Here is a 64,622-nt window from a genome sequence, read left to right as displayed (position 1 = left end):
TCTCAAAATCTTGTTCTTATTTTTAATGTTTTTTTTACTAACAATGTCTCAAATTGTTATGTCACATGGTGACAAACTCAGGAGAGTTGTCTTCAAACTCAGTTCTGTTATCATCCCATTAAATGGCTGTTATCAGTGGGGTTATCGTAGCATTTGCCTGGTAACAACACATTGTTATCAACCCATTCCCATCATCCCGTGCTGCACTTATATTCTTGACCACAAGAGGATGCTAACATGCACCAACTTAATCTGTCGGGTTACTTTGCCCTCATCATAGCGAACCTTCTAGCATAAAAGCATTAATCATACAGTGATAATGATGTTGTTGTGCTCAGGCGTCTCTGCATCAGTACGCTGAGGTGTCAATGGGTTGAATGCAATTTCAGGTACAGTCAGACCAACAGGTAAGTATGGAGACATTTAGAGCTATTGTACCCACCCACTGAGGTCCTCCACTACATATAAACCATGTTTCCCCACCAAACAGTTAGAACTGATGAAGCTGCTTGGATGAGAAGTGAAACGTCTTCAAGAAAACTCTACAAGTCCAGATGCCTGGATGGCTGAGAATCTTTATCAACATGTTCAGGTAAAGCAAAGCACATTATGACCACACCCACTTTAAAAAAAATGCTGGCTCAGGAGGAGCGGACAGTGAAGCACAGCCATCAGCCTTGAGTTTGTGTCAGTGTATCTAACTTCCTCCTCCTGCGCAGGCCACAGATAAAGGTCTCTGGGAAGAGCAGAGTTATCTCATGTTTTATTGTGGTTTTGACAAAGCCAGTTTAAATCCTGGTAACACATACACGAGGGAGGAAACATCATTTCTTCTGTGCTGGTTTGGAGCACACTCCTCTGCTGTTGTGGCTTTTATCAGGGATATCAATGTATAACTCATAAAATATGAGAAGCTGTGGTTTACTGCTGAAACTGTGTCACTGAGGATGAGCTGAGGCTCTTTAGTCGCAGCAATATAAACATTTTCTGAGGATAATAGTCAGTCAGGAATGAGGTGAAGTCCAGGTCGGTTGCAGGATGAAGCATTTTATCGAATTATAATCAGAATATTCTAACAATAAACAAGATAATGTGAGACAGATCTGCTAAAATTGTGCCATGAATCCATGTGTTGTTACTCGGTGACACTTTAACATTACTTAAAAATGAGGTGCTGCAGTCAGATCATGTCATGTTTTATCATCAGGAATATTAATGCTGTTGATTTTTATGTGAAAATCTTTGCATTATTTATTCTTGTTCCTATTAGTTTGTGATATTGTTTACAAATAGTCAATCATCCAACATTTCACAAATATACTCTTATACATATGATTATATGATCAAATATTACTCATAAGAGGAATAGTTTCCACCATCACTGACTGGTCACCCAGTATGGATGCTGCCATACACTCTCATCCCTGTTTACTGTAGTTTCAAAGCAAACCTGAGGTCATCAACAGAATGTGGGTAACTCATTGTAGCACAGCATGAGAGAGACACAGGTTATGGATATGAACATGGATCCATCAAAGCAACACAGGTAGTGATAAGCAGTACGGTCCCATTTTACCTGAGGCGTGCTGCAGAGATGAATGATGTTATATGGTAACATGTGTTTATATAGCACAGATTTATGGACTTACAATAACATGTGAGTGGGTTTCTGGTGTCCACACTGTCTCATTATACCTGAACAGTGTGAGGAAGATTATTTTTCTTTTATATTAGAGGGGACAGAGTATTTTATTTGACACAGTATTTTCTGTATAGTTCGTCCATTACAAGTTCTAAACATTAGACTTTCAGGTGGTAAAGTCAACGATAAAAGTGAAGAACTGAGATGTAAACTGTAGCTGCCCGTAACTGCCAGGGGGCGTCACCGAGCAGCTCCACCAGGTGAATAATCTCCAACAGTTTGAGCAGGACAAGAAGAAGCCACACACACACACACACACACACACTCTGCTACACGCAGGGAGCAGAAGGTAAAGCCTTCATAAACTGGATTGAGCGCAGAGGGGGAGGAAGAGCAGGGACACAGAGGGGGGATGCCGCGCTCCACTCCGCGGTGTGTGCAGTGAAGGAGCCGCCGGTGCGCTCTGACATGTCAGCCGCTGCTCGCAGGCGGGATGGGAAGACTGGAGAAAGCCTCGTGTGCAGACGTCGCCTCGCTCTTTCCCGCAGCGGACAGTTAGTGTGTTACCTGAAGACAGTGACGCCACAGTTGTAGTGAGGAGGTGTTCAGCTCCACAGCAGCAGCAGCAGCTCCGCTGCATGTGGCGCCATGGAGATAAAGACGAGACTGCGCGCCGTGCTGATGTTCCTATGGATTTTTCAAGGTAGGCTAATTATTATTTCACTGCAACCTCACTTTGTAGGAGCTTTTTGAAGGTTTTTACACTTCTGCCGTGACCAAACTCACTTTGTGTTTGTTAGGAAGTCGTAAAACAACACAGGGGCAACTTTTTTTAAATGAACTCCACTCAAAGTAGCTACTTTTCCTCAAATGCATTTCTCAGATAAAGTCCCAGAGGACCTGTCACATCCCCTCTGCGTGTCTCTGGGAGCCCCATTTATCTTCTTCTTGCAACCTTAGTAAAAAAATGTTAAAAATCCAAATGCAGGAACAAGCACGCTGACAATTCATAAAATATGTAATTCTTATTGCTGTGAATTCCACTGTGGCTCTGGATGCTTGTGTCCCCCCCTTTTAAGCACACAGCAGAGCACTGCTCTTCATCTTAAGAGGGCATAATGTTGTTGCACGGTTGAATGCTCTGAAATGAATTTGAAGGAAGTCAGATGTTGTTGCTTTCTTTTTGCGTTTTTGTTGTTGTTGTTGTTTATTGTCCCCTGTGAGGCTGAAAATAAGGACAGTAAAAAGCATCAGTCCACCTGGACAGGAAGTCCTGGCTGTCAAATGAAGAACTTCAGGTTAAAACTTCTGCACTCCTGGGCTTTTAAGTAAACATTTGCAATGCATTAAATTCTGCAAATAAGTTTGTTTGTTAATAATCTGTTTGGATGAACATGTGCTGTTAAGGTCTGCGTCTCTTGCCTGATGCAGGCTCAGCTCCAAAAAGCCCTTCAGGCTCTCTCCAGACTTGTACCTGTCAGCGGCTGCTGTGTCGCTTCTTTACCAGATGTTGGCTTCCTCCCAATGTGGAAATCAGAGATTGTTACAGCTGCATCTTTTCTGTCAGAGCTGGTTTGGTTCAGACTTACAGCATCTTTAACTTACTTTTGAGTGCAGGGATTACTTTGAAAACTTCACCTGATGTTGTTTTTTTAGAGGCCTCTGCATGAAAAATCACATACTTTGATTTGTGTAGCTGCTAAATGGCCTGAAACAGACATATGTGAGTGTGCAGAAGACGCACTGATGAGCAACTTGAGCTGCTTCTCATTTAGTGAGTTTTAGTGGGTTTTCTCTTGTTTGTCAGTCAGAGACTCGTCTGTCCGACTTTAAATGAGCTGGTATTGATGAAACCCAGCAGCTGGTTGGCATCGTATATAAAGAAGACCCGTAGCTAATCAGCCGCTAAATAAATCTGTTAATACTGCGCTGCCTTCAGGATTCATTTTTGATGTGCCGACCGAATATTTCCACCACTAGTATCATCACCGCTGCTGCCTCAGATTGGTTTGAGGACAGCGACAAGGTGACACACACACACACACACACACACCCCTCCTCCTTGTAAAAATGCCTCTTTGTTTGGCCTGGCTATTAAAATGTATTCATGTCCTCAGCTGATTGTGTTCACTGATGGCTGGTTTATAATGAGAGCTCTGCTGCTGTAAGCTGATGTTTGTGAGCCAGCCAGCTACTACATCCCTTTGCAGAGAATAACTCGCAGAGCTTAGGCTAATTCTGATAATGTATCGCATGATTAACTAAACAAGAAATTAGTCGGTCGGCGTCCACAGAAACAAACAGCCTGAAGGCGGCCGCACTGCAGGCTTTGGGAGAGGAGACAAGAAAACTCCAGGATGTGGGGTTAGTGAGATCATGGGATCAAAAAACAATCCTGGCTTCTCTCTCTCACTTCACATGTCAATAATCCTCAGAAGGTAATTGACCAATCCTGTTTGGTGCGTATGTTTCTCTACAAACTCAACCCATCCATGGGTTTTTGACCCCCTGGGTCCAGTCTCATCAGGTGTTTTTGTATTTCTGTGTTGTGTTCAGTTGCTCCATAATCTGCTGTTGTTTTAAAATAACAGTATAATGTATGTGTATGTGGAGGATTTAAAGTCGACCTTTCACAGAGCATTGATGAGTAACAACAGTAAACGCCGCCGCTGAGAAATTAGTATAATTACAGCAACCGACCAATTAGTTTTGATGTCTGACAGGTGGGTCCCTCAGTGTTCAGGCCTTTGATCAGGTGATGTTACACTCAAACAGTCCTCTGGGGGCAATTCAGGGTTCAGTCAGACTTCATATGTAAAGTAATGGCATCAGCTACAAGCCCAATACCACACAGAACAACTGGTTCTATTTCTACACCGTAAAATGTCATTTTTGGAGGATAAAATAGAGGAAACTGGTTGATGGAGGAACTCATTTATTTGTTTGCATGTAGGTGTAAGAGTAAAAAAAGCTTGTGGGTTCAAAGGGTTAATAAATGAACTACCTAAACAGTCACGTTGCTTCTGCTTTGAAAATGAACTACATCAATTAAAAAAAAATAGGTGCTGATTATTTTTCTGTCAGTCGACTCATTGAATCCGTGTTTCTGAAGAAAAAGTGCTTCACTTTTCTCGCCTCCTGCAGGCTAATAAGCTGAAAACATTCCATGTGAACACCATCGCTCTTCCTCGTCAGCGGTGGAGAAAACATCCTGACGCTGTACATCCTCTTTACCGAGCTGAATTTATTTTCTCCGGCTCCAACTGGTAAATTGCCAGCAGTTTCATGCACAGTTACATTTGTTAGGCTGACACATACCTTAGTGTGGGTGTCTAATTGACCAGAGTCCGCTCCGTCTACCATGAACTCAGAGCAGACACCCTGCGGAGGGCAAAGACACTGATTGGAGGCAGAGAGAGAGAGAGAGAGAGAGAGAGCCAAAGCTACCTAAAGGATTCTCTCATGTAAAACTGGGTCAAATTAATTGGCTCACGCTTGCCACACAATAAAAGGGCCAGTGGTGAACGGAGCTTTATGTTCCCACACACAACAGCTGCCGCATGTTGGGCTTTGTGATGACATGGATGCATCAAAAACATCCAGCAGACAGTTACAGTAGTGGAGGCTGACAGGTGCTGATTGGAAATTTGTGTGCCAGCTCACTGAGATAATATGACTCCAAGGCAGGTGATCAAATGAACTAACATTGACTGACAGGTGTGTTAGCACTGACCGGTACAAAGCAAAAGTAGTTGAAGTCTATGCACTGGCTTGTAAGTGTACACAGTCCGTGTTTGCTTTGCTTTTATGGATATTATTATAATCAGCATTTTGCTTGCTGCCTGAGCCACTTTGATTGTTGACTGCTTTCTTTAACGATTGCAATTAACTCAGACCAGAAGAAGAAGAAGAGGTAAAATGTCAGGAGAGGACTCATCCGTGTACCCATCTGTCCATTTTCTGAGCACGTTTTGTCCTGTAGCATAGGGTCATAGGGGTGGGAGGCAGAGTACACCCTGGATGGGTCGCCAGTCTATTGTAGAGCTACGAGAGGAATCAGTTTAGGTAGAAAAACTAGTGAATTGAGAGTGATGCATTCATTCATGTATTTCAAATTTACTGATAGTGGTATAAAAAATGAATATAAGTAGGGGGAAGCTGTAGCCCAAGTGGTAGAGTGGTTGTCCACCAACCATGAGGTTGCCGTGTGTCCTTGGGCAAGACAGTTAACCCTAAGATGCTCCCAGTGCAGTCGCACCATTGGTATGTGAATGTGTGTGTGTGCAGTACTGTAAAGTAGGTAGGAGTAGGTAGAAAAGCGCTATATATGTACAGATAAATGTGTGCAACACGACCCTCTACCTGGGACCTTGGGCTGCCATTGTTGGAAAAAGATGCCTTCTTGGATCCTGAGTCTGTGCAGTCAAAGTAAGACTGACTCAAATCAGCCCATTTTATGGAGGAAAATATGTGGAACAGAATATCCTGCAGTTAGTCATAAAGTGAGCACAGCGCTAACAGGTGAGCTTACCCATGTTACCTTAGTGTCCAATTTTATGAACCACACTGCTTCCCTGCTGATCGTGGGCCGTAAATGATGCATCTCAGAGGAGTGTGTCATTTACACCTCAGGCGTAGGCGAGGGTCGTGATGATTCAGACCAGGGGCACTGTGGGAAAATGGCAGACACTAATGAGGTACCCTGTCTCTTTAAATGAGACCTCTGCTCTGGGTAGGAAGCCAGCGTGTGAACTCCAGAATGCAAACACACACACACACACACACTGTTTCATCAATAACCATAAGGCATGTATGAGGTCTGACACAAAGAAAGTCATTAATGTTGTTTAATTTTCAGACAGTTTCAGCGACTCATCACAAATCTTCAGCATCGTCGCTGTACTTGCAAAGTAACTGTGTTTCATCAGCGTTTTGAGAGGATTCCTTTTATCCAGAGAGAAGATTGATTCGTGGGTAAACGGCATAAAAACTGCTGGTCTGTGAAAAGGAAAAAAAGCCACACATCTTATTCTTTTGACTTTGTAGTGCAGGTAGGAAATGGATTGTGTGATGGCAGCAGATGAGTTCTGCAGTAAGACGTCTGCAGATTGTAGTCCCGTTTAGCTGTAAGAGTGAAGGAACAGGCGCTGTCACAGGGTTGGATGGGTTTTCTCCTGAGCTCTGTTGGTGATAGGTTAGTTTTAAAATGGTGTCTGAAAGGCCCATTTGTGTGTAAAAAGGACATTAGCGGGACAGCCTGGGCAGGGATGAGAGATTAGTATTCATTGAGGAGTGAGAGGCATCCTTGCTCCTTTCTCCTGTTGCTCGACTGTCGTGCCAGATGGAGGGGGAGGGTTGTTGTGGCCAGATTAGGGCTGTCATCTGGTTTGAGGTGTAACCTGGCCTTACAGGCTTCAGGCAAGAGTATGTGAGGGTAAAGAAGGTCCCTCAGGTCAATCCCACTGTGGCGAGGCAACTTAGCCCCGCAGACTGCAGCTTCTCCTCCCTACAGATTAAAACTGCATTACACTGCGCCGCTGTAATGTTACTTCCGCTCATGTACTGCACTCTTCAAGGAAAGCTGGCCCTTTTTTCTCCTTACTGAGTCTTAAATATTTACTGACTGAGAAACTATAAGGTTGATCTTCTGAGTTTCATAGTGCTGACGTGTGTGTGTGTGTAATACCTGAACATGTTTTTTAAGGGCGATGGACTGGTTCCATAGCCGTGCACCCTTCTCTGGTGGATAAAATAATAAGATACAGGTTTTCAGGGTTTTAGGGACTCATTCCTTGGACACATATAATGACCCTTGGCTGTTCTTATAGCACCATCGTGAGGCACATCTCACATGATGTTACTCCTGAGAAAAATGAGTGTGTGTGGAATTGCGGTATCTGACGGCTCTGTTGTATATAATATTTTGCTTTATCTATTAAAGGTGGAGACATAAACCTCACCTAAAAACAATTCGGTTGTTGTGGTTTAATCGTGTGTAATGTCGAGTTTCATGTTTCACTTTTATTGGTTCAGCCGTAAAGCAGTTTATTAGGTTCTGAAAAATACTATAGTTTGGTCCCTGGTTGCCATGGTAACAATTCCCATATGGCAACTATAATATAGACTGCCTCATGGCGTCTATTCCTGTCAATAAACCATTTAGGTCTAGACTACTGTTCACATTGTGATGGCCCATGCTCTCACAGGGGCTAGGTTAGATCATGCTAACAATTGACATTGCTTGTTAACGTGTTAGGTAATGCTGCTGCAGACTGTCCAGACTGTTCAATTTTTCTGCATAATGCAAATAGTTATTTTCAGGGTTATTAGAGCATCAAAATAAAGAAAATAATGTTAATCCCTTCGTCTGCCTTTCCAGCCCCTCCAGTGTTTATTGCAGCTGTAACATCAATTTAGTTTGTGGATCAAATTTTCACTGCATTTAGTCTCTCTGGTGGCGGTCAGGCCATTGCCATTAGAATTAATACCTTGGGGTGGCGATGCTGGAAATAGAAACAACCTAGCAAGCAGAATACAAAGCCGACAGTAGTTTATAATGTCAGTGATCTGTCAAACCCTGGAATAATTGGCTCTTTGGGATGACTGAGAATTGAAGTCAGGGGAAAGTAATGACCTTACCATCACTCGAAGTGACACTCCTGTCTCCATAAGCCTCTCTAGGTGCCATTAGTATGACCAGGGAGGTTTGATAAGAGAAATTTCTCCTCCGTGCGCTCGTCCAGAGGAGGTGCGTTTAACAGGATAACATAATCTTTCACTCTCCACACTGAGAAGATTGCTGTTTGTTAATTTCACACTTAGGAAGGAGCAGAACCATATTACCCACATTCCATTTCTGAAAACACACAAATCACATGAGGGGCTGCTGTGTGGCAGGTCAAATGGAAAAATAAAACAAACTGTTTTTCAGTTGTGGAAGTTCTACTTTACTCCATTTAGTGTGTGACTAAAAGGAAATACACTGGTCGTGTCAGACAGTTCTCCCTCCTGATCACAGTCATCATTTATCTGATAATTATCTGCTGCTGTTCAGTTGACGGTCTTGTGATTATTCTGCAGACCTGTCTGGGGAGAGACAGTGTTTCAGCTCATTTAGGAATGATCGGTGCAATAAACCACCAGCTCCTGATAAAGATCGCAGGATGGGAAACTTTTAACCAGGCTGCTGCTGCTGCTGCTGTTTGACATGTTGACACACATTTGAATCAACATAACAACCAACATCATAAATTAAGCTTACCTTAGGCATACCTCAATTTGATCTCATTGTAACAAAGTATGTCAATTATACTCCTATAATACTTTACAAGTTAACTCAGGATGTAACGGCGCAGAAAAAGAAGACCTGAATGTAGCATTCAGTGCTGTTTACCCATCTAGACTGTGAGTTAGGTTTGGAGATTCATTGTTCTGCTTTTACAGTCAATGGGTGGCACAATCATCAACTTTTATTTCCACTCACAAACAGTCAAACCAGCTTTTTTTTTTTAGATGACATAACATTTAGCAGTCCTGATGTTAAATTAGCCTAAAAACATGGCCTCCATTTGAGTGCTTTCCTGTATCTCTGTCAGCAGAGAAGTGGAGCAGGCAGTCATGCAATAAATTACATATATTAGGATATAGTCTCTCACCTATGTAGGTTTTCTTTTTTTTTTTCAGGAGGTGAATTTGCTCATCTCTATTTCAAGCCCAGAGGTTGGTTGGTCCTCTAAATTGATCTTGGCGAACACAGCTGCTTCTAAGAAACCTGCTCAGACCTGATAAGCACAGTAACCATGGCACCTTTACTGGCAAAGCTCAGACATCAAATATACTTCATTTCAGATGGGAGGCTGAAGTCATGAACGTTCTCAGGTATCAAGTCTGTCCCGTCTGAAAATGTGGAAATGATTTGGAGGCACAGGAGAAGTGATGCTGCTCCTCACTGTGTACAGTAGTCACAGCTGCATTCAGCCTGTCACTGCTTTGTATCACACACGTGTTGGCTCCAGATACTGACAGGTCATCCCTTCAGTATGTGTGTTTAGCTGCAGCATTATTCAGAAAAGATGATCCATTCATTGTCTTGTTGCTCATATTCTCTCTCCCTCACTACATTTAAATAAACTTAATTCTGCTGTAATTAGTTCTTCTGAAATTCAGCAGTGTATTCTCACGTCGGCAGCTGGCAGGTGTTGTCTGAGTGTTTTTGGACCACTGGGGCATTTTGTTAAATTGAATCGCTCCTTGAGGAGTTTCTCTGACAGTGACTGGTGACATTTTCAAACTCCTTTCACAGTAAAATGGGCCAGGAGGTGGACTGATTAATTTCAAATGAGTACGCTGCGGGCCGTCAGCAGTCCAGCAGAAAATCTCTACCAAATAAATCATTCCAGTGGGAAGAGCCTGACCTTAATAACTGTAAAGGTACCTGCAGACTCCTCAAGTGTGTAAATAGGCACATCACCAGGGTGTAGCTATAGCATGGGCTCATATTTGTTAAAAAAAAAAGAAAGAGACACTATCGAGGCAATTTGAAAGGTAGATGAGTGAGAGAAATAAAGCAAATAGATCTGCTGTGAAGCATATTAGGGCTGAATCATGAAGCATATTTGAAGAAAACAAGCATAGTTTATAATCTCTGTTTAGAAATCTGCATATGGATGTGGAGAATTGTTTAGGTGGATGATCTGATGTTTTTTTTATGTTTGTAGTAGTCTGGACCAATCACATTTGAGCAGGCTGTGGAGAATCCCATCAAACTAACACATTCTGCTTTTTGCAGTGGCTTTAAATGTTGTCTGAAATTAGTCTCTAGTCAGACTCTAAACAAGGTCTGGTTCTAGATGTTTGTTGTCAGGATATCTGGTGGCTGAAGTGACTGACACAGGCAATAGGATTTGCATTTTTACACTTCTGGAGCCATTTCCTGTGAGATTTAATGTGGCCAGTCTGTCAGCCAATAGGTTTATTCTGACTCTTTATCGCAGACGCTCCATTTGTTAATCAATCAACCTGAAAGCTACACTAAAACTGTGATGCTGTTCACCTTCAGTTTGTATATATCCCCACCTTTTGATCATTTAGAGGCTGTATGTGATCGTGGTCTTTTCAAATACTGTGAATAATCCAATGCACAGACGTTTCACTACCTGCACACGAATCACTGAAGAGTGACAGTAGATAGTGATAGGAAAATGTTAACATATTGCCCAATATATTGCCCTTTTAGTAATCTATCAAGAGGTTCAGCGATGCTTGTGGATGGTGGCTGTACTTCTGCAGTGAGGGCTAATGTGCCCTCTGCTTATTGTCATATGAGTGTATGTGAAACAGAATCCATCCAATCCAACAGTTGTCCAGAGATTTCAGGCAGAACCTGGGTTTGTGGGTTTGTTTGTCCTCAGATTATTTCCATCATCAAAAAGATGGAAAGATGGATCACTAAATGTGATCCATCTTTCGTAGCCTGTCTTTGTTCTTGAATACTTTCCATATTTTCTGCCCTGCAGTGAATGTGATCCTTTAAATTGTTGTTTTGTAAATATAGACGTGCTTTTTGTTTTATTAAAAATAAGCCTGCAGACAAAAGAGGATAAAAACATTTTTCAGCTTCTTTTTATAGTGTCTGGCATCACTTTGAAACTCACACCTCTTTCATTTGGAGTCACAGAGCTGACTGAAAACAAAGCAGAGAGATTAAAAGCTGCTTTAAACTCCTTGTTAGAATCATTTGCAGTATTAAAACACAGCTGTTCCATTTTCACACGTTGTGATAGATCAGTGGTTCCAGCTAAAGCGTTTCCTGGTTTTGTGGCATTTAAAGTTTTATTTTATAATTCATCTGCTCTCTCTGTGGACTAATTACCCAAACGACCATGGTAGTCCAGGCGCAGAGATCCTGCTGGAGTTTTTTATTGTAATCCTGGAGGGGAGCTGGCCATCATGCATTTTGATCTTCTCATCAGAGCGCTTGTATGTCTTCACTGCCTTGAAATGAGAACATTAATGTAACGGCAGCAGTCACAGATATAGAGGCGCGTTATTAAAGGTCATTCAAAGTCTTTTAATATTAAAGTCACAGAACTCAAAGAGAAGACTTAAGGAAAATGTAATGTTAATGTTGTTATAATAAGACGGTATTAACCCAACTGCCAACCTTCACCCGGCAGACAGGGTGGCTGTGTTTTCAGGTCCTGTTCCAGTCTGGGCATTAAACCAGGAACCATCATGGTTTGGGTTAAAGCAAACACTTATACAGCATTAAACTCAACAAGCTTCAGCTCAGGGTTTTCCCCAGCACGTTACAGTCAGGGCGGCCGCCTTGGCAACAAATGCCCCCCATCCCACCTTGACTACGTCCCCCTGGAAAAAAAAAACATTCTGCCACATCCACGCATGCGTAGACAGTAAAACAAGGCATCTGTTGGATAAGTATGTCCTTGCAGAGCTGCAGCTTTATTATTTTACTGTAACATACATTTTTTGTTGTCCCTTTTTAAGCCAACAAAGTGGCAATCTGCTATTTTCCTCTCATGCTTTTTCTTGTTTACCCACAGTTTCTATCTCGTGATTCAAAAGTGCTTAAAAATTACAAACACAAGCTGTCACGAAAGGATAATCCAAAAGAGGACGGGTTTAAAACACTCACACAAACCATTACAAACATTTTTTGAAAACTTGCCTACCCAGTTACAGGTGTATTATATATTATTGTAGTTTCGGCCGGGGGAGGAGTGACAGCATGGAGCGTGTTTACAAACACTTAGATCTAATTGGTTTAGCTGAACAATGGTTTGTGCCTCAGGAGCTCCGATTCTTTTCCTGGTAGATGCTTTTCTATGAAATGCCTCTAAAACAAAGGTTAGTCTTGACCCGAAAGCAAAAACTGACAGCAGCCTTATGTCTCACATCCGAGGTCAAAGGTTAATGAATGTGAAACTATTAGATGTTAGATCTTATAGTACATATATACATAGACTTCATATCTTACTCTTACATTACACAAATAACTTATTTAAACTTCTAATTAGAGAGGTCATATCTGTTCTATAATTTTAAATATTACACTCATATTGCAGTAAAAGATAATTTTATTCATACTTTTGTCATTAGAGTCCTCTAAAAGCTTGACTTACAGACTATATTACCACTTCAGTACTGCGTGGCACCGTTTAACTGTCAATTTCTATGTTAAAAAACACAACTTCAACCTGGTTTAAAAGCTATGGTAATACTATACAGAGACATAATGCACTATAATACAGTATTGATTTCTCTCTTGTTCTCTCCTTGCGCTGCTTCATCTTATTGAATAATATCACAGACTCAGCCTCTCCACGCTCACTGCCAGGTTTGTGTCTTTCTCCTGTAATGAGATTTTCTCTCTAGTCAAAGGACAGTGGTCATGTTATGATGTCTTCTTGTGTACGACTTTTGTCCATCCTGTCTCCCTTCCCTTCTTAAAGCCAGCTTGGGCCGATAATAAGATTAGAGCGTGGAGAGGCAGCTTAGCGACCTGGCATAAGAAACAGTGATCGTTTATCTGCAAAGCCGCTGCAGACAGACGTGAGTGGGGAAAGAGGTCTCGCTGCAGAAAGTGGGGTGTGAGGTGGTGGAGGTTAAAGGGCAGCAGGCTCACTTCCTCTCATAGACGTGTGTCTGTGAAATCACGGTGGTTCCAGCCTTAATTGCTCATAGACACAACAGAACACCTACGAACATGGGATACACAAATGCTTAAATGTATAGCCATACAAATGATCTGTTTACCTCTGCGTGCACAGTCCATCTTCAGCGGCCTCATCCATTCTTGCTAATCAATGCTCTGTTGAACTGTGGCAGAATTAAAGGCTTAACCCCTTAGCTGCCAACTGTCAACCAAGACCCTGACAAGTTAATCTAAGCATGAGACACATTCAGCAACAGGAGAATACTGTTTGTTTTCCTAGTTTAAAAAGCTTGGTCTGGTCAGATTTCCTTTCATCAAGGTGTTAATGCTCAGCTGTCCACTGGATGTTCAACATGGAACTCTCTGAGGACGTGAGAAACAGAATTGTTGCTCTCCATAATGATGGCGAAGGCTATAAAAAGATGGGTAACACACCCCTGAAGCTGAGCTGCAGCACGGTGGAGAGGTCCTACAGCTGTTTTCCAAGACAGATCCCACTCAGAGCAGGCCTCACCAGAGGGGATAAGGCCCCAAATACACCTCCACCAGCTCTGTGATGTCATCATAGAGGAGTGGAAGAGGATTCCAGTAACAAATTGTGCAACTGGTGAATTCCATGCCCAGGAAGATCAAGGCAGTGCTAGTCAAAATATTGACTATCTGGGCATTTGGACATGTTCACTGTGAGGTGTACTCACTTGTGTTTCCAGCTATTTAGACAATAATGACTAGTGTGTTAGGGCTGGGCGATGTTACTTTAAGTCAATATCGCTATTAATTGATGCTTTGTCCTTGATGTTGATTATTTTTGTTTTTATTATGCCCAGCGCCAAAAGAGTGAGTGTGAGTGTGTGTGGGCTCGCCTGAGTTTTGAACCCAGGACCTCCTGTGGCCAAAACCCTGATAATCCCGCCGCACCACGGAACAATCGATTAATCGTCGCACGTAGCATTGTATCGGTTAGAGGGTGTAAATGCCAGTTTCGGTATATTTTTCGGTTAATTTCCCAGCCCTACTATGTGTTAAGTGATTTTAGAGGACAGCAACCTTATACTGCTCTACAAGCTGTACACTGACAGCTCTAAATTATATCCAAGTTTCATTTCTATAGTATTGTGAGATACTGTAGCTTTAAGCGTGGCAAGATTTTCTGATCTCAGATATCTTGCAATAATCCAGCTGCCACTGTCATTCTATCACTATGATAGCAAAACATTTGTGCAAACACACACGTGCATGCACTTAAGTCATCTAAAACGTATTCTTACTCTCTTTTCTTTGCAATATCATTTCAGAAACCTTAAACATTTACAGAAATGTTACTGTTTGATGCCCTGCCAAAATGATATTTTATCTGTACATTACAAGTGAGCCAGACTTCAAACTGAAGCACTAATTTAGAGTTTTTCAGAGTTAATGCCACTTGGCAAACCTGCTGTCTATTAAGGCGCCAGCTTTTTATCGCCCAACTTTGTATTAGAAAAAAGTAAAGTAGCTCAAGAGGATTACACAAACACCAGAATAAATCTCTTTCATATGTCTTTGACCATTACACAGACAGAGACAGCACACGGTCAGCCCCAGGGGAGCGACTGTTCTCCGTCTAATCCCGACACTGACGAGAGCACTTCTACAAAAGCACAGTTTATAATGCATTCACAAGCGGACCCTTGAGAGGCTTTAAAAGCCTCTCTTGCCTAATCTATCATGTCGGGGTGTTGGAGCCATCGAATCCTTTTACACTTTGATATAATCCATGTTGATTACAGTCCTCTCACCTCTCTTACATTACTGTGGCTCTTAATTGTGTCGAATGCAAGCAGACATCTACTCTGTCTGTTGTGTATTCCCTTTTTTTTCTCTTTCAGTGTTCACTGAGACCAATTTACTTAATTCTCTTGAAAACAGAAAGGCTGACATTATGGTTAAATTATATGGTCCATCATGTTGCTGCTACCGTCTCTCTTTATGGATCTGTTTGTTAGTGTGAGTCAGTGGACGACAAAGAAAGAAAGGCTTTTTCATCTCTTTGAACTTAATCACTCAGTCCATCCTGCCGTCACTCACTGATAATCAGCAGCCTGCTCTGCACCCTTTCCTGTCAATTTAAAGGAAAAGTGCTGATTTTTACAATTAGGCATGCCGAGCCACTGGACAATAACTGCCGAATTTCAAATAATCATTATTTAGATTGTGGATTATTGTCTGTTAAATACACAACAAACACAAATAACTCCATAAATACAGGACTAATCAATTAATTTCTTCTACATTCAGCAAATAATATTGACTTGCATTAATTTATTGGCTATTTTAAGCTTAGTAACTGCCTGTTAATATTGATTTGTTCTATCTGTGCTGCATGATTTTTCATTAGTGATGTAAATGCACAATGATCATTCATTCATTCATTCATTCAAATGGTCATTTAACCTCCTCCTATTTTCTTGTGCTAAATTTATACTGTAGGCTGTCCTCACACGCTATAAGACAATGTGAAGTGTTAAATCAATCACCATGGAAGCCAAGAAAATGTGTTTAATGATATGTATACACCGAACTATGAATCGTAAAAATACCTGCTTTTAAGAAAATGTGCCTAAATTGAGCTTTTGGCATCCGTCCTTAAACTACAGGCCAGGAGTTTAAGCCCCCACATTGACAAACATCCTTCAACACGACACTGAATCTTTACCAGCTGCAGGGTTGCTCTCCTATTACTGACCCTGCACTTAGGCATAGCTGTGAAGAGAAAATTTCCCCTACGGGGATCAATAAAGTGTCACATTAGCACAGTAATGCACAGCTGGGAAGTAAAGCAAGACTGAAATTACCTGCACAAATCACTGGGCCGTATTAATCATGCCTGTGATTTGCGAGCATGTCAAACAGCCGACGAGTCACTTCACTCAGCAGAAAAATGTCACACGTGTACAATTTGGAAATCAACTGCAGAAAGGGCTCCAGGGGCGGTGAGGTACTGTAGTGACTGCTGCAGGGCTAGAATATCTGATGTAATACAAGTTCAGTATAACAGAATATATTCAGCGAATAAATGTTTGTACAGTCGTCACTTCCCCACCAGAAAACGTCAATCCCATCTGGGAGTGGCAAAACACCCAGGAACATGGCTGCCTTCAGTAGGGGAAACTGTGGAACCAATATCTCAGATTTTCTCATTGAAATCTTTTGTATAGTCAATTGCACAACAGCTCTTCTGCTTTTTAGATGATGATGGTTTTTGATATCTAGTGGGCCATGGTTTTTAACACGCTGTCACTTAAACTTTTTGCCAGTCAGTGGGTGACCCCCTCTATAAGTGCTAACACAGCAGACCGTCCTCCCTGCACTGTACCTGCTTCTCTGAGGCACGGTAGAGGCCACATAAGGACTGATGCTCAGCGATCCACCCTCCTGTGGTTGAGAGAATGTGGTGCAAAGTATCATTCAGGGTAGGTAGGGAAGCCTAGAAAAAAGTGTTCAAGTGTTCAGTATACTAGAGATACAAGTTACTGATCTGACTGATCATATTCCCACATAAAAAAAATTCAAAAATATTGAATAATGTTTTGACACTACCATGTTCAGATATGATCAGACTACGGCTGTAGATTATTTGATGATTTGATGAGGGTGGTTCTGAAGCAGCTATGGTGCAGATTATTTGGTCATCTGCCAAAGAGTTAAACCTGTCTCAACTTCTTCTAGTAGGTGCACTTATTGTCACCTTATTTAACACAGTGCAGTAAAACTCTGCACCTCAAGTATCCTCGACCAAGTCAAAGATAGAGTTAAAGAGAAAAGGCTGACAGGGAGCTGGGCTCAGGTGGGAGTTATTCGCTGCGGTCTCTAAGCTGTAAGCCACTCTCACCTTTGCTCAGGCCCCACAGCAGAGCTGTAGGTGGACATGTGGGTGGGTGGGCCAGAGGGTCAGCTGGGTTCATCTACATGTATCAGATGGTTGGATGTACTGTAATGAACAGAGGGAACGAGGGCCACCAGAGACATCACTACTCACCATCTGAGCCCTGCATCGCTTCCATGTCTGCCTCTGAAGATGTAAACCTATTTCACATCATATAGTCCTTTTTTTTATTCATACCCTCTTTTTTAGGAAACCAGCGCTGAGTTCAGTTCATGCTATGTCCTGAATTCACTTTATAATGGCATACTATAATTAGGATTTTTTTTTAAATATTGATTTTGCCTATGTAATGGGTAATCTTAATTATTAATCACCTCATTTCTTTGCATAAGGTTAAGACAGACATTGAGATATAGGTGTGGTGAACACTGACCTTACTTAGATTTAAATTTAACCAAGGATAAATGAATTATAATATGTTCCATTGCCTGTAAAAATGCTTTAGAAACATAGAAATTAAAGAGAAAATTGGATCGTGTTTCAAATAATATAAATGGATAACTTGGATGTTTTGATTTTTCCACAAACTTGTGTGTAGCATTTATTGAAAGCAGCAGTTAAACCACAATGTGAGTATTTTCCTCTCAGGTTTAGCATCTTTTAGCTCATTGTTTTAAGATGTAAGATGTAAGAGGTTTTGGTGTAGAAGCACCAAAATAGCAGCAGGTTTTGTTTGTTTAGATTGATGTGTTTTCCAACAAAGCAAAAGGCTCAATGTGAGAAAAGAATCCTGCTGATCGTATTGATTAGTAACCCTCTCAGTCAATGTGAATTGGATTTCACTTCATAAAAATCCATACCTGGGCTTTGAGACTTAACCTTTAAGTGTCTTGTAAAAGCTGTATTCAGATTGTAGCCTAAAATGAGCCTTGAGAAAATGTATAACTGAAAAAATAGCGACTTAATGTTGCACTCCAATTAAATCTCCGATTAAATAGAGCGGACTGAAGTATAATATGTCTGTCATAGGGCTGCAATAAACAAACGACTATTTTGATACTTGTATACTCGCCAGTTATTTTTGCGATTATTCAAGTAATCAGTTCCCCCTAAATGCCATGGTTTTCCCATAAATACAGCTGCAGCTAACAACTATTTCGATACTGGACGCCGACTTTGGACTGCTGCTTTGCTTCACGCCGTGACCGCCTCCTTGCCCAGTGCCGAATCTGTGTGTGTGTGTGCATGTGATGTAGTTTATTCATAGCAAGATGTTTTTACCTTTTACTACTGCCAATTGTATTTAGGCTTCCAAACCCATGAGCGGTGTAGTGTCTAAATCCAGTGCCACACTGAAAATGGCGCATGATTGTCATTGGTTTGAGCTTTAATAAGTGGGAGCCAGGCTTTAATTTAGTCCAGGCTAGTTGATTCCAGTCCTTATGCTAAGCTCAGGGTGTATCACTGAGAACTGTCCCGCAGAAGTTCCATGACTTTTCACTCTACACCTCAGTCTTCTGGTGAATTCAGGAGGCATCTGATGTTGTGTATAGATTATGAGCTTCATCCCATAATTCCTCTCTGATGAGAGCTCAGTGGAAATCTGAAATCAGATCACTTGGCTTCTTAATTACAGTCTCACTGCATTAAGCCCTCCCTGGGTCCCACAGGCAGTAAAGTGGCGAGGCAGTTGGGGGGGGGGGCCTCAGCCGCCACATTCGACCCCGAACTTTTGCATGGCAGCGGGTCCTATCAGCCCTCACTCTGTCACTCTTGTCAGCACAACTCGCCTCGCGCGTGCTAACACATGACAGATCTGGGAGATAAAACAGCCAACCCTCGCCCCGCTGCCACACTAATGGTTTATAAATATCTTCTTCAAAGACCCGAGACGGTGTGAGGGGTGGCGTGGTGGTTATGGACTCTGTTGTGGTGTAACATTGCAGACCCATTTAAGCTCTCAGTTTGCCTTTCATTTCCTGCCACTAGGACCCAAGAGCTGGCTGGATGGGGGGTTAGGAAGGGCACTGTGGGACGTGTGATGGACAGCTGGGATGAAAAGGCCACTGGCATCTACAGACTGACCAACTCACCAGAACTACTGTGTGAAGCAGCTAATCTTCAGGCACTTAGACCACTTGTACATTAATACAAACACGCACACGTCTCGACATTTTATCCAACTTGCACAAGTCACAATAAGAGTCTTTGTTTTCCTATATCCCCTCTCTGTGATTATAGCCCTCTGCACCCTCCTCCCCCTGCTGACGTTTGTCATGTTTCTGTCTAATGTGTGTGTCTGTGCTGAGCTCAGAGGGCATTGTGGTTCAATGTGTTGGATGTCAGAGCTACAAGAAAAACGTGCGAGGCATTCAGCAAGAACTCGGGCTGCATGCCTCTGTCACTGTAAACACATGTAAATAAACATAGTAAGGAGAGTGGGAGGACAAGAGGCCTATGTGTAAAAAAACGTGGGGGGGGGCACACAATGTGTGTTAAACGACGAGCTGGGATGCCAGTAATCTCATGATTTTATGTTCATGTAATTATTGTTTTGACACTGTGCAATTACAGGGGGCATTAATCATTACATCTGATATCAGCTGTTCACCTTTGTGTAGGCAGCATGAATACCACTGAGGAAATACATTTTATTTTATTAATAGCAATATATTCCAGTGACCAGTGTAGAAACAGACTCTTTGTTAGACTCCTTTATGAGGATGTAATGAGAGGATTGATAATGCTCTCCAGTAAACAGCCTACATGGAGATCAGTTTAGCTTAGCATAATGACATGAAGCCGGGAAACAAACATGCTTTGTCTGAAGTTCATCTGTCTTCCCACCAGCAACTCTTTGATCCCAACGTACAAAAGCACATCTCTAAACAGGTAATTTTGTGGTCTTAGGGCAGATGCTCTTTAAGTATTTCTTGGAAAACAACGGCCTGATGTTGTGATTGTTGCCAAGCAACCAGTGCCATTGTCAGGAGGGACACACACATGTATTGAGCAGGTGGATAATCCAGTCAAGTACCAGAAAATAACCCCAGTAAGACCTCCTTTGTGTTTTGTTTTTTTTTTTTTTTACATTTCTGTTTTTGCACAGAATAAATAAGCATGCTACTAAGTGAGCTTTAAGCTGATCTCTGAACTTTGGACGGAGCCATGTTGGCGGTTTATGCTAAGCTAAAAGATCTAAGTCTATAGATCAGTACTCAATGTACTGCAACTTTCCTCACCTAATTCAAAAATAAAGAGTCGTTTTTCACAATCCTGGATCATTTCTAAGTGTGCTAGCAAAGGTTTTTGATAATGACCTGCGCTTAGACTAAGGAGTGAGACATTACAACCTGTAGTCCAACAATTACAGGTGTCTATTTATGGTCTTGGAACAGAAATTATACAGCTTTACATTCACTTTGAGCATTATGGCAATACACCAGGTGTGGTCCATTAGCTATAGCCTGCTAGCGGTGTTAGCTTTGCCGGTCTTTTCCAACACATTCAGATTCATAACTTCGAAAGGGTCGATGGACACCAGGAACTTTTTCATGAAGACATGCTTTCTGATTAGATGCCTATAGAATCAGGTCATCAGGTTTATAGTAGGGCTGCAACAAACAACTATTTTAAGAATCGAATATTTTTGCGATCATTCGAGTAATCGGATCACATGTAAGTAAAATACTTTTCCCATAAATACGGCTGCAGCTAATAACTGTGTGTGTGTGTGAGACGCCGACCTGCAAACGGCTCACCTGGGTTTTCACCTGGGCCTCTTGCACCAAAAACGCTGATCATCCCGCCACACCACAAACCAGAGAAGCATTCTCGATGATGTCACTAACGAGTCATCAAATGCTAGATTAGTTGTTGATGCATTTTGCCCTTGAATGTTACTCGAGTAACGAATAATCGTTGCAGCCCTAGTCTATAGTGTGACCGAACGAACTGAACTGATCGAAATTGCAAAAATGTTGTTTTACACATTTCTGTCTCCAAAGGGCCAGATTATTGTGTACACTTGTATTATCTTCCTATTGTGAAAGGCTTTGTCTTGTGTTAGTGTCCTGTAAGGCCTTCTTCTTCTTCCCGTCTCATGTTGTGTGGCTGACCTGATCCTAAATATGAACATTTATGTTCACCAAAATACAGACTCAAGCCAGTGGATATAAATCCTCCCACTCAACAGTACAGTAAAGTATTTCTGATTTAAACTGGCACCTTTCTCTCGCGAGTAAGCTGCTGCATCTGCTACAACCTCAAGGTGACACTGTAAAAACAAATAAATCTTTAGGTGTGTGTATTCGCATGACTTCACACGTGTCTGTTTGTGCATGTGAAAATTGTGCAACTCTGCACTGAGAACCAGAGGGAGGTTGGCAGAGTTTGGAGCCATGTGTGCGAGGAGAATCAATTTAAACACAATCAAAAGTTAAGAGGGATTAAAGCTACTGTGATGAGATAGCACACTCAAAATGGTTTAAAATAGCTGCAGAGATTACACTAATGTAATCCAATTTAAAGGAGCCTTCCCCAAATATTTATTATTGAAGCACCATCTGCTTGAAGCCTGTAGGGTCAGTCAAATATGCAGTTTTACACCAACAAGGCTATTTTGTTGTCCTACATTCCTGCCCGTCCTGTCTGTCAGAAGCACAGAGAATAACCCATTTTTTTTTTCTGGCTCATTTATAATCTTTGTTCATGTATGTCCCCATTTGACATCACTTTGCAATCAGTTTCTCCCTGTTAAATCCCTCAAAAAACTCAAGGTCATCCAGATTTTTTCTTAAACCCAGCCAGACTACTGAAAGATTATAATGAGTAAAAAGAGTCTGACGCTTCAATAATTTACAGCTATGTTGTCTTTTGTTGTGTGTCGAGGAGTTTATGGGGTCATTTTAAGAGATTGTTATCACTGCTCCGACACAGATCCCAGCTCAGCGAAGACAAAACCTGCTGTAGAGCAGCTGTGAGCGCAAAACTCTGATCTCATTTTCAATTAATCATGTAGCATAAGGATGGACAAGTTCTCTCTATCTGTGAGATAAGCAGCCACAGATTATTTTTCCATAGTGTCAGGAAGATTTTTGTCTTACTTTCTATCAGTCGTCACCATATTTAACAGCGTTGATATAAATAAAGAAAACAAAGTAGTGCATATTATATGAATATATAATATAATAATATATATATAATATAATCTACAGTAGCTAGATTATATTATAATATAATCTAGCTACTGTAGCTTGCTAACATTAGTAGCTCACATTGTACTTTTTATAAGCTGAGATAAGCTTAATACAAAGGCTAATGTTCCAACATTATTGCCAGCACCCATGTCACGTTATCAGCTATAGCTGTGTTAGCTTGATCGAGCTAACCTTTAGTCATAAATCTTGGTTTTTCTGTGTATTCTGTGCACAGATCTGCTGAGTGTGTCTCAGCAGAACCTGTGGAGAATGTGTGAGACAGACTGTTTTATGTTGTTGGACTGAAAGAGGATTAAAAAAAAGCAGTAGCATTTTGCAGTAGAAACTGCAACACATTATTCAGGTTGCTGTATTTTTAAAAGTATTTTAAATATTGAATAAATGTTACGAATGAACTACCTTCCCATGCTTGAGATTATCAGTTCATTTTCGAGGCCCACCCCCGATGTATCGACAAGGGAAAAGGGGGAGGGGGGTGAGAGGTGTAAACGGAGAGTGAATCTGAGCCTGAGCTAAAGCTTTAGCCCCAGAGAGGGACTCACATGAGAGAAGTACATGGGTAGAAGCAGAGATTACTCGGGGAGATAGAGTGGTGCTGGTTAAAGAGGATCAGTTTATCTTCACATGGCTCCCTGAGGGCTTTGAGAGAGGGACTGACTTTTCCATCCTTCACTTGATCATAAACACACAGCAGAACTCAGGTTGGGTGGCTTGTTAGAACTGCAAATTACACATCTTATAGTTGTGAATGAGATGCCTGTGTGTTTATTCTCAGACACCTGCCCAGCCCATTTATAATCCCAGATTATATTTTATTTACACACGTCTTGTGTCTGAGTGTAAATTGAGATTGAACCGATGATGTGGGTTTTATCTCATGATCAGATGATCTGTTTGTTTGTTTATTTTTTTCCATGTGAATGTGCTTCCCCCTATGGACAGTTTACGTTATTACAGGAAACACACATTTGGTCTTTAAATCGTGCCCCAGCTCAGATATTATGTATGACATGGTTGACTTGTCTTTGATTATTATTCTGTGTTGTTTGGGGAATGTGTGTCCCTGCTTGTCTTGAATGCTTTTACAGCTGAGGCTCCCAAATATCTCATAGCTAGAGTTCCCCTGAAGGGAAACGGGGAAAAAATTTTGTTTATTCTAAAGAAGAAGAATCCAATTAGCAGATATAAAGCGTGGCTAGGCTGAACAATAGCCTGTGGGAAAATATAATTAGGACAGAGTCTACTAAGGCTATAGTATCATATCTTATTAGCAGGTTTTTCGGATTTTTCTGCTGAAGTTCTGCTGAAGGATTAACTCGGACTTCATACCGTATCCACATCTTGAATTGTCTATCTGTATCTGTACACACAAATACACACATATCCCAGATGGAGACGGCCACAGATTAGTGAAGATTTTCCTTCATTTAACAAACAATTGAATGACACAGTTCTGAGGATAAACCTGCTCAAAGAAGCACAAGAATAGTCTGGAGTTAGGAGACTACAGGGAATTATCCTACTTCATCAGAGAGTATATGTGTATCATTCAGAGTAAGCTGTCTGCATGCGTCGCTGCAGGCTCTCTGCCACCGGTGTTACATTCACATTCAGAGGCGGCGCCGTCTCATCAACCTACAGAAGAACCTGATCCTTTCTAAATTGTGTCACATGTACGCTACGTATATTAATCCACAGGCAGCGCCTTAACATTGCATGCATTGCAGCAGGATGCTCCAGATATTCTGCGCTCCTTAAGACACCAGCCGGACGTGACCTTTTTCTTAGTATTGTTGCGTAATTGTTACAACACACAACATGCTTCTGTGTTGGATGGTGGGGCAGCAAAGACAGCTGGAAATGAAAAAAAAAGAGCTCTAACGAGATTTATTTATGTTTCAAACCTTAAAATAGATGCAGCATTATCAGAAACAGGCTGATGTAACACAGCTGAGGGGATGCTGGTGATAAAGATACTAATCTTATGCATGCATGTCCAATCGATGTCTTTACTGTCTGACACCACTGACATGAGAAAAGGGGGAATATGAAGACATGCTTTCTGATTAGATGCAGATAGATTGTATGCAGTACATATCACATGGGTGCACATATACCGTACATGCCTTTAACATACTGGAAATGAAGCTTTTCCTATGTAGTATTCTTGACACATTTCATAACATTGGATAGTGTTACAATGGCAAAAATCCTGCCTTGTTTTCTCCTGCTCTAAAATAGTAGAATGTGATTATCAGCTGTGTGATGTTAAAAATGTATTTGCCTGGAAAATCCCACAGTGGTGGTAGAGCAGGGTTGTCCAATAACCGGAAGGTTGGTGGTGCGATCCCAACTACTCCCTAGTCATTGTTGTGTGTCCTTGGGCAAGGCACCTTACCCGCATTGCCTCCAGTGCACTCACTGGTGTGTGGTGCTCCTTGCTCGGCAGCCTTAAGCAATTTACCTGATGGGATTATATTAAAGTATTTCAAAATCAAACTTTTAAATTCAGGGACAAAAGTCATCAAATCACATAAGCAGCCATAATGACTTTCCTTAATTGATTTATCATTAAAAGCCACTTTTAATGAGTTTGTCAGGTTGCACATACATGTCCTTGAAACTGCCTTTTTCCGAAGTATACGGGAGAGTTAGGGAACAGAGTTCCCATGTCAGGATGATCAGTGGAAAGCTCTGCTGGGTGTGTGAAAAGCTGTTCCCTGTGCTGCCTCTAGAGGCTTATGACATGGTCTGTATGGGTGACACTGACTGTTACTGTCTTAGTGGTACTTGCTAAACCTGTGGCTAATCCAACAATGGGTAAAAACATGAGGCCCACCTGTCACTCAAAGTGGCCATGGCCTTAATTAGGAATAATATTAAGCTTTAATAAATGTTAAAATACTCCTTATACAGTTGTTGTAGTTACATCGGCTGTAACTTTGTTTTATATTGGAGGTCTGTAAGCTTTTTTGGGGCTTGATTTTTTTTTAATTGGATTTATTTCTGCTACTTCTGATTTGCAGTCGTGCCTCATTCTACTCGTTTCCAGTCCTTGCATGCAGACACCACTAACAGGCTCAGCAGAGATTGTGTGATGTGCATAATTAAATGTAATGCAGGGTGATCTGCTAATTGTAATCTACAGAATATAATGCTACTCTCCACTGATGATGATTGTGGTGATGGCTGCACCGCTGAGAGAAATGACCATGTGTTACATCATATCCATGTCCAGCTGAGCTCCACTGCTCACGTGAGGTGAGAGGATTGAGCCCGGGATTGTTTACGGATTAGTCAGCAGGACTTACCAGATTCAGAGATTCAGAAATCAAGGGACAGCAGCGCCACAGCGGCAGGGTCACATTGTCCCAGGAGGAATAAGAAAGCACTGAGTCAGTGCGCTTAAAGTATATGGAAAAACAACACACAGTCTCTTCACTCTGGCTCGCATACATACACACGACTTCCTCCTCCACACCCACCCACCCACCACCACCGCCCATCACCTAATTCTTCTGCTACACGCTTTCAGTCTGGAAAAGAAGGAAGGCGTGCCTGGATGAACAGATGTGGAGATCTCAGCTGCCTGTCTATGGATCATAACGCTCCCTCTCTCCGTCTCCCTCCTGTCTATCCTCCCCCGTCCATCCATTTAAGCGCATGAGGGACACTTTTCACAGTTTACTTCTCTGAAGCTGAAGGATTTTAGCACCGTCAGTAGCTGTTTTTTTTTTTTTAATTCCATGTTGTAGTTTTTGAACCAAGCTTCAAACTGGAGACACAAATAGACACCGACTGCTGGGATCATTTGATCCAGCTTCAGCTGTCCGGTTCAGGTGACTGGGCCCCCTGTGAGTTTATCCTCCTCTTTCTTTTTCTTTCTTGTATTTTGCTTTTGGTTTATTTTGTTCATTTCTGTTTTCCATAGTTTATACTTCCGTTGTACATTTTGTTTCTGTTTGGTAGAATGTAGCTAAATTTCTTTACAATTTAAATGGTTAAAAATAATATTTTTGTTTCTTTGATGGTGTCGCCAACTGCTTATTTTCCTGGATTCAGTTGTTTTGCAAATTTTACATGCAGAGAAGTAAACTGTAATGAAAATGCAAATGGTATAATTGAAGATTGAGCTGGTACATTATGTGGATGTAAACGGTCTGAACTTTAACTTTATTTTAAGACAAATAAGTGTCTTTTAAACTTCTAAAAAACTCTCTGCCCTATGTTACAGCCATGTCAGCCTTAGACATCTCACTCTCAACTAACCTTTAACCATGGAAATGTCATTAATCTTAAAAACTAAACTCAAATAAAGTCAAACTTCCACATAAAAAGATGCTACTGTTTATATTAAACTGACAATAGTAGATGTAACTTATTTCCCACAGTGCTCTGGATACCTCGAACCATCAGTCAAACAGAATGAAGCACTTATCAAACTCACACAGACCTGTTGTTGTTGTTGTTGTTGTTCCAGGTGACACCCAGAAGGTGGAGTTCCCCAGAAAAGAGATGGAGGTGGTGGAGGGACAGATGGTGGTGTTGCACGCCTGGTACAGCCCCAGCTCGGACATTTCCAAAAACTCTGTCATTTGGCACTTCACGGGGAACGAGTCCAAGCAGGTGAGACCAGTGGAGGCAGAAACCATCTTCTTCTGTACAGGTGACCCTGCTCTGACCTCTGCTCTGACCTCTGCTCTGACCTCTGCTCTGAACTCTGCTCTGAACTCTGCTGATGCGCACAGTGAGATTACAATGAGGTATATAGTGTGTCGGCTGATCCTCTGTAGCAGAAGCAATACGATTAATATAAAACAATAGAGCTGCCACAGTGAGCTGACCTACCTTTGAGATTGATTTGAGATTTTATCATGCTATATTTAACCCTGGTTTGCCTTTGTCACATGTGTAGGATCCTTTTCACTGTACTGAAAAGTCCTGCATCTTTTGGTGAATATTTAGTATTGAAGTTTGCACATTTTCCCTGTGCATGCATGGGTTAACACCAGCTCTTGCAGGTTCCACCCACATACCTAAGGCTGTAGGTGTGAGTGTAAGTGTCAGTGGTGGTTTGTGTCTACTGGTCCTGTGATGGACTGGTGACCTGTCCCAGAGTGTACCCTGCCTCTTACCCATTGATAGCTGGGAGATGATTTGGTCATATTATAAAAAAAAAGAGATAAACACCAGGGGGAAAGTTTTAGTTTTTCATTACACAACACTGTTCCATCCATCCAGTGTTTTTAAGGTAGAAGATGATCTGTGGAGATTAGCACCACATCTAATTCGCAGCCGGAAGGAATCGAGGAAGGACGGATGTTATTAATGAAAGGATGACACTAATGACATTTTATCTCCTTTTACTGCGCCTCCTATGTGTCAGACTGAAACTACAGATATATGCATATATACAGTGGATTTGTGTGCCGTGTGGGTGAGAGGGAGTGTGTAGCATGATTAATATAATCTAAACAGTTTCAGTGTCTGATGCCTGTGAGCTTATCTCAAACAGCAGAAAATCAGCCTAAATTTCAACATGGACCATCTGCACATGTCAGGATTATCTTCATGAAGGACACTGATTTCTGTTGTTAATCTGCACACTTAATATGTCTGCAGCAAATAAACTGTAGCACTATAAAAACTGATTCAGAAATATTTGCCTAATGATTTCCTGTGATACTAACAGCTGTGTGGTGTTCTTTCTGTGCAGGTGATAAACTTTAGCTCAGGTAAGATCGGACACGGCCAGAACGACTTCACCAAACGAGTTGGCTTCAGCGTGGCCATGCCCTCAGCCAATCTCTCTATCTACATCAACAACACCCAGGAATCAGACTCGGGCCTGTACTTCTGCAATGTCATTGTCCCCGGAGCTTCTGGCCTTTCCGGAGAGATGCGCCTTAATGTCAAAGGTAATGGTCCAACAGCATCAGAGGAATTTCAAAGGTTACATCTAATCAGAAGAGTCCTGCAGTGCAGCTCACATGCATATGGATTTTTGGATTTTTTTTGGACCAGCCTGCTAAAAATCATATATTTATACAAGAAAGCAATGTTCAAATAAAACTCATCTGCTGTTTAGGGACTCATAAGGCTCTGAGGTCGTTATGTCATCCCCAGCAGCAGATGGAAATCAGGGGAAGGGGGTCAAAACATTTACTTTTCCTATTCGTGGGCTACACTGCACTGAGAAATCTCCACACTGCAGGCGGTGGATTAAAACTAACCAACAAGTTCAATAAAGGGTCATTGATTTTCTTATCTCATAGAGGTTAACTTAATCCTGTTTGTCTCCTCTGCTCAGTCCCCCCTTCGCCACCAGTCTGCACCATGACCGGGAACCCAGTGATGAATGGCAATGTGACTCTGAGCTGTAAGTCCAGTCATGGAAAACCTGTCCCTCAGTACAAGTGGACCAAGGCTGCACCAACGTCTGAAGTCTTCTTCTCTCCGATGCAGAGTAAGTGTAATCTGAGCACATAACATGACTACATATTTTTAGTTATACAGACACCATAAACTAATAACATAGACTCTTTTTAAGATTAAGATTATTAAAACCATTATTTGTCCCACAATGGGAAAATTATTTTGTAAAGCAGACACATTGTCCTGTCAGAACAAGAAGAGCACTGGTATGACGTTATAGGTCCATATTATACCTGTTTTGACAAGGAAGTTTTAAATGCACAAGTACTAAGAATCTGTCCAGGTTTCTCTCAAAATACTGCAGATCATTTAGTGCTAGTCTTCTTGTATACCCCCTGAACCCTGGTCCAAACAGGGTGTTTTAGTGTCGGCAGCTTTAAATGCAAATACATAGCATTTCCAGAATGGAAAGGAAACTAATACAAGGGAAAACAACTAGCCAGTCATGAGACACATGGTTGAAAACAAAAACTCAGTAGTTCAACTGTACACATTTGAACCAGCTGGAGGGGGTTGGACTCTCACTCTCCCTTTTATGACATCATCAAGGAGTTGCAGACTCCATATTGGAAAATATTTAAGTGATGAAGAGAGGGGGAAAATGAAGGCCTGGGTGTTTTGTATGTCCTTTGAAATATTTTGGACACATAATTATTAGATTTCTAAACACTGACTGCAGTCCATGTATATTAGCTGTTTCTGAAATGTGTTTTGCTCACTGCGGGTCAACATGGCTGCTGTGGTGAAAAAAGCTTTGTTTGTGAAAATTTAATAAATAAATAAAAATATTCATTTACTCACTTTTACAGATGACAGGTGTCACGTGCACACAATCAAACAAGCACAGTAATTTCCACTGGTGATGAATATTGTGCTCTTATGGTCCAGATGTCAAAGAATTAGAGAGGAGTTGATAAAAATGTTGATGGGTTTATCTAAGCTGCACAGCCATAAAAAAACAGAAACGAGAGCACTGCTTTGATGGTTCTTTTTTTCTGCCCTGTGTTTCGCCTCCAGGGCTGCACGCATGCACGCACACACACACGTTTGCTTATCTTTTTCAGTGGAGATTTTTGGATTTGGATGCAACCTAAGGGAAACGATATAGTTTCAAAGCTCAAAAAAATCAATCTGTATTTTTTTTTTCACCTGAGGAACAGGTGCACCAGAAATCTTTAGTACTATTTGTAATCTTTACATTCTGATGTTTCACCCTTCACAATACTAGAATGTCCCACAGGATGAGGGGGGTTGAATAATTTGGATTGCTCCAGAATGTACCTCCGACTCGATCTTGCCATAACATGCAGCGTGAAATCCTCTTTACAGCCAGACACACACGGCGTCCTCCTCTCATAATGCTGCTGCCTATGCAAGAGAGGGAGAGAGAGAGGGAGAGAGAGAGAGAGGGAGAGAAAGCATTTCTTGCATTATTTTGTAGATGTTTTTTTTGAAATGATGCTGCAGAGAAACAAACACCATCTGTTTCTGAACAACAGGACTTAGGCTGATTGATTGAGTATTGACTTAAATGCTTTGATCTCCTGCGCTCATCTCTTTATAGCAGAAAAGTCCTCAGACTCATAGAATGAAAACTACTCCCTCTGATTGTGCATTGACCCGGGCCTTTGTGGTGCTATACGCACTCTTACGCCTTCATCGCACGTGTACGTGCACCCTCTGAAATGGCATCGACACTCCAAGTTCAAACCCTGCGCTCATCGTTTCATCTGATATATGCTAACTCTGTGACACTTGAACTTTTACTCTGCCATCACTGCTTATCTCTTTCAGCAATCTCTCCCTCCCTCCCTCTCTCTCTCTCTCTCTCTCTCTCTCTCTCTCTCTCTCTCACTGCTGATCCTCTCACGGCACTCCTCATTTCCTGTCGACCTTGCTTCATCTAACAAGTCCCATGTCATTACTTGATCAACCCCTCTAAGAGGCATAAGTTGGATTTGGGACTGACTCTTCCACTCCCTTCCCATCAGTTTGCATCATTCCTTCCCTACCTCTCATTCATGTTCACTCTTTCTCTCTCCCATCTCTCCTTTTAAAACAAAAACAACCATTCAGAATGGAGAGCCTGCCCCCAGCCCATGCTTGTCCTTGGGTTCATGGGTAAGGGGTTTCAACTCATACATTTTCCATTTATTTCCCTTATCCCCATCCCGCCTTCTCCTGCAAACATTATATCCCAAGGCATTATGTTTTCTGCTGCCCCTTAAGCTGAAAAAAAGCTTTGAAGGAAAAATAAAAATCAGCCCAGTTTTAAGAATACTGATCAAATTATATTTAAAAACATATTACCATAATAAAGAAAAAAAGTCTTTGGTGTCAGACCAGGTGATAATCCAACTAAACCTGTAAGAGTCACTCTCTGCTTGAAACATTCATGGATTAAATCTTCACTTCATGCTTAATCTTCATTGTAACCATTTGGAATAATGAACAGATGTTTTACATGGTGAGAATTTCCTGAATATATCCACAAGGAGGATTTTCAGACTTGCATAAATTACAATTGAGGCTGTTCCTTTAAATCTTTTTTTCAGTGTGTGTGTTGTGTTTAGATTTAGCTGCAATCCCTGTTCATTAAGTCACTGTATGCTATTTTAAGGTGTACAATATATTTTCAAGCTGTGCTAAAAAAGTGCTAAAGCTGTGTGGGCTGTAACTTCAATTACAATAGGCCTAGGCTTACCTAAAATGCTAGCTAAGTGCTATTAAATAGATTTATTTATTAGTTAAATATCTCTCAGTTATCTGTCCACTATTTCATTGGACATAATGACAGCCGCAGAGCATGCTGGGAGTTTAAAATGTTGTCATGTAAATGTAGAAAAGAACACATGTTGTCATGTGGAGTCCTATTTATTCCACTAGAATGCAGACTGGTGGTGTTGAATCCTCACCCCTTTGTATGAGTGAATTAACCGTAATCTGGCTTCCTGTAGTTTCCTCTATGTTTTAGATTTATGATGTGAAGTCTGGTTTTTCACATTAATTGTGAAACTCTGTTCCCTGATCATCAGATATATCTGTACCACTAGCCGCATATAGAAAATCTGCTGATCCTGATTTACATTAATCACGTGTGGAGGCTTTGACAAATGCTGCTCATTGACCTTGCAGTGATAGCAGCGTAATATGAGTGATGTTCCTGTCTTGATACGGAGCAGCACCTACTGTAACGTCGGATCCCTCTGCAGCGCTGGGTGCAAGTTTGAATTCGCTCCAAGCTCCCAGTCAGCTGATGTGCTGATAATCTGTCACAATTGGGTTTGGTCCTTCACAGCTGGTTTTCAAGCCCAGGGATTAAATAATCAGAGAGGGAGCCAGGTGCATATCAACACTCATCTGGAGCCGTTTTATTTGGCAGTATTACTTAATACAAACATATTATTTAATATTCCAAAGTTTAGCACTAAAGCATAGGTTTTCCCCCATTGTAATGTTTATTTGAGGTCAATATAATTACACTGTGCACGCCTGCCTTCATTAGCCTCCCTCCTGATGGTGCACATAGCACAGTCCACGCTGCAATCACTATTGATCATTGATGATTTACTGGCCCCTTGCTTTAATAAGGTGCTTGCTAACATAATTTAGCATAACTTTGGACCTAAAGAACAGATGCCATTCACAAAACACTCACAAGTTCTGTCCAAACAACACCTTTAGACGGCGATTCCACAAAAAGTCTCTCGCGTCGCCACGAAAGCAGAAACACATCAGATGAAGACATGCTGCGATGTGACGTCTAAGATTGGATTTCAGAGGATTTGTTTTGATAAGTCCCTCATGAAGCTTGTTTATTTTTTTTTACAGTCTATGTTTGCAACACAGCGTTTTAAAGCCAGATGTGCTAAGAGGAACAGATTGTGAGACACACACACACTCTTACTGCCAGGTTGTGACCTTGCCATGAGAAAATATTTTATAACAAAAATTGCTGACCAACATCATGATACAGCAAGACTACAGGAGCATCCGCAGAGCTATCAACTGTGGGATTGGATGGATTATATTCTGGATTAAGGGTGGAAATTAGTAACGAATGATTTAACACTGCACATCATGAAGCCGATGATATATTTGTGTTGAATTTTATCATCTTTTGAATAGGAACTACAGTTAACGTGTTTGAATTTGACATAGTAGCTCCCCTACATGTAATGTTGTGCTTTAGTATACTGTAGTTCCATTGACTGTGAAGAGTGTTTGTGTAACTTTGTGGTTGTCTTGCAGACGAGAGACACGGCACCCTCAAGCTGAGCAACCTCACTAAAAGCATGTCAGGGAAGTACATCTGCCGAGCCAGCAACACCGCCGGCTCCGACAGCTGCTCCATTAACCTGGAGGTTATCACCTGTACGCACACAGTAGAATCTCTGCCTTTAACTCTTACACCGCCATGATACACGCTCAGTGTGAACACCTCTGTGTTGTGTTTCCCCAGCTTCTAATGCAGGCATGATTGCAGCAGCGACTCTGGGGTCAGTGGTGGGGCTGGTGGCCATGGTGCTTTTTCTTATTTTCATACTGAAAAGGAGGCGGGACACTGAGGAGGAGATGGCCAATGAGATCAAGTGAGACATTTTATTAGGAACACATGTTCCTTTGTGGTCCAACAACATTCTTTCATTGTTAAAGTAAATGTTAATCACTTATTTAAATAAGGCTACAACATGGCTTGAAATTATGAGGGTTGGGTGACATCTCAGGTCTTTACAGGGTTAAACTGGACCTCTTTGTATTGCTGTTGTTATAAAATCATTGTATTTGTATCAAAGGGTTTTGGGCCTGTCGGTGCTTTGTTTTGTGGAATCTCACACTTTTTGTTATCATGTGTTTTCACCCTCATTCTCTTCTTCCTCTCTTTCTTTGATAGGGAGGATGCTCAGGCACCAAAAAGAGTGTCCTGGGCAAAGAGCAACACCGGCTCTGACATCGTGTCCAAAAACGGCACATTGTCCTCCATAGCCACCAGTCCTCGACCGCGAGACCCCCACCAGCCCAACTATCACTACCCGTACTCCCCAGTATCAGCATCAGACACAGGCTCAGTCATCAACGCCTACCAGCTGCGACCTGGAGAAGCCAACACCTTACAGGGACTCCCCGGTTACAACGTCGGAGGCACTCCTTCACGTAAACACAAGCGGCCTCCCAGCTCAAACGGAGGACCTCCACAGGTCCTCAGGAGCCCTGTGGTCTCTATCCCCAAAAGGACTGAGGGGGCTCAGCCTCAGGTTCCTCCTCCACTCACTGTGTCCCCCCCACCAGTCAGCTCCACTCTGACACGCATGGGAACTGTTGCTGTCATGGTGCCTGCTCAAAGCCAAGCCGGCTCACTGGTGTAGCCGACAGAAGCAGCTCTGGTGGGAAATAAAAGGACACGGAGAGAGTATTGAAGTGGGGACGCACTTTCTCCATGAAAACCTGGAAGGTTGTGAGAGAAGAGAAAGGTCTCGCAGGTGGTTTGTGCTTCATATGTGCAAATTCTTTTTCAGTTTAATTAACAGTGCAGTATTCTTTATTTAACTTTCTTTTTGTATGCTGCATCCAAGCTCACAGGAGAGGAATATATTTTTATTTATATGCTTAAAAAGAGATAAGCAGCAGTGTTACTTTAAGTAGCATCATAAACCATAATTATGAAAGAAGATCTGGGCCACTGTGACAAAACTATTTTTTTTTCTCTCTCTACTGAAGTCAGTCAGTATTCTGATTTTAAATCCAGAACAGAGTCTATACAGTGACCTTAATCTTCTACCAGACACAGAAACAGCTCAGACAGCATATTTGTAAAATATACAAAGAAGTTAAAACACATTTTTTTAAATTTTATTTCCTTTTTCTCGGCTGAGTAAGCATCAGTATTCTCAGGCTAACTGCACCAGTTCTGATCAAACACTAACAATTGTTTCCAACATTTCACTTTCTTTGGCCTGCGCTTGCTTCGTGTTCACTTCAGGGTTTGTTTCTTTAACCTACTGTAATAGTATCAGTATGGTTCTATCAGTCTGCATACTTATGATTATGATAAGTATTTTGCCTGTTACGGTAGCTGGAATGTGACTGAAATAGTAGGTATAATAACGTTGTTGATGGTTTCTGACTATTTTGTTTAAAGGTTCTTGGTATAACTCATTTACTGCAAACATACAGGCCATCAGTGGAAGGGTTTGGTTGAGATGTCAGTGTCTGATCGATATTTCTGCCCATGGTCCTGTTGGTTTTCTTGTAATTTTACTGATCTCAGTTATCTATTGATGTTGAAAGGCTACCTGTAGCTCTTTTAATGCAAATTCTGATTGTTAGAAGTTTTTCAATAAAGTGTTATGGAGTGTTTATCCGGATTAAATACCTTTAGCACGTTAATCTGAGTGCACAAAAAAGCAAGAAACCGTTATAAATAATCTCAATATCAGTGTGATACAGGAAAGCACGGTTGTTTTATTAGGAGTGTGATTTGTAAAGTAACACTTTAGTGTGTAACCCACGACACATTCTGCAGACTACAGCACAAAACTGCAAAACACAGTAGCAATGAATGTAAATGACATGGTGAAAGTCACTTCAGGGACAAAGATGCTGAAACAGCAGGAGATATAACACCACGCCTTTCTGTTAACACCAAAAATGAGTGGAACAGTTGTAAAGAGCAGCATTTTGTTTAAAGAAAATCAATACTAACACAAGCAGCTTTACAGGAGCCACATCTGTCTGATGAAAAATCACTCATATAGAAACATTTGGATAGTATTAGTCAGAGAAAGATGGTTAAAGTTCCAGAATGAAAACACTTTGTGCCATGATTTCTGCCATGATCTCCTATTTTATTTGCAATGTAACAACATGTGCTTGTTCTACTGGCTGTAGTGCGGACCACTTTCACAAAATAAGTGTATGACTACATTCAAACCCTTGATAAACAATTCACACTGTAGTGTCTGAGCCTGTCAGCTGTAGGAACCTCTATATTTGAATGAATACTGAGGTTTTAAAGAAGGTGCCTGGGGTAACATCCCCACCCTGGCATTCCTGTAGCAAAGCTGAAGTAAGGCGCAACAGACATGGAGTCAGACACAGCGAGGAGCTGTGTCAAAGAAAGGTTTCTGACACTCCAGATAAGGTAGCGCATTATTTGGGTAAATGCATTGGTGTCAACTCTGTGTCTTACTCACTGCTGGAAGGGGGAAGATAACTTTTCTGGGTGCTGCAGGCTACATGAAGGATCAGAAGCATTTCCAGTGTCAGTGATCCTTTATAAACCTGCAATTGTGTATTTTTTTATTAGGAATCTGTGCAGCTGATATCACAAGTTGCTTCTGCAGCTGGAGATGAAAAATAAAAATCCATATTATACTAGAAAAAAATATATATAACACACTGATTTGAATTTTCCCACATATGAAAAAACTATTATGTAGAAGGAAGATCAGGATCAGTCCTTTAGTAACAGACCAGATTTAAAGACCACAAGAAGATCCAGGGGTTAAGATCATGATTCCGACAACAGGTTTCTGGAAATGATCATCCTCATCACCTCATTGGTCCCTTAGAAGGAAACGCAAGAAGAAATGGAGAACAGTTTAACAAAAACTGTAAATGTGAGTGCGCCACAAATCATGACAGGCTTCTGAAATATGCTCACCCTCTAAAATCTGATGGACTCTGATGTCACGAACGAACTGCTGCACTGCGTAGTCTTTCAGGTAACCGTAGCCTCCGTGCATCTGCAGAGCCTGATTACAGACCTGTTGATGACAAGTACGAATGAACGGTGATCATTTGTCTTTTTGTGTGAAATAATCACTGTTGTCATTGTTACTCACATTAAAGCACTCATCTGTGGCAAAGAGCTTGGCCATGGAGCAGAGGGTCACAGCATCAGCACGGTTCTCCTGCAGAGCCGTTGCAGCCTCACGAACCAGAAGGCGAGAAGCAACCAGCTTGGTGGCCATTTCTGCCAATTTGAACTGAAGGAACTAATCACAAAGACACAGAGGGTAGGATGAATGGAAGGTAACTGCAGCAAAAGTATTCTGGTCTACTGCACAGTAGTAGAAAAAGTCGACTGACCTGGTTGTTGGAGAGTGACTCTCCAAATTGCTTGCGTACCAACAGGTGATCCCTCGCTAGTTGCACAGAGGCATGAGCTGCTCCCAGAGAACAGGAGGCTGATGGCAGAGGTTTAAAGATACAGTGAAGATATACAGCTAGCAAACATGACACTTCTGGTTAGACAAAGCACACATGAACATTACTTTTTTTAGTTTTGGCTTTTCATTTACCCACAAATGCAGTTTTAGATTGCATTGAGTCTGCATGAGTCAGAGTGTGTTTCACTGCTTTTGAAATCAACCTTTGTATTTATAAAAGGGACTGTTTCTGTTAATCCAAAGCTCCTAAAACCATTTGTCATGCTTCAGCCACCTCAGAACTTCACTTTTTTTTTTAACAATATGCACATAATTTAGGTATAAATCTGCTGCCAACAGGCTCATAGAAAGCTCATTAAATTACTGACTCACGACCATTTCAGAATTACGCACATTTCTATTGACAATGTTGGACAGTAAGAGTATATTTTGAAATCTGACCACATGGATAGAATTTTCCTCCTCCTCACCAATATTAATCCTGCCTCCGTTCAGGCCTTTCATGGCGATATTAAAGCCTTGTCCTTCCACCCCAAGCCGGTTGGCCACTGGAACCGCACAGTCCTCAAATATCACTGCCCTGGTCGGCTGAGAGTTCCAGCCCACCTGAAGAACAAGATTCCATAACAGACTGTGACCTAATTCTGCCATCTAGTGGCCACCCGCAAACACTTCAATACACTCAAGAAACTCTGAACTGTACCTTCTTCTCTTTTTTGCCAAAACTAAGGCCTGGAGTTCCTTTCTCCACCACCAGACATGAGATGCCTTTAGGTCCTTTCCCTCCTGTTCTGCACATCACTACATAAACATCAGTGTCGCCTCCTCCGCTGATGAAGGCCTAAAACAACACAAACAGACAAAAATCTTTCTGGTTTCCTTTTTTAAAAACCAACGCAAGAGAGCACAAACATGTTTAAATTACCTTAGAGCCGTTTAAGAGGTAATGGTCACCTTTCAGCTGTGCAGAGGTCAGAAGTGAAGCAGCATCGCTGCCACTGCCTGTAACGAATGCCAGGTTAAATGATGTTATTGAGTTTTCATACACTGTTCTGTATTTTTTTCTCATGCAGACCGACCTGGCTCAGTGAGACAATATGATGCAAACTTTTCCATCGAGCACAAATCAGGACAGAACTTTTCCCTCTGCTCTGTATTGCCGAATGTGTCTATCATCCAGGCACACATGCTGTAAAAACATAAATCATAGGCTGCTTTATCAAAAACAAAAATAGTGTTTAAGTCTACCTTTCAGTCACAAAAATGCTTTATTCTCGACTTAGATATTAAGATATTTGTGTGTCATTGTTGCTGGATGAGAGGTCTCGTCGTACTTGTGGATACTGATGTAGGCTGTGGTGCTCACACATCCTGTGGACAAGGCCTCAAAAATGATTGACGTGTCGAGCCGAGATAAACCGGATCCTCCCACATCTGGTTGAACATAGATCCCACCAAACCCTAACTGGGCTGCTTTCCGCATTGTCTCCACTGGAAAGATTTCCTGAGAGAAAATAAAGACCTCTAAGTGCCTCTAATTGAGTATTTGATTGACAAAGACAGGTGACCGCCTTCATAATTACACATTCATACAAAGAAAAGACAAAAAGTACCTTCTGGTCCCACTCTGCCATGTGTGGAGCCATTTCATTGGCTGCAAAGTCAAAGGCCACTTTCTGAAACTCTTTCTGTTCATCTGTGAGCCCATATGAAGCTGAAGAAAACACACAGGAGTGCAATGAATGGCAAATTTATTCAGCAAAATCTCTGGATGCCAATAGCATACACGATGTAGCTGGTGGCCAAGCATTAAAAGATATTTTTTTTAAGTATTACAACAGAAGACCTAAGCATCGAGCATCCTTCCTGGTCAGAGGGGCGGTGTTTATGAGGGGCGTGTAGCCTCCTTCGCCGCACCACTGGAGGATCAGGGAACCGAACGTAGCCAATGACAGCAAGCGGAGGAAACTCTAATATTTAAAGCGCTGAACGTGTGTCAATTTATTATTTATCTTAATATGTTAACATCAGCCTATTTGCGCTATAAAGTCATTAGCACGCTAGCTAACAAAAGTACAAGTTTCATTGAGCTTTTCCTTCTGACACACGGCTGTCATTTAAATTACCCCTTCAATTTAATGTTTACTTACGGTCAATACATGAAGCTATCCCTCGTCTCTGTACGTTTCTGTTAAATATTAAGCGGTGGTTCCTACAGATGTGGGAACAGCCCAGCCGGGCGATTCTAGCTAGAGGTCCCACAGTCGCCATGTTTATCTCCAACAGTGTGAACTGTGTCCGGTTATGTCACAAAGCCGCAGGTTCTGCTGGGTAATGTAGTTTCTAAGCGGTGAGCGGAGTCTCCACATGAACAGCTTCAACTACGCGGCACCTCTAATACAAATCATTATAAAGATGTATACACCATTGACTGTAAACGGGTTAGTGGTGAGACGTTAGCTTAAAGTGACACTGTTAGCTAGCATCTTAAGAAACCACGTGACATCACGTTTCCGCGGGTTTTAATCGGTTTTAATAGCGCGCTGCATTGCTGCTGAGCTGAAGGTAAGACCTGTGTTTATGGATTTATTTACTGACCAGAAGTGTATTGTTAACATGTAAGGGAGTAAGATTAGTTTCCATGTAAAGCTGTTGTAGACGTTAGCATTCAACATTACACATTATTTAGCTGCACGTTGCTTCACTTCCTGATGCTCATTAGGAGTGTACACAAGATTAGAAAAAGTATTAAGTGCTGAAGCAGTCTAAATAGTTCCTCTAAGGTTAAATGTCCTGACTGAGGACATGTTGTTTGCTATTACTAGACAAACAAACACAATTACAGCCTCCAAAATCAAGTTTAATGTACTAAAGGAACTAAAATGTTTTCAGGCTGTGTGCTGTGTGCCTCTGAAACTATTTTTCACCTTCCTCTGGTATTATCAAAATAGCTCACAGATCAATATATTATACAAATGATAATCAAACACTTACTGGCAGCACATTCTGTCACAGTCAGTCCTCAGTACGCAATTAAAGCATTTCTTCCTCTGATATTTCTCCTTCACAGATCTGCGAGATGCCTCCAAACAAGAAGGCCAGAGTGAGCAAAAGATCTGAAAGTTCAGGTACATAATTGAAATGTCAAAGTTAAGCTTCTTGTCTGATATTGTCTCTTATTTTCTAACAAGCTTCTCAACAATACAGGCAAAGCTGATGGCAGGGAAGCTGTGAAAAGGAAGACTGCTGCAAAAACCAAACAGGGCTCAGAGTCTGCTCCACAGTTCAGTCACTGGCTGATGAAGTCAGAGCCTGAAAGCCGCTTTGAGAATGGCATCGATGTGAAGGTACGGAGCATCGGTGGCAGATTTTAAATGCTTTACAGCTTTTTCTGATGCTCCTGGTTCATTGTGCAGTTTGGCATTGAGGATCTGAAGGCTCTTCCTGATCAGACCAGCTGCTGGGATGGAGTCCGCAATTATCAGGTAGACCCATGAGGAAGCCTTTAATATTCTTACGTGATGTCCGGTTATTTTCAGTTCTGCTTGTTGTCTGCAGGCACGCAACTTCATGAGACAGATGAAAGAAGGGCAGCTTGCCTTCTTTTACCACAGCAACTGCAAGGAACCAGGGATTGCAGGAATCATGAAAGTGAGTCTTTCTTCTCTGTTTACCAGAAGCTGCAGACATGTTTAATGTTCAGCTGTGTTTCCTCTTATAGATTGTAAAGGAGGCTTACGTGGACCACACTCAGTTCGACAAGAAAGACGTGCATTATGACGCCAGCAGCAAGCAAGACAACCCCAAGTGGAGCATGGTACTAACTGAAGACATGACGGTTAACGGATGAGACTCAGGCCTGAAGGTTGAGTCTGTCTTCTCCTCTTTCAGGTGGATGTTCAGTATCAGAGGATGGTGAAGCGATTTCTGCCTCTCTCAGAGCTTAAACAGATCCACCAGCAGCACCGCGCCCAAGGAGGCCCTCTGAAGGACATGGCGCTGTTCACGAGGGCCAGACTCTCCGTGCAGCCCCTCACCGCCGGTACGTTCAGTAAAAGAAAAGAAAAAACAGCTTTTGTTGCTGTATTTTATTGTGTAGCTGTGAACACTGTGTTTTTACTCTGCAGAGGAGTTTGACTTCGTCCTGAGTCTGGAGGACACAGAGCCGCTGTGAGGACTGTCTTCAGTAAAATGTAACGTGTCCTAATATTTCTGGTAGTAATATTTTCGTGGACCAGATTTAACTAGCTAAATATAAAGCCTTCATATTCTACACTCCATAAATTTAAATTTACAGAATCCTTTAACTTATTATTATGAAGGGAAACCACCTCAGGTCATAAAATAAATACAATAAGAATGTTGCGAACACCTCATAAGAAGTACGGTAATGGAAAGAAGAGGACAGGTCTATGTCTTTAGAACCTAGAAGAAAACATCTGTAAAGTTAGGAACAGCTGCAAACTGCAATGCTAAAAGAAACAAGCGTGGGCTTCATGGATCATGTGTGAAGTAAGTCACAGTCGATGACACCGTCCTAAAAAGGGTTAACAGCAACTCTCTCAATTTAGGATGTAACAGAAATTAAAAACAAAAATTGCTGCATACTTCTCAATCCCAATTTCTAAGGGGACTCCAAACAGTGAAGGGCCTGGCTGTGGTTGTTTGATAAAAGTCTGCTGATTGTCAAAAATAAACTGAAGTTTATTGTAACATGCTGATTTTCTTAGTCTTTGGCTTGTTAGAGAAGTTGCACCTTTACTGCATGTTTCCTTATTTTGTTTCTAATGATGTTCCTTCTGATTTCACAGTCAGAAGGTTCTCGGTTCAATTCTTTCTGCGTTTGCATGTTCACCCTGTGCCTTTGTGGGTTTTCTGCGGGTACTCCGGCTTCCTCCTCCCACATTCTAAAGATGTGCTTGTTAGATCAATTGGTCACTCTAAATTGCCAGTAGGTGTGAGTGTGAATGGTTGTCTCCATGTTGCTCCTGCCCCACTTGACCTGCAGGACAGAGCAGGATCAGATAATTGATGAAGGAAAGGGTTAAAGATGCCATCCTTTGATCCAAATTATTTAGAATTCCAGTTTCACAGTTTTCAAAGCTGCAATAAATTATTCAGTTTGAGGCGTCTTTGTAGTCGTGACTGTTGCTTGTTGCTATAGATAGTTTGCAAATGCTTGAAATGGACCAGCTGCATGTTTGGACTAAATACAGACATGGCAACATGGCTGCAACTAATGATCATCATTTTCTTGATTAATATTTGAACACTGTGGGCTTTAAATGTTAGAAAATGCAAATTTAATTTTCCAACCTGATGAAGTTTAAAAAAAAAAAAAAAATCAGTTGTCTGACAATTTTGTCTTTTTATTTTTTTATCAAGTAGTTATGGTTGCAAAAATCCTCCTTAAGCTATAAGTGTGCTTATGTAACACAAAAGTGAAGACTGTCACTGTGTTTTCATTTGGCATCAATTTATTTGACTTTAGGGGACAAGAAGTTATTGATTAGCATTTTGCAAAAGATATAGTTCTACTGTAACATTTCTCTGGTTAAAAGACTAAAATGATGTTAGAGGCAGGAGGATTTCTTTTGCTTGATACACGTAGGCACAACTTTCAAGTCTCTACTAGAGGAAAGAGAAGACTTCATACTATCAGACCGTAATATAAACACCTTGACAGCCGCTCCTAACGTCACTGGAATGCTGAGGTAAAGCATACGGACATGGAAGGTCATTTTGTATAGGATAGTCAATGTCCACAAGCTGGAACAGGAAACAGGTTTAACTGGTCTTATTTACAGGTTTCAAGACAAAAACATGTAGGGTTAATACTTCTCGCTCAAACAGATGCAGATATTCCAGTTTTCATTTCCACATTTTTTTGGGCAAATAAGATAAAATAAAAAGTTCAGCGAGATAAAGCAGTGCAAAGTTAATCTCAGGTTTGTTTTTTTTTATCTTATAACAATGTTAGGAATGCATTCATTAAATGTGGAATGTCAGAGATACACGTTGTTGACAATTCATGATATCTGCAATAATTAAAGAGATTAGAAATCTATTATTCCCAAAAAGTGTTAGAATGTAACAGAGGGCTTATAAATTCAGCAGACATGGCGCCAGGTGATTAGTTTGATTCACATGAAGGAAAAAACATAATGCATGACTGAGGAAGGACAAGACCAGCAGCCTGAAGCCACTCTGAATGCCTCATGCAAACTGTTCCATTGTCCACATACAGCTTCACTGTATGTCAGTCTCCCTTCTTCTTTCGGTTACCAGCAACGGCTGCAGACAAAACAGCTGCCTCTCCAGATGTTGCACAGTCAACACAATTCCTCCACTGCTGCAGATGCTGGCGAGTCTTGTGAGGAGGAGAAGAAGGACGGCGGCTCTATCCACTCTCCTCCTTTGCTGCCTGCTCCAGTGCGCTCTCCGAGGCTGCTGAGCCCTCATACCTCTGAGAGGCGATGGTGGCCTGGTGAGACATGCTCTTCCGCACCACGTCCCCTTTCCTCCACAGTGTGATTTCCTACAGAGGTGAAGGTAAAGTCATTAATACACTAACACCACTGTATATTTATTACTAAAGATTGTGTCTATATTAGTTTTAATACAGAAAAGGATTAGAGCCATTAGTCAGACAGCAGCCATCACAGACCAGGACCAGGGAAATGGATCTAACACTCATACATGTTATCTGTTACACCTTACAGGTGATGCTTGCATGTTTCCATACAATGCCTGTATGCAAGTTCTAAAATTTGATTTAGCTGTTCAGAAATGTATCTACAGACTGGACACCAAGATGGCGCCTTTTAGGGCCTTGTGGAACTTGTTTGGCGTTTTTGTTGACAAATGACTTAAAAATTAATAAATTGTTTAAATTCCTTTTCTAAGCTAATCTATCAAATTATAATTAAGTGATTGAATCAGAATAAATTATGCTTTTGCACGTCACTGCCAATTAAACTTCACAAAGATGGAGCTAAGTGTGTTTCTAAAGATTCAGCACTTTCTAGTTTTTCTCTCATTGTCAAAATTAGCAGTTAGCATGAGTTTTTTCACTCTGCTCCATGCACACACTTACAAATATGTGAGAAACCCCTGGAGTATTAAACTTTATGACTTTGTACTTATCTACAGTGAAGTACCTGCTGTTTGAAGTAGCGTCTCTCCTCCTCATCGATCAGCACCAGGTTCAGGTAGTAGCGTACAGAAAACTTCTTGTTGATATCCCGCATGGTGGGAGTCAGATCGTATCCAGCCAGGAATAATCGGATTGGGATGGACTCTCCTGGATTATGACATACATTCAGAGAGGTAAATATTTATCTTGTATAAATAAGAAGTCTTTTTATACCTGAAACTAATTTCTGAAAGATAATATACATATAGGTCTGTGTCGTTTACCCCTCACTGGTGCTCCGTCCATGATCTCGTACTTGGCGATAGTGTCATTTTCGTGGTAAACACTCGGCCCGGTGCCCGTTGTCTCACGTTTGATGATGTCAATCTCCATGTGCTTTATCTTAATTCTCACCAGCAGGAAATAGATTTTTCCCACAATTACATCTTTCAGGTGGTACCTGTCAGATAACAGGAAGACACAGGACTGATTTTTATCTTTTTTTTCCCCAGTGTCCAAGTACAGTTTTTTGTTTGCATTTATTTGTAATGTTCAGATTTTTTTAATGTGTCGACTTGTTGGGGAAAAAAACAGCAACCAGAGAACAACAACTTCAGTTGTGTGATATTAATTACTTAAACTCTCACTTGGACTTGTTATACTCAAACTCGATGTGGAGACAGTCCTCGATTCCCACTTCCATTTTAATAGAGGAATTAAGTTCAGGGTAGGTGCTCAGTGTGTGAACCACAATGTCCATCTCTTTACTGATGTCGTTTAGTCTTCTTATCACTGTGGCACGAAGAAAATATCTGAAAAACAGAACAAAGACATACTGAAAAGCTCAGTTCTGTTTTCACATAATCACACCCAGCCTAGTATATACACCGTATACTGTCTGTAGTGCAGGATCAGGGGCTAACTATAGAGTAAAGTGAATGATCAAACGTACCTTAGCTTGACATTCTGGCCTGTGTACGACTCGTACGGTTTCTCAACATGAGTGAACTCAAAGTCGAAGGTCTGCGACTGAGTTATTTCTCCCGGTCTGGCAAGATCTTTCACCAGAGAAACAAATTCATGATGGTTTCCTCTATCGTAATACAGCTCTGCAAAGAAAAACATAATCAATGAGTCAATCAATGCCACATTAAACACTGAAGGAACTGATCTCATTTAATGAGAAGCCCAGCACTGCAACATTGCACTTTCTTCTTAGACCTTTTTTACCCGAGTGTGATTGATAGGAACATGAGTTTTCCTCTAACAATTATATTTTTATGCCAAAATATAAATGTAATTTTGAAACTTAATATTAAAGATGCTGGCAGCTGCAGCTGGTTCAATAACCTGGGCTGGTTTAGGGGCAAAACACAGCTTAGGTTTTGTCCTCAAATTCCTGAATTTGGGACCATTTATTAATACTTTGCCATTATTAACTTGTATGCTTTACATAAAACACTATAATTTATCTTCTCTTTGAAAAGGTGCTACTGATGCAACAATCTACAATCTATTTTTTCCTCCATCACAAGGATGTCTGTATCAAATAATAATAAAATAGATAAATGTCTCATCAATGTTAGTGACAACTCGATAGTTTCTACCCACCTATTTGGCCGACAAATTCAACTTTGATGCCCTGGTGCTCCAGCCTCTTCCCCGGGTTCTTCAGTGTAACGTTCACCTTTCCACTGACCGTCTCACCGTCGTAGAACAGAAAATATTTGTCCTTCTTTCCATCTTCGGTCTTGTGTTCAGCCTTCTTTCTCGTTTCGGCGTCACTCAGGACCACATCAATGTCCGCACTTTGGCCAAAACTAAAGAAACTCATTCTAACGTTAATGTGCTGTGTGCCAGCTCTTCTCTTATGTAAGTTATCGTTACTTGTTAGCAAACACACCGAGGATGTTTCAAAGTAGAAAACACACGTACAATAAGGCCTGCAGCGTGACTGAGCTCAGTTCCCTCTCGGACCACAAAACACGCTGTTAGACGTGAAAAGTCTCGAAATATTTCACACAAAACTCCACCTTAGCTACATGTCAGACCAAACTAGCAAAACGGGTGGCACAGGGAAAACGCACAAGTATATGTCTATCAGCAAATTAGCCGTTTCTTCTTTTGCCTCCGATGAACTTAATGTCAGCAATAAACAGTCTGCAATGACAACAACTTGGACTGCAGCGGACAAGCTCCTCGCTGCGTGAAAATATATCTACATGTTTGTTTTCTGGAAAGAAAAGCGGTCAATGTTGTCAAACGATCAGGTTGTAACGCTAGCTAACGCTACCTGAGTTAGCACAACTACTTCCGGGTGGCGTTTTTCAGAATAAAACCGGAAGTAATCGTTCCTGTTATGAAAAAAGCATGACGCAAAGACTGTATATATTGTATATTTAACTTATTTAATATAACTTATATTTAAATTTTTATTATTATATTATATTATATTTTATATTATATAAATTATTGTTTATTTAACAAAATGGTTCAGGAAGACGAGTATTATTTTTTTTCGTCAATAGCCTATATGCCATGTGACATGTGAGTAAATATGGGACAAAAACAGACACCTCTTTTAATTGTATTTGAGAACTTCTTCACTTTATATTAATGATTATATGATAAAAACCTCAAAATGTTCAAAACAAACAAACAAAAAAGTGTGCAAAGCCATGGTTATGAGTCCATGCCATCTCCCAAGTTGTAGTGTGTGCTTATTTGTAATTACATGCTTAAGAATAACAACTTTCCCCTTGTATTTCCAATGCTGCATAGAAATGTTTTAGAAATCCTCACACTTTCATAACCAAATGTCTCTTCTCCATCACTTTCTCTCTCTAGTTATTCTTTTTTCTTAAAATGCACAGACCAAAAAAAACAACAATTACACTCCAAATGTATTTAATAGTAACAAAATAACATACAGAATTAATATCAAATGAACAGTGGACATTTTACAACAGTTCCTGAGTTGTTACACAAATCATTGACACTAAATGTCTGAAATGACACACTGTTGTTACGGAAAGGCTCAACACTGCAGATACACACTGAACGGTAAATACTGTCAATTTATTTCCAACAAACAATTTATTGTAGTATTTACAATAAGGTATAGAGTGCAATCAAAAAAAAAAACATTATGTATTTATGTACATTTAAACCAAACTGGACAATATGTCCAATACTCACAAAATAATTAGTAAAGCACAAAAGGTCACTTATACACAGAAACAGCACTCTAAAAATCATACTTCACCACCTTTATAGTACATATCAATTTTGCAGCATAGTGGGATATACGTCGTTTGAATTCACGGGTTAATTTGTATATATTTGTTTATCATCTGTAAATACAGTAAAAGACTGATAGATTGTGCCTTCTGAATCTGAACTGATCAGCCTTTTACAGTCTGCTACTTATTGCCTGTATAACTACAGTATATACAAAAATCTTGTCCAACTCTTCTGCATGTGATACAAACAAAGAACATGTTTACCTTATGAACAAACATAAAAGAAAAACACCTTTGTAAAACCTCAGCACACACAGTTAAAAAAATATGACTTATAAAATATGATTTGTCCAAAAAACAGTGTGGGAATGTGGTTTACAGTTTGTGACGACTAGGGCTGTAATCTCCCAGTCGACTGGTCGATTAATAAGTCGATGCGTTCTGGCTCGACCAAAATTCTAATTGGTCGAATTTTTCTAGCATGTAGTTTTATCAGGAGGAATGTACCAAGTGCTAATGGGGGTGTTTTCGGGGCACACAGGTAAATACACAGGTAACAGTCGAGACCCCCCCCCCCTCCCGTTTTCACTACTTTGGTATAGCCCCACCCACTAGAGACAGAGAGTACAGGCCCGGTGGTTTGCTGAATATTTGTTTAGTTTTGACCGTGTCATTTAAGTCAGTCCTCCTCTATCATATCGGAGCGACACACACACACACCCACACTACCCCCCACCCCCCGTAATTGTAATCGTTCACGACTTTCTTTGGTTGATTACAGCCCTAGTGACGACACTGTGGACCAAATATCAAATCTCACACTTGTAAGCTAAAATTCTGAGTGTAAATAAAAAACAAATGTTTAACAGAAATCAATATTATATCAATATATATAATCAATATTAGAGAAGACAAAAGAATAAAAAAAAAATCAGTGGCATTATAAAAAATAAAGAAATGCTGCCACAAAATTCTGTTAAAATTACTTTGGCAAGATTTGATTTTGATGTGCATCAGAGAATAATGTGCCATGTTACACCTCAGACTTTACCAAACGGAGCATCGTTGTTGCGTGTTCACCGCTGCTTCTGTCCTGGTTCTGTTGTGTCCCCGTGTCAACTGTCAAATGACGAATGAAGACTTGTGGCGGAAATGACCCTGTGTAAAAACAAAAACGAAAGTAAGCAGAAAGCCTCCATAAAGAACCTGTTTTGCAACATTTGTTTACCTCATCTGCATCCCGGTAGCTAGCATCAGTCTGTGATGGCCAGTTGTAGCTGAAAAAAAATATATATATATAAAATACAAAGAATAAATCAGGACTTTATGTGTCCCTATGTTCTTCTTCACAGCTGTGTGTTGTACTCACTTATTTTCACTGTGACTTTTTTTGTGAAAGCACCCACGTTTCAGGGAGTGACAAATACAAGCAGCCAGACAGAAGAAGACAGCCACAGCAGCAAACGACTTGAGGAAGATCCCAAGGATGTCAATGTCATCTGCAGTGGGACACAAAGAAGACTTCTGAATCTAGTATCAGTGTCAAAAACTCATACTTACAGGAGGTGGGTAATGAGACTGACGTATGTGCAGTTAACCTCATAGAGCAATCAAGTTCAAAGTCAATAACCTTTGTGGTATTTCTGTTTCAGGTTACTGAATATTGCCAGAGTCAGACTCCATAACCTGCCCTGTCCACCAGATATGGGACTCCTTGTCTATTGCCATTTTGACACTGATGACCTCATTGCTACTGTGAACGACGTTTTGGAGGTTGCAGACACAAACTGGTGCAGAAAACACATCCACATGTCCACACGTTTGAGCATTGCTGCTATGGGGAACAATATAAGCACCGTTTTATCCTAATCACCTACTTTTTTGGCAGCTTCTAACGTTACAGGAAACCGCTTTAGACGAATGGTGACATTTTTACACACTGAGGGCATTTTGGTTCAAAGAAAGCAGTGCCAGGAAGTGTTGATTGGCACAGCTGATGCTCATTGGCTAATCAACCATCTCTTTTTATGTAGTTGCGTTCTGGGACCCGAGGCTGCTGTCACTTAGACCAAACCAAGCGTAGTGGACTTAAACTGTTACTTCATTATTTGTGTGACCTCTGCCAGAGCCAGGCAATGTCAGAAGCACAAATTAGCTGTCAGAAACTACACCAGAATATTGACTCTATTGCTGTTTCTCAAAGTCTTCCTTTGTCCTTCACAGTGAGATCCTTTACAGGCATGGTAAGACTCTTTACTTGCTCTGTTTGAATGTGTGCAGACGACTTTTGAGTTATTTGAATGCAAACAAACAGCCTTGAAAATTCCCTGAACAAATGAATCCTTGGTGGTGAGTCCCTAGAAGGGAGGTGTCTGCCTCTGCTGTCTCATTCTGGGCTGAGCTGGACTGGGCCAGTGTGTGAGTCTGAGATGAAGATGTGCTGATAGTGGAGGGAGCTGGTCAACTTAAAAATTCCTTGTCTCAAAGTGATGTCTATACTTTGGAGACAAATATCGTTAGGTTGTATAGGATCACATACTCTGTATCACAATGGCCTACTGATCAATAATTAAAATGATTGTAAGATGTAGGATGTTATGAAAAATAACAGCTTACAAACAAAATATGGAAATTAGACATGAAATATCTTGATAATAACAAACCTGACAACTCAAACATAACCTTCGATTATCAGCAGATAATTGGTAGGGGTTAAGATGACGCATTCTTACATGATGACATTGTGGTCAGATGATGAGTTCTTAAGCTTAATAGTGGAACTCTTAACATTTAATCAAGGTTTAATATCTGAGCTATGTTTAATGCTGTAACGAAGCTGTTTGTTAGTATTTTCTAGAAAATCTGTGGAAGAACAAAGTTTAAAAAAATATGACTCACATACACTGGGGATTTAAGCATGTAGTAATGAAATGTAGCCTAGAAAGGATCTTTTGCTGACTTTGAAAAACAGCCAGAGAGCAAACAGTACAGAGGACACTCACAATACTAGTTCAGCAGTAAAATCAGTCGTCTGTAGAGGCGCTTTCTGCAACCCACAAACTACATTTACTACTGTGTCTTTTAAAACACTTTACAGCACAGTTCATGCTTGATGGGGCACTGTAAGTCTCTGCTGAAAGTTTGAGTTAAAAAAGGTATGTTTAGCCCTCAAACGGTTGACACACTGACAAACTCTGCACCTGTCTGCATATGTTAGGATATGCTCCTGCTTGTTTTTTTAACTCTGAGATTTCTTTCCTTAATATCCTGCTTTCAGGTTCTATTACTGTCCTCAGCTATGTGCATGTGTGTGCATGTGTGTGCATGTCACTCACAGACTTCCATCATCTGTGGGGAACACTGAGCATGTCCAGCATCGTTCTTCGCCTGGCAGTAGTACTCCCCTGCATCCTCCTTCCTCACCCTTTGAAATTTCTGAGGAGACATTTTTTTAGAAAGCATTCAGTGGTTTGGCACACAGCTGGAGTGACAACATGGTTTATCACCTTTAACAACCTCACTCTGTAACGTGGGTCAGTTTCATCAAGCGTTTACCTGGTTACTGTGTCCACAAGCTCATCATCTTTGCGTTAAATGCAGCTTTATCCTCCTTTCATATGTCAGTTTTTTGGTTAAGCTTCGCCCCTTGGATTAATCCTGTTATTACTCTTACCATGGTCAAGGTCTCATTCAGATTAAGCTGCAGATTAAAATAAGCTGTAACTGAGTATCCTTGACGCTAAACAGTTCCACAAATTGAACAATCGGCCAGGGACAACAAGATGATTTCTAAGGAAACGGTATTAATAAATATTGATTGTGATGTTTCTGGTGATGGTTTGTACAGACATGTAACATTAACAGGTATAGTTCTGCCTACAGTATGTCTCTCTCACCAGGCCTCCGGTGTCAGGGTTGATGGTGTAAGAGGAGTTGACAAATTTGGGGCTGTTTTTGGGATCTTGAGGGAGCTCCTCGTTGTTGTGGAACCAGCGGTACTGAGGAGCGGGGAAGCCCTCGTTCTCCAGACATCGCAGCTCCGTTGATGTTCCAACAGTGACAGCTTCTGGAACGCTGCACCGCGGCACAACAGGTTTTACTGCACACAGACAGACTCACATCAATCTGCAACCAGTTATATCACATTTACACAACCTGCTACGGATATCACTACTACACAGGGATACAATTACAGCAGTAAGAACATCAAGTGAAGAGTCTTCATTTGGTTCTCAAGGTTCAAGTATTGACAAATAAAAACAATGTGACATCATAGGCAATATTGTGTTAGATGAGCAGACTGATCCTGCTGTAACAGGATAAAACTGTGTCATCACTACAAACCGATACCACTTGTTGGTTGGTGTGTATGTGTGTGTGTGTGTCAAGGTTGTGGGGATTTATAATTGCTGTAAATCAATAACTGTAAAGGCAGATATATCACTTTGTGCTTTCAATCTGCAGTAGACATGCATGTCAACACACACTACTAATTATTTCTCCGTATGCAGGCCACAGGACAAAAGCGGGTTCAGAAGATGGATGGATGGATGGATGCATGCATGCATACAGGCCACTTCCTGCTCCCGGTGCTATGTCTGAAGGCCACAATTTCTCTGATTTCTCTGAGATGAGGTGTGTTGCCAGTCAGTACACAATGGTGGATCGCACAGTAATGCCATTGAGTGATCTGTAAAGATTCAGCTCAGTCTCACAGGAAAAAAATGCCTACAATGGTCCAGTTTTGGGATATTTGGAGTGAATATGTAGTTTTTACGCTTGCATAAAGCTGCCTGCTTTCTTTCTAAGACGTGCGATGGTGTCGGTGACTCATGCGACATGTCTCACCTTGTCCTGCAGCGTTTAACGGGCTATGTAAACAGGGAAGCTGTTCCCCTTGATTTATGTGTGTGTTTATATTAATTAGGTTTTAAAGTACTCCTGTGATGTTGTCTTTTGCTCTTTGCTGAAACTGGTTAGTTAAACAGAGAACCTGCACACCTGCCTCACTCTGATTACAGTCCCAGCAGCACTGAAAACAACAGCTGGTTGCCTGATGTCTGTAGGTTTATATGTGAAGAGACACTAGCTTTTTTTAAATATGAAAACAAAGAACCCTCTAAAAGAATAAGTGTAGATGTGCAGTAACGTTGTGGGCAGATCACAACACAATTATATGCTCTCCATACCTCTTACTGCAAGACTAATGAGTATCTCATCAAAGTCTCTTTGATCGTCGATGGCGGCCACCTCACAGCGGTACTCTGCTGTGTCTGATCGAGTGGTGTTGAAGATCAGAATGTTGGCTGGCTCTCTGAGCTGAGCTCTGTTCTCCAAGTCCCCTTTTCAGAGAGAGGGACAGAAAAAAAACACTTTACAATTGCTCATTCAAACACACACCGTGACTTCACAGTTCAAAAACGGATTTCATGCCAAGTTCTTTCAAGGTGCCATTTATTCAGCTAAGCAGCAGTTCCTGAGACATTGCTATGAAATGCTCTGGTGTAGTGGTTTTTCAAAAAGAGAAACTTTCCAAGAGGTTTACCTGCTATCTTGTTTTGAAAGTAGACATAACTGGGGACACCATTTTTAATCTTTTTCCATTCAATCCTGGGATTGTTTGTTGAGATGGACTCTATTAAGCAGGTCAGTTCAATGGCTGTGAAGAGAGCAGGAGAGAGGGACCTCAAATTTAGAAAAAGAAAAGATGCTGTGGTTATAAGGTTAGACCTTTTTCTCTCTTTTTTTTTCAGCAACTTACGCTCAAACTCATTTGCCCAAACAATCTTGTCTGTGGTTCGGAGGATTACCCCGAGTGATGAAGGAATGTGGCCTGTGGAGAAAGGGGGGGGAGAGACACGAAATGTTGAGTAACCCTGATTGCACACAGAGGCGTTTTCATTAGCAGACATTATCATCTGGGCATGTTGCCTAATAAACAGAGAATGAGATAAAGGCAGAGAGTGTGAGAGCATTGGGATCTGATTTAGGCTGAATATATCTCATTAATTACTTTCCATTTCTATTTAAGAGGACTGATGCCTGGGGCCAAAACTTCTACAGTTAAATGAACGTATGTACAGCACAGGACAGGCTTTTTATGATCAGACTTTTAATTCCTCTGTGGGGGTTAAATAGATAACAGTTTGGCTGCGGATTAATTATTTAAAAGAGGGAAAATTCTAAATTCTAAACTGTTGCAATAAAAAGTTTGATTCAGAGGTGTCATCATGAGCAGTTACACTTATGCAAGTGTTCTGCCTTTCTCAGTAATTGCACCACTACTTAGATTTAATAATTTAACATTTCGTGCAATGCTACTAACTTTTGTTGCGGTCTCAATGTCAGCAGAATATAATAACACACAAAGAAAAATGTGCATCACCTCAAATGTACAACATAGATCTGATGCAGCAGTGTGAAATATGCTTCAGGAGTCTTTTAGCACAGACAACACATAAACTGGTCGGCCATTCAATACAGTAAAATTACAGCTATATCAATATTAGTGCAAATGTGGGCTGATGTGTGGTGCTATAATAGCTTGTTATTGGAGCAACTCCACTGTCTACCACTGAGCAGATGGTGGTGAAGTCAAGCAACATCTTCATTTAGTTGCTAACTATTTTGGGAGATACACTGGATGTCTGGATGCTTGAGTTCTGCCAAAAAATGTTCCAAAGAGTGCGTCGGTCTGCATCACCAGTTCACTACATCACACAAGTGTTCGCATGAATGATACGCCTCTGAGGAAAAGCTGCAGTTGGTCAATAATGTGTCATCCATTAGTGCAAAGAGCTTCCATTTCAATTCTCTGACAAGTCATTTCTGTATTTGGGCCAATGTGCTTTATGGGAAAAAAAAAGCTTTGCCATAGATGCATGCAGTTGATTCACTTATCTAGGTTTAGCGAGAGAGCTTCTTTGCTAAGTAGTAACACTAATTTACACTGAGGTTTGCATATTAAATAATTTATCAGAATCCCAAAACAAATCAGTAGGACAAAAATAACTTAACAGTGGGAATGTGCTTATATTTAAACCACATTTAATCAACCATCTTGGTTTCCCCTCTGGCACAAACACATGAGATGTACTTATTTTAAGTTGCACGCTTGAATAAACTGCCTGAAGCAATTACTGTTATTTTATAAATGTCATATTTTAATAGCAAGAAGCATAATTCACCAGTTTGGGCCAGCACAATGCCACTTTAAGCAGGAAATATTTGATTTTGACAGAAAGATAGGCAGTGTAAGAACAGATTAAATCGCTATTTAATATGCGATGATGGATTTAAAATCCTATAGATAAATAAGTATGTTTCAGCCTTCCATTGGTACCCTATATTCAAGCTTTTGTGTCTATGCCACTTCCAAATGCAGTAATTGCTGAGTACACATGCAGCTAACAGCACCCCCGCTGAGTAATGAAGGCATTCCTGCTCCCAGTGGGGGCAGCATGGAGGGTTTCAAATGAAGGCTGAAATTGTATAATAACAATAATATGAGCAGCCCTTGAATACAACACGACGCTCCCCCTGCTTACTGTTTGCTGGAGGCATTGTGCACTCTGACTTACTCTTGAGGTATTTATTCAAAGTAGGCCTTGTTAGCAGTGACCCTGAGATGTACAGTAAGCATGACTGGGGGCGGGGGGGTGCTAGCATATAGCTGATGCTGGGCCTGAAAGTGATGAAAACACGGGTCCTGCCAAAGCATCCGGTCATATAAGCAGAGCTGCGGACGCTGATGAGATCTGACTCCCAGGTCTCAGCTTCTGTCTCTGTTGCTGACTTTCCCACCCTGTACATGGAGGGCTATTTTTACCCCAGCTGTGACTGGACATCCTGAGAGACACAAGGAGAGGCTCGTCCAACGAGCAGTCCCTCGGCATATGCAGGAACAGAACCTTAACTCCTATTTTTCTGCGGCTAAGATAGCATGGAGCTAAATCACAAAATAAACACTCGTTTTCTGGGAGAACTGAGTATAAATATTAGACATTAAATCTGGTGCAATCACAATACTGCTGCTTTCACAATATCAGTGGTTGCACCATCACTGGGCGTAATGTTTTATTATTCCAAGCTAATAGAAAACACGTGTTTTCATGAGGACAGAAGGTCCTTGGAGATGCCCTTGTCACGTCCCTCATGTCAACACACAGAAAAGAAAAAGTTTCCACTTCTTACTATCTGCATTACACAAAGTCTGTGGTTACTGTAGTTGTGGGTTGTAGTGAATATAGGGTAATCTAAAATTAGCATATCAATGTTCAATGTGTTCTTATTAGTATTTATTCACATGTCCTCCAAAACAAAACCGAATGTAGGCCGTGGGAAAGAATAACCAGTCAATTAACAAGACAATGTAAAAGTAATTACCAGCACAAGCTTAGAATAAAGGCATACACTCAATGATGCGGTACCCCTTCCTCATCATTATGACACAATATAGGCTAAAGAGAAGACAACATTTCTGAATTATGAAAATAATCTCCACGCTCGCTGGTAAGCAAACACTGGCTCAGTTTTTAATCCGCCCCCCTCCCCGTTATTGTAATGCATAGACAAAGTAGGTCTATAGCCTCTTCTGAGAGAAACCCGCTTTTTAAATAGCCACATTCTGCAATCCTCTTATGCACTAAAATATGAAAACAACCAGCCATCCCTGCAACAAAAAGTTGTTGATCCAGTGCATCTATAAAAAGCCTTTTTCCCAGACATTCCAGTGCAGTCGCAGCAAAAAATGCTGAAGGCATGGAGGATGGAAAGAGAAGGGCCGCCGGGACTCACAGTATACTGGAGTCATGGTGTAATGACTACTAATTATTCCAGTAGATTAGATTCAGACAGTCATGTTGTCATAAATACTTGAGGGACATTTAAGAAAAGGGACAAATGAACTTAGTCTGCCTGTAAAACTGTTCGAGTAAACATACGGCTGGAGAAAAACTGGTTGGGGCACCAGACATGATGACATAAATCAACTCACGTCAGAGTAATGTGAACAAAACATCAATAATATTCTCATGTGATAAAGTATATTGAGGCATGGCTTAAACATTTAGGTGACTTTTAGGACTAAATGGCCAAATAATATCTGGTTCCTAATGATTTGCAGCTTTTCTTTCACTTGCATGATCATACATTGAAGATATCTTGTGCTTGGACTGTCTCTTGCTCTGTGGTAATCTATGAAGGTGATCTTTACCCATTTTGATTACATTGTATAGGTATTTGACTAAATTAATCAGTTCATAAATTAATAAAAACAGCAATCACTAAAATTAGCAGATTTCTCTCTAATCATCTCAACAGATGTTATTTATAAATCAGCACTAGAAGAAGGAAACAGCATTAATTTCCTATTAATTAAAACATAAAATTCAGCCCTGTGCGCTGATTTGAATTAAAAAATGCAAATTGTGGTTCATTTACATTTTCATGCCTAATGGCAGTCTGAATTCAGAACAGTAGCAGACAGTGGTCTAAAAACCTGAATTTTTTCGTCATGTTTGTCAGAACCACAACGCAACTGTCAAGAAGGATAACAAATGCATCCCTGCCTGTCAGTGGCTCTGTCATATGATTCATACTTGCAGTGCTCCTGGGTCAAAAGTTCAACACCTACCAATGCCCAATATATGCACAGGAGGATGGATGCAACAAATCAACAGCATATCAGCTGATCAGCCTACATGTCCAGCTGTTATTGAACATCATCCTTATCATTGCAGCTGATGCCCTCCACCTGCCAGCCTGCCTAATAACCCCATCATCAATCACCACCATGTCAACTACACCTAAAACCAACTGGGGTCAGATGTGATACATTAAAAAAACAATAAAACAGTACATCTGGTGCTGTGGCAGGTCTGTATATAAGACCCACAGGTCCTCACACCACGCTAACATCTGCTTTTATTATTAGCAATCAGAGACAGTAAAAACACATGAGCTAGCTAAAATATCTTAGCTTGGTTTGTGAAAGAAAACAGCAAACGTTGGCAAAAATGTTAGTGACTACGACGTGTTTTTTAGCTTTTGTGTAGCGTTTAATTTGCTGTAAAATACCTCAATAACAAATTAATACACTACAATACACACAAAAAACGCCTTCATGGCATGTTTTTATCAAGCTAACGTATGTTGTAGCGTTAGCCCTGACAGCTCTGTTACAGCCTCCACTTTCACAGACGGTGGCTGCACCTCGTTAAGTACATGACAATAGCTTTGTGTTAATAAAACGGGCGAAATAACTCACCTAAGCTGGTGTAGAGAACAAAACAAGCCACGAGTCGCACCATCGCCATCTTGCAGCGTATCGTTTATCGGCTACAGCTGCACACACTCAGCACCTCTGAGAGGTATGAGCCGAGGATGGGGGGCAGAAAGGACTGGTGGATGTTGCCATCGACGAGTTTCCATAGCTACAAGGGCTGCGAGGAGAGGTCGAGCCCTGAACGCGGTCTGCCAGGCGGGAGGCGGCGCTAAATGTGTCCTCCTCCTCCGCCTCTTCGATCTTCTCCTCCTCCTCCTTCTCACCCTGAGCGTGTGTTGTCGTGGGAATCTGGTGACCTACACCCTCTAGTGGTTACACTTCTCTGTGGGAGAGCAACCACTGTTTGAAGGCACATTTTATCAGTCACTATGAGTAAATATGAACAAATATGTTGTCATTTTTATTACTACTTGCAAACAACAACAACAATAATAATAATAGGGAAATGTGTTTAAAGATATTAAAACAAACAAGAACCATTTTATATGTGTATAAAATATATATTTACAAGAACAGCAGGAAAATTGATTAAATAGGCAGACAATAAATTTTTTAAGAGCAGTGACCACAATATTTTTTACTCACAAAATATGTCGGACTAATTTAATAATAAGAGAGCTTCTGTTTTCAGGAATGTGTGTCTTTTCCTTGTTGTTCAGTGGGGCTTGATGTCACATAGCTGTGATGGAAAAGTCCATGACAGTCAGTCCTCTGAGATGACTCTTATTCTGACAGGACTTCTGCTGATGGTGTCTTCTTTCATCCTTTTTTTCCTTTGTATTTGTGATGATGTTGCATTTCTACCTTTCAGTCAACAAAGAGAGATCAAGCAGCCTTACAGTAGCCTCTTTGTCTGAAGAAAGCCTCTCTGTTACTTTAAATAACACTCTGACTTCTATGATGTCATGTTTCTTCATTACAATGCTGTTGTAAGCTTGACACAAAGGTGAGTTGCAGCTACAGGATTGTATATATATATATATATATATATATATATATATATATATATTAGAGATAGTCCAAAGCATTCTGTCCATCTGACAAAAGGTTGCCTGTAAGACACTGTAGAGGGTCTCAGTCGACCTAATGACCACTACAAGGGCATCAGGGCGGAAGATGCAGCCTTCACAGACAGGAAATGCCTGCACATCATAGAGCCAATATGCTTTTTTGATCCCTGTAGTGTCAACAACATCTGTTGAAGCAAAAGCTAATCCTTAAAACAAACAGAATCAAAGTAGAGTCACAATAAAAATCAATGATGATGCAAATAAAATGAAAATATTCCATTAATTATAACAATGTCTGTAGTATTTTTAGACCCCCCCCCCTCTACTGTGAAATAAATGCAATTTATAGTGGAGTTCCATTTAATATTATTGCAGGAGTTCCAATAGATAAACAGCAGGTGGCAGTGTAAAACCAGAAAATGTTACATCTCCCACAAGGACCTATGGACTAATACTATTATTTTCAATAAAGTATCATATTTTATTGTAATACACATAAACTGAATTTAAATGCTTTGTCACATTTAGAACAACATGTAGCTCCTGTGATAGCTTGTGTACGGCATGTGTTATAGGCAATCAATACCCTAATAACAAAGGTTTATGCAGCTCATTTTAGTGAGAAAAGATGTAGTGTGTGACATCTCATTCACAATGTGTGTGACATCATTCCTTTGTGACAGTAACTCACAATAAGTGTTGCTTACTGGCCACAGCCACAAAGCACAGGGCAATGATGTTTTCTCTCATTTGCACAATTACTGTGTGTGTTTGAAATAAATATCGCACTCCTGTTAGTTCTCAATCCCACAAGGCTGCAGGCTTGACAGACTAACACCAGCTGAGCTGTTTGAGGTGCTAAAAGAAGCACGGGAAAAACTAAAACAAATTTCTATTACATAAAGGAAGATTATGACAATACTCAGCAGGCAATTGGACGAAGCATCTGTCAATCATCATGAACTAATCTCATCGATGCATCACCAAAGAGGATACACACTAAGGCTGCTGAGGGTCTTAGAGATAAACAATAGTTCTGGATAGACATATTTTCCTAAGGAATGAATGTGCATCAATGTCTCACTGTCCACCCAACACGCAGACTCCCACGCCTGCCTGTATAGCCTGTGTGATGGACATAGCCTTAGGGCACACTCAAACATACAAAGACTATTGAGTTGCAGTACAACAGTTTGTTATGTCCACATTCTTTAACACCAAACTGACAGACAGCTTGTAAAGGTAAGTGAAAAGAGCACCATCAGAAAGGTGAGAGAGTAGTGATGACGCAGAACGGGGCGTTAACCAAGCGGGAACGTCGCGGGCTGAGATTGCGGAAGTGACTAAAAATGTAATCCTGCCGTCAGCTGGCTCCAAAAGTCTCTCAACATTCCCCACATATTTTCCTCTAATACTGCCCTGGTCTCCCGGTCCCATCTAAATTACAAAATTATGTTATATATAAAAAAGATATTAGGGCTCCAAGACCCGGTCAATAAGGCTGCGGGGTCGGTGTAATTGACAGGTTTGGCCTCGAAACACCGACGAGCTGTTTGGAGGATGCCGGAAGGCTAGGTAGGTTAGGTGGTTTTTATTCAGTAAATTAACTTTTATTTTAACAATGCGTTTCATATTTAAAACACTTTATGTCATTTAAACCTCGAGTAGAACGCGTAAGGTGATTACAAAAAAAGTTTTAGTGGTGTCGGTGTTGTTTTCAGCTAACGAGAATTACACAGGCGATTAGCCACATTAGCTAGTAGCTACTTAGCTAGTCCCTGATAAACACATTCACTAACGGTGGGTTGATGACAGTTTGTTGGTCAGGTGTCAAAGTTGAAGTGTATTGAGTGCGCTGCATTAATGTACATTGATAACCCAACGTGACATCATCCATCCTTTTAATGTGGTAACATCAGGGGCCATGGCTTTGTTTACTGTGCCATTACATGTGATGTATTATACATGTAGAGTCTGAATAACCCTTAAATGTGTACGTAGTGAAGTGTATACAATCAAGACAGGCATTAAGTAAAGTTTGCAAGATGTTGTACCAGCACTGTATTATTCAGGAGATGAGGAGGTCTTCCACCTGTTTTTATAGCTTGAAGACTTAACTTTGTCCAGCAGCCAAGAGTCCTGAGCAACAGGTTCCACATTTGTCTGTCAAGACTCTCATTTATCCAGGTCATGTTATATCCAAGGTAGAGTATTTGTAGAGTTTATGATGTGTTTATGCAAAATTTTTGCTACGGTACTGTCTGCACTAACTGGAGAATGACCCCTGAAAGGCACAACCCAATTGTGTGGGCAGAAATACTAATGTAACCATCAGAAGTGTTGATAAGGACAGTACATTTTATAATCTCTGTTGAGACCTGCTCTAATCATGTTCTAGGTGTTCAGTATTACTACATAGCAGTGAATAGGCCCTGGACTTGTGTAATGGTGTGTCTTCTCCGATTTAGCATCATGTCCCATCCCTTACAGAGTCAAGAGGCAATAAGCAAATAGGATGAATCTATATTTTCTTTGCATGTGGTCGAATTCTAGCTGCAAGTTTTATTTTTTAGTTGCAGCAAAATGGTTCAATGTAGTTTAATGTTGTTCACTTCAACATAGAACCTGTTACTCTGTTACTAAGTCTTTAAGTATTGCACTTTAATTCACTTCTGCAATGGTGTCATTTTTCAGCCCCGGATGTTGCTGCCTGCGTGGTAGTTATCTCCACACAGGATGCTGATTGGACTGACGCTTAAGCCTAGCAAGGTTTCACAAGGTAAGTTTACTATATATGTTTATACAGCCTATGGTTCACAGTAGCTAACTTGTGGAGGGCTTCCTCTGTATCTTGGTCAAACATTAGGGGGAGTTTAAACAACACAATGCTTCACTTTAGTGCGATGTATCATTCTAAATCTGCCCAATATGATGGACTCTACAGACTAGCTATTGACATGTTGTTCAGGGCCATGTGTTTGCACATGATCATGGTCTTCATGCTCAAAGTAAATGACAGACAGAAGAAGCAATGGAACTCCATGTCTTAAGTAATTCAAAGAAATGTTAATGTGTACTTTATCTGGCTGTGTATTGGTCATAATTGTCACACTTTCTTTGATGGATATTCTTATCTATGAGCAACCTTCTGTGAGAGTCAAAAACCTGCTCTTTGATGATTCCTCAAAGCCCCCCAACTCTGCCCCACTTTCTGAAAGCTATTATTAGGTCGTTGTGAAGCGAGGCATCTTCTTCTCCTCCCCATATTTCTGCTGCTTATTGTTTCTCCACTGTGGCTATGATGCATTTAAGCTGCTGATTCCTCTGGATATGTGTAATTGTGAGTGCCTTTTTGTTGTTTTTTTAAAGGATTTTTCTGTTTCATATCGTAGGCTGCACACACCTTTGGCAGCAGCTTTCTTTAAGAGGCTGATGAATCAGTGGGTCATCTCAGAACAGGAGTGGGGCTTAAGAGTTTAGCTAAGGAGGCTTGTTGATCAGGTGGTGAACGAAGCAGGACTGGTCTTAAATAAGTGGGCAGGAGGGACTTGAATGTACCCATTAAGGAGGAATTTAGGTTTCTGAGGGGGTGACTGATTAGTTTATAGTCTATGGTAGAAGGAGGACATTTTAGAAACCAATAGCACATTAATATTTCAACACAGTCCCCTCTTTTAAAAGTTGTGGAGCTCAGAGATGTAAAACCCTCTGCACAGCAATTAAAATGAGTTAAAGTCAGTAAATAAAATCTATCTCTGCTGTAATAAGAAGAACCAATCTAACCCTGACAGCTACTGGAATTATTGGGAACAGACGGTACTGATCACTGTCTGAATACGAAGCACTGCACAAACTTTCTATATTGGCAGAAATGGGATTAACTTTCTGAAAAATATTGGAAAAAGTCTAAAACAATCACTGGCTCTAAAAATAAAAACACACAGAGATTTTTCCCCCCAGCCACAGCAGCTCCAACAGTGAGGTTCATCATGCTAAACAGATCAAAAGTTAAGAATTTACAGCCTTACAGCCTTTACAGCTCTTTTAGCACACTTGTATTTATAGATTTCACAAGTGAGCTGAGAGATGATGTGATGTACAGGAGGAAAAGATGTTTAGAGACTCGCTGACTTCAGTGTGATAAGCAGAGCGTCACATAATGGCTTATAACTTCCCCTCTTTGTAACCCTGTAGTGATACCATGGCAACCTTACATGTTACCTCTGGTTTGGAATGAATTTTGATAATAAGGAGCAAAGTTCAGTGTGAAATTAGAATGGAACCTCCACACATGAATAAAAGGCATGTTTGCCACAGAGAGACTTTAAAGGATCAGAAAGATGAAGCGTGGTGCTTCCCCACCGATCCAGCGTTTGGGCAGGTTGTTCAGAGACTCCACTGATGACCACTGAACATGACAAGTGATTCTCATTTGAGGAGCTCTGCCGAGAATCAAAGTGACTTTGAGGCCTTAAGCCTTGCTGCCAATGTAATGTATGTGTCTTTCAAACATCTGCCGCTTCATAGATGAAGAGAGACATGAAAAGTGTCAGTGATTTTAACTTGGAGTTTCAGATGCCTTTCTTTTTAGAGGTCTTAGACCACCAGAATGTAGTCCACAGCAGAGATGACATCATCATCATGTCTGTCAAAATCCAGAGCACTGAACTCGTTCTTTATCTTGGGGGATGAGTCAGTGGCCAGAGGGTGGTAAAATCAGGTGAATAGGACAAGTTCAGATCCACATTCCTGGATGGCAGCCATCACCACTGTGGATTGAGGCATTGTCTTGGTGGCAGAGCACTCCTCTTTGTCAGCCTCTCATACTGAATTTTCTTAATTTTTGCTGTTATAGAAATCAGTGTAGTAAGTGCCTTTAATGGTGTGATCTTTCACAGGTGGTCCACTATCAGTACTCCATTCCATCACCTTGCTGGCGGACCTTATTGATTTCTCTTTGTTGGAGCTGGGGACTGAATGTTTTTAGCTCCTGCTTTGAAAATGTCAAATTATGTCTTGACATGTTTTGATGTCTCCATTTCTCATCAGATTTTAAGATTCAGCAAGCTGACACCTCAGTCATTTGGTGTATGTTGTTGATAACCACATGGACACATTGCTGTGAGATACCCTGCTCTATGGCTAGTATGTGCAATGTCAAAGGTCTCCGTTGTGGTGATGGTGACCAGCCTTCCATGATTGGAGGTTATCTTCCAGGCTATCTCTGCCATCCCTCCAGTACACCATGTCCCCATGGAGCTCAAGGCATTTTCATATTCATATTTTTTTCTTGTTTTATTCTGCATATAATCCAAGTGATAAACATTTGCGAAGTTGATTTCAGCTACCCATTTTTTTTTTGCTCTCATGGTTTCAGTTAAGGTGCCTGCCCTGAGTAACAGATACAATATATTCAATTAAATGATGTGATCTCACTTTAAAGAAGACATTTGATAAACACATACATTTGATTATCAAAGCATTAGTTTTAGCTTTTATTATGCCATTTCCTGAGTAACAGTATGTTTGTCAGAAGAAGATTGGATAATCATTAATTTGCTTGTAATTTGCTTAATCATCTTGAACCACAAAAGCATAAAAAAATCCAGAGTTAACCCACATGTTGCTTTATCTTACACAACATTAGTTTGTCCTAAATAACAAATGAATCTGTGAAGCTGAGCTTGTCTCTTGTGTTAAACCATGCTGACCACTACTGGCCATGTCGTGAAGTATTCTTTGAAGGAGAGACTATGGGGACGTACAGAGCTTATAAAGCACCATAAACAGACATGCGTCAGAACATCTGTTCAGCAGCTCAGCGTCTTGTTTGGTGCAGTCGGGTCAGCAGGCTGACCGACTGACGCTGGATGGGGCCCTCAGTGTATACATCCACACGTCTCTGTCACTAAAGCATCTGTGGAAGCCTTTCTGTGCAGTCACA

At 40.9% G+C, this 64,622-nt stretch overlaps 5 protein-coding genes across 6 annotated transcripts; 2 read left to right on the top strand and 3 right to left on the bottom strand.

Annotated features, from left to right (window-relative positions):
* The first annotated feature begins 25,077 nt into the window (after positions 1–25,077).
* Positions 25,078–34,201, top strand: esamb (endothelial cell adhesion molecule b). Its single transcript, XM_028420088.1, has 9 exons — positions 25,078–25,159; positions 26,156–26,254; positions 26,881–27,026; positions 28,117–28,318; positions 28,711–28,866; positions 30,912–30,956; positions 33,087–33,209; positions 33,298–33,427; positions 33,730–34,201. Exons 1-9 carry the CDS (start codon positions 25,078–25,080, stop codon positions 34,199–34,201), a joined length of 1,455 nt encoding a protein of 484 aa, XP_028275889.1.
* A 1,076-nt stretch (positions 34,202–35,277) lies between these two features.
* Positions 35,278–39,294, bottom strand: acad8 (acyl-CoA dehydrogenase family, member 8). Its single transcript, XM_028419643.1, has 11 exons — positions 39,157–39,294; positions 38,620–38,720; positions 38,341–38,510; positions 38,086–38,195; positions 37,932–38,008; positions 37,710–37,847; positions 37,477–37,612; positions 36,927–37,024; positions 36,680–36,832; positions 36,499–36,601; positions 35,278–36,401 (listed from the first exon to the last, which is right to left on the bottom strand). The coding sequence occupies exons 1-11, from the start codon at positions 39,275–39,277 to the stop codon at positions 36,346–36,348; spliced, it is 1,263 nt and encodes a 420-aa protein (XP_028275444.1). The 5' UTR covers positions 39,278–39,294; the 3' UTR covers positions 35,278–36,345.
* Positions 39,295–39,339: 45 nt separating this feature from the next.
* Positions 39,340–41,719, top strand: thyn1 (thymocyte nuclear protein 1). Of its 2 annotated transcripts, none has more exons than XM_028419646.1 (8): positions 39,340–39,571; positions 40,077–40,109; positions 40,198–40,353; positions 40,423–40,491; positions 40,565–40,657; positions 40,728–40,823; positions 40,898–41,048; positions 41,134–41,719. In XM_028419646.1, the coding sequence occupies exons 2-8, from the start codon at positions 40,086–40,088 to the stop codon at positions 41,178–41,180; spliced, it is 636 nt and encodes a 211-aa protein (XP_028275447.1). In that variant the 5' UTR covers positions 39,340–39,571; positions 40,077–40,085; the 3' UTR covers positions 41,181–41,719. The 2 variants fall into 2 exon arrangements, with proteins under 2 accessions (XP_028275447.1, XP_028275446.1); XM_028419645.1 differs by having other exon boundaries at positions 39,341–39,571; positions 40,077–40,134; positions 40,214–40,353.
* A 746-nt stretch (positions 41,720–42,465) lies between these two features.
* Positions 42,466–46,443, bottom strand: LOC114444806 (vacuolar protein sorting-associated protein 26B-like). The gene is made up of 6 exons (XM_028419644.1): positions 45,753–46,443; positions 45,094–45,250; positions 44,789–44,953; positions 44,426–44,601; positions 44,167–44,309; positions 42,466–43,544 (listed from the first exon to the last, which is right to left on the bottom strand). Exons 1-6 carry the CDS (start codon positions 45,973–45,975, stop codon positions 43,407–43,409), a joined length of 1,002 nt encoding a protein of 333 aa, XP_028275445.1. The 5' UTR covers positions 45,976–46,443; the 3' UTR covers positions 42,466–43,406.
* Positions 46,444–47,219: 776 nt separating this feature from the next.
* Positions 47,220–57,807, bottom strand: jam3a (junctional adhesion molecule 3a). Its single transcript, XM_028419849.1, has 9 exons — positions 57,651–57,807; positions 53,145–53,216; positions 52,929–53,042; positions 52,573–52,725; positions 51,280–51,482; positions 50,719–50,818; positions 48,753–48,882; positions 48,612–48,660; positions 47,220–48,541 (listed from the first exon to the last, which is right to left on the bottom strand). Exons 1-9 carry the CDS (start codon positions 57,697–57,699, stop codon positions 48,506–48,508), a joined length of 906 nt encoding a protein of 301 aa, XP_028275650.1. The 5' UTR covers positions 57,700–57,807; the 3' UTR covers positions 47,220–48,505.
* Between the last annotated feature and the right edge of the window lie 6,815 nt (positions 57,808–64,622).

The sequence above is a fragment of the Parambassis ranga genome, chromosome 13, assembly GCF_900634625.1.
Source record: "Parambassis ranga chromosome 13, fParRan2.1, whole genome shotgun sequence".
Classification (NCBI taxonomy): domain Eukaryota; kingdom Metazoa; phylum Chordata; class Actinopteri; family Ambassidae; genus Parambassis; species Parambassis ranga.
The sequence above is the reverse complement of the archived record's forward strand: the minus strand, read 5'-3'. Positions and strand labels throughout refer to the sequence as shown.

Bases quoted from the DNA above. Each gene is read 5' to 3' on its own strand.
- esamb (XM_028420088.1), top strand. From the start codon at position 25,078: ATGATCAGTGGAAAGCTCTGCTGGGTGTGTGAAAAGCTGTTCCCTGTG. The intron at 30,957-33,086 runs GTAAGGGGTTTC...GTTGTCTTGCAG, and splicing joins GCTTGTCCTTGGGTTCATGG to ACGAGAGACACGGCACCCTC. The intron at 33,428-33,729 runs GTGAGACATTTT...TTTCTTTGATAG, and splicing joins GAGATGGCCAATGAGATCAA to GGAGGATGCTCAGGCACCAA.
- acad8 (XM_028419643.1), bottom strand. From the start codon at position 39,277: ATGGCGACTGTGGGACCTCTAGCTAGAATCGCCCGGCTGGGCTGTTCC. The intron at 38,721-39,156 runs GTAAGTAAACAT...TGTTTTCTTCAG, and splicing joins GATAGCTTCATGTATTGACC to CTTCATATGGGCTCACAGAT. The intron at 38,511-38,619 runs GTACTTTTTGTC...ATTTTCTCTCAG, and splicing joins TGGCAGAGTGGGACCAGAAG to GAAATCTTTCCAGTGGAGAC.
- thyn1 (XM_028419645.1), top strand. From the start codon at position 40,086: ATGCCTCCAAACAAGAAGGCCAGAGTGAGCAAAAGATCTGAAAGTTCA. The intron at 40,492-40,564 runs GTAGACCCATGA...TGTTGTCTGCAG, and splicing joins ATGGAGTCCGCAATTATCAG to GCACGCAACTTCATGAGACA. The intron at 41,049-41,133 runs GTACGTTCAGTA...TTTACTCTGCAG, and splicing joins CGTGCAGCCCCTCACCGCCG to AGGAGTTTGACTTCGTCCTG.
- LOC114444806 (XM_028419644.1), bottom strand. From the start codon at position 45,975: ATGAGTTTCTTTAGTTTTGGCCAAAGTGCGGACATTGATGTGGTCCTG. The intron at 45,251-45,752 runs GTGGGTAGAAAC...TTTTCTTTGCAG, and splicing joins TGAATTTGTCGGCCAAATAG to AGCTGTATTACGATAGAGGA. The intron at 44,954-45,093 runs GTACGTTTGATC...TCTGTTTTTCAG, and splicing joins GGCCAGAATGTCAAGCTAAG to ATATTTTCTTCGTGCCACAG.
- jam3a (XM_028419849.1), bottom strand. From the start codon at position 57,699: ATGGCGATGGTGCGACTCGTGGCTTGTTTTGTTCTCTACACCAGCTTA. The intron at 48,883-50,718 runs GTGAGTGACATG...GTCCCACTGCAG, and splicing joins CCCACAGATGATGGAAGTCT to ATGACATTGACATCCTTGGG. The intron at 48,542-48,611 runs GTAAACAAATGT...GTTTTTACACAG, and splicing joins GCTACCGGGATGCAGATGAG to GGTCATTTCCGCCACAAGTC.